The sequence below is a fragment of the Ostrea edulis genome, chromosome 7 (genome assembly GCF_947568905.1).
Source record: "Ostrea edulis chromosome 7, xbOstEdul1.1, whole genome shotgun sequence".
Lineage (NCBI taxonomy): Eukaryota > Metazoa > Mollusca > Bivalvia > Ostreida > Ostreidae > Ostrea > Ostrea edulis.
In genome coordinates, this window is record NC_079170.1 from 46,343,974 (window position 1) to 46,405,111 (window position 61,138).

The 61,138-nt window shown below is 34.6% G+C and overlaps 1 protein-coding gene across 4 annotated transcripts; it reads left to right on the forward strand.

The window, feature by feature from the left end:
• Positions 1-8,077: 8,077 nt before the first annotated feature.
• Positions 8,078-50,314, forward strand: LOC125655000 (protein Wnt-7b-like). 4 transcript variants are annotated; one of them, XM_048885110.2, is made up of 5 exons: positions 8,179-9,001; positions 29,756-29,821; positions 30,554-30,783; positions 37,729-38,000; positions 48,055-50,314. In XM_048885110.2, the coding sequence occupies exons 1-5, from the start codon at positions 8,922-8,924 to the stop codon at positions 48,535-48,537; spliced, it is 1,131 nt and encodes a 376-aa protein (XP_048741067.1). In that variant the 5' UTR covers positions 8,179-8,921; the 3' UTR covers positions 48,538-50,314. The 4 variants fall into 4 exon arrangements, with proteins under 4 accessions (XP_048741069.1, XP_048741067.1, XP_048741065.1 ...); XM_048885108.2 differs by lacking the exon at positions 8,179-9,001 and adding an exon at positions 26,582-28,163; XM_048885112.2 differs by lacking the exon at positions 29,756-29,821 and having other exon boundaries at positions 8,078-9,001.
• The last annotated feature ends 10,824 nt before the right edge of the window (positions 50,315-61,138 follow it).

A 61,138-nucleotide genomic window follows, 5' to 3' on the forward strand; every position in this document is an offset into this window, starting at 1 on the left:
TTAATGAAATTTTCCTTGCGCTAAAAACCCAGTAACATCTCAATATTAAAGGGGTTTATATGGGGACAACAGTTTTACAGGATCCGCCTATTCATTGAACGTGGGAAATAAAACACAAGGCGACGTAAACTGTGCATTGTGACGTCACATTTAGCCTCAACCTTTTTCAAAGCAAACAATTATAAACAACAATAATACATTCCGTATACAATCAAAAAGGCCGTTATAAAACTAAACAATTCAAAATGGTAAAAATGTAACCGTAATTTTATCGTATATTCTTATTTAAAGAAACTCATGAACTCGTTCATCTATTTAGTCGTATTACGGTTTTATATGTAATTATTTGCTAAAACCTGTTACAATGATAATTATACTATTCACTTTGAACAAACTGAGTGTTTAAATTACGAATTGCACGTCAGAGTCTTCTATTATTGGCATTCAAAATAAAACACGAATAACTGTTGAAGCAGGTAATGGAAAAAATAAATGGCGGCGCCCATATGGATCACGAAAATTTCAGTGAACGTATATAGAGATTGTCTCATTTTCTTCTGCTGATTTGGACTTTTTTCTTTTACATACGTGTTACCTTTAGAGGCTTGCTTCGCGGACGGGCCTTCGGCCCGTCCGAGCTTCGCTCGGTATTACATTGTGACCTTGAAGTCGCGCCGGATGTGCATAGTCATTTAGAATAAAGAAAGCCAATTGTGTGTATGTATCGACTGGGCACAAGTGAAAGATGATATTTCATTTTGATCAAGGCATATTCCTAAAGGTAACTAGTTGCAGATTGAGGATTTTGACACGGAAGGTAGGATTATTTTGGTCTCATTTAGATAAGATTTGACAGTGAATGTTGGAAATACCCAACATTTGAGTCGATATTATGCAAATTGTTATATATATATATATATATATATATATATATATATATATATGAGAGGATATTGTACCGGTCCGGGTCACTTTTCGAAGTTATCATGATCATATCAATGTAGACATATCACGCCCAAACGGCAAATTATTTTAGTGAAAGGTGAAGATAACGAACAGTGATCAATCTCATAACTCCTATAAGCCATACAAAATAGATAGTTGGGCAAACAGAGGTGGGATCAGGTGCCTAGGAGGAGCAAGGATCCCCTGTCGACCGGTCACACCCGCCGTTAGCCTTTCACCTGTGCCGAGGCGATAAACTGAAAGTCTAGCGGATAAAATTAGCTCTACATCACCTGTATGATGATGTATACTTCTAGGGATTTTCCTACGTGATATGATGTTTGTTTATATATTGACAACGGATTTATAGTAAAACTATGCGACGCTTGGAAGAATTTTACTTTAATTTTAATGTGCTGTTATTACTTGTTATTTTACCCCGTACACCTTAACCGCACTATAAAGAGGAAGGACGTGTGGTCTCAAGACCTGCTCCCGGCGAGTTACTGCTGTGCAAGGTTGCCATGGATAACCACGAAAGATGTGTTCACGCCTTGAGATATCCTTGCCCATACCATAACAGACCCCACCCCCCAATTCCGTTACGCAAAGATCAGAATAACGCTCACCACAACGTTGATACACACGTTGTCGTCCATCTGACCTGTAAAGCGTGAAGTAAGACTCGTCAGTGAACAAAACACGCACCTCCAATGGGCCAAACGAAACCGATTAGGTGCAAGTGCAAGCAACCACTGCATTTGACATTGGCGTCGCCTCTGCGTAAGTGGTGGACCAACATAGGGATGTCGTGGCCTTAGATGAAACTCCCGCAACCGATTCCTAGCCTTTCTTGGACACACTGACCGATCATGAGTACCGAGAACTTGGTGGGCCGTCGCTGTTTAAAATCGGTTATGGAAGTGTGCGAGACGTATGCGTCTATCTTGACGTCGCGACGTAACGCTTGGGCTTTTACTCCTGGGACGGTCACCTAATCTCCCTGCGGCTCTGAGACGCCCTGCTAAACGAGATATTGTTGTCTCATGTACACCATATTGCTGGGCTACATGACGTTGCGAATGCTCCTGTATTATCAGAGTAATGATCCTACTCTTATCGACTTCATTCAATCGCAGAATGTTGCTCTACATTCGCTTCGAAAAGAAATGCTGTGTAGCTGATCGGCACTGTTCCAATGTTCGATGTGAAATGATTTACCAACACATACATGTGTGATGCAGGTGTACCCCGGATGCACGCTTTCTTGAAAATTGAAAAATCTTCTGAAAGCAAACAGCGTAGAATGGGGTCACGGTCGGCTGAATTTTTTAACTGAAGAACATGTTACAGTGCACGGAGGTAGCTCAGTGTCTTCAAAGTATTCAATGTATAGCCACTATTTATCTAGTAAGTGATTGGTGGAATATTTGTATTAATGGTATCATTCTGAAGTATCATCAAATAAAAATAATCCACCATCGGAATTTTCAAAATCTGTTTACTGCTTGATTTATTTCACCTAGAATTTAACATTGGAAGTCTATGGGAAGAGCTTGTTTTAATAAAAAAAAAAAAAAAAAAATTTAAAAATCATATTCCATACAAATATCTTGGTAGAAAGTTACATAAACTCTCTCTTTCAAATAAAATTAATCATTTACCGATTAGATTTTTCTTATTTTTACAAAGGGCAGATAACTCTTAAAAAGTTTCGAGTGCAAAATGGTCAGCTTTTAATCATTTAACAGTCATGTGAATTTCACCTCCTTTGCCGTCATCGTTATTTAACAATAACCATTTATGTTGATTTAAATCCTTCAAAATTGTTCATTATCCTTTTGTTATACATTGAATACCTTAATCAAATTTCATCCACGTGTCTAAAATTTATATTACAAAAACCGAACTTGCGTTTCTTTTTTTTTTTCGCTAGAATATACGTATGTGTGTGTATCTTAATATGTAAAGATTTAAATCCCTTTTGTGACCCCATCCTGGTCCCCGATCGAGGTCATGGTTTGTACAAACTTGAAGTTACACTGCATGCCTTCTGGGGTATCCAGGATTGATTCGTATTTCCGCCGCGAGCAAACCCGTCGAGGAAACGTCCTTGAATATGCAAATTCCTGGACTAGAAACGAACAATCAGAAAGTTCAATTACAATTTTTAAATCTACACTGTTCAATTAATTTCATGCAAAGGGAAGCATGACGCCAAAACACAACTTAGAATAGTGTGCTAAATTTACACACAATTTGATTGTTTCTGTGTGGTTATATGTCCTACTCGAGAGGAACAAGAAACATTTTGACTATAGACCGGCGAGATGTTTTTCATTTTTTTCACATGTAGAAAAAAATTCACCAGCTTTGGGTAAAGTACCACAAATTGAAACCTTTGCATGGAACTTAATGCCGTAGCAGTGCGGTTTCTTTATCGTGTCAATACCCACCGTTACACGGAACCTCTGGTTTTGATATCTTATTCGAAAGCTCCATGACTTTCACTTTTAATACAGGGTGTTTGGCGAAGGTTTGGTTTTTAGATTTTATAATAGTTAACGTCTCTCAACAAAAATGTTCACTCCTATGGAGACGTCACCATTGTTGGTGAAGGGCTGCAAAATTTAGGCCTATGGTCGGCGCTTACGGCCTTCGAGCAGGATCGAGGGATCTTTATCGTGCCACGCCTACTGTGACACGGAACCTCGGCTTTTGAGGTCTCATCCGAAGGACCGCCCCATTTAGTCACCTCTTACGACAAGCAAGAGGTACTGAGAATATATTCTAACCCGGATCCACACGGGATTGTTTGGTGAAGGAACAGCATGTTAAACGTCTTAGATTTGACGCAACGCGGGGATCGAGAACCCAACCCAGGACCTTCCCGTTACTAAGCAAACGACGTAACCGCTATAAGCTAAATTGCGACCGATCCGCACATATCAAGCCATACATATTTGTTAATCTAAGTGAGCAGAAACCCATTATACGGAAACATAACACAAATTTTAGTTGGTTCAAATTCCATCGATATGTTGCTATGGCACCATCATGTGACCCATGTATTAATATCTAACTACGACTGTTTCTTAATCGGCGAGTTTATAAACTCAAGGCTTTAACGAACACATCTATCAAACAGTAATTTGAATTGCCCCCTGTGCGGGGTCCGTCAAAGGTCAATCGTTAAATAGAAGGTTTTTTTTACCCTAGCACATTTAAAATATACAACGGTGAGTTATAGCTACGCGATACAACAATATGGATTGTCCTACGTTGAAGCATTATTGCTGTTATCTGCTATTAATGAATAAATGCTACTGATTAGAAAATTACAACGACCAACGTAGGGAAATGAAGATTTTTTTCACCGCAAGATGGCGGACAAGGGACGTAACTTGCTAAGAAGAGTTGATACGTGTAATGTACCATCGTGGTTCTTAAGAAGGTCGATTTAAAAAATATTTGTTGTATATATATCTACTTTAAAACTTTTTGTGACCCTATCCTAGCCCTGAGGTTTATAGTTTGAATACATCTGCCCTGTAAAAGAAAGCGTATCCTATTTTGATGATTATCTCTCCTTACAAAGGGGCTTGCCATTTGATTTTTTAAAAGTCCTCTTCAACCAAGGATACTATTTCCCAGGTTTGTTAGAAATTGATCCAATGGTTCTGGAGTTGAAAAATGTAAAGAGTTGACGATGAAAAGGAAAGGATCTTTTTTTTATAATAAAATCCCCAACTCATTGGACACTTCGCTACTACATTGTGTACAAAAGAATGGTGACGACATGTCAAGAAATTGAATGTCGAAGAGAAAATCACAAAACAATATTGCATAATTACTTCAGGTAAAGCAGGAAAAATCACCACAAGGCTGAATAGGAAACAGAAAAATATGACATTGCATGTATATCGAAAAAGAAACAAAAATAGGGACGTCTAAAACAATATTGGTGTTGGAAATGAGTGTACTGCAGAAAGACAAGCGTGATCAATGACACAGGAGGGAGATTAAGAAGAAACTTACTTCGACAAATTAAAAGACAGACTGAACGAAAATTCTGAAACAGGTAAAGAGGTCAAGAATGCGCTAAAAGATCGACGTGTTAACTCTTGGCATATACAAGTCATATAAACATGCCATACATTATACCCTATTCCGAGGGCACACTATGGAGTTTCAAATACGTAAACATTACATACTATCTGGTTTTTGAGAACATCCACTTTTGCAGAATTGTCCTATGTATTCATATGTACAAGATTAAACCCGTATTGCGGTAAAGCTCTTGGTTGGGATACCATGATGTTAAATTACTTTTTCTTTATAAAAGGAAGCTTCCGTGAAATTTTGGCTTAAATAAATCATAGTGAATTCACTGTGGTTCTTGATAAGATTTGTTTCAAATATACCCATCTTGTTTTCACTATTTCTCAGCAAACTTGAACCCCTTTATCAAAGACTTAATTCTTATGGTATATTTGAATAAATCCAGTGATTCTTGAGAAGAGGTCAAGAATGTGAAAACACGTACATGTACAAACGACGGACAGGCTTAGATCAGCTGAGCTCACCTGAACTTCAGCTCATGTTAGGTACATGTACATATAACAATAGATTTTTTTTAGACAGCCTACGGTTATACTTTTGTACGAACAATCATTTATGATGTCGTCGGTATGAACACTTCAGGGAAAAAAGAAATGTAAATCCGTGTTGATTCAAAGCTGAAAGTGATAAAATCACTTACTGTTATACTGTTATTAGCCGAGTTGCAACGAAGTTGAACTCGGCTATTGGTTTGGTGATGCGGGCGGGCGAGTGGGCGGGCTGGCGGGAAGTTGGGCGTCAACAACTGGTTTCCGGATGATAACTCGAAAGGGTTACAATCTAATCAAATGAAACTTTGATATATTGTTGGGTACCAGGTAAGGAAGACCCCTATTGATTTTTGGAGAAAAAAAGTCAAAGGTCAAGGTCATAGTGACCGAAAATAGAATGAAAATTTCAGAAAAATTTGGTTTCCGGATGATAACTCCGAAAGATTAAATCCGAATCAAATGAAACTCTGATATATTGTTATGTACCAGGTAAGAAAGACCCCTATTGATTTTGGAGAAAAAAGGTCAAGGTCACAGTCACCGAAAATAGAATGAAAATTTCAGAAAAATTTGGTTTCCGGATGATAACTCCGATAGTTTAAATCCGAATCAAATGAAACTTTGAGATATTGTTGGATACCAGGTAAGAAAGACCCCTATTGATTTTGGAGAAAATAGGTCAAGGTCACAGTGACCGAATATAGAATTAAATTTCAGAAATATTTGGTTTCCGGATGATATCTCGTAAAGTTTCAATCTGAATCAAATGATACTTGGATATATTGTTGGATACCAGCAAAGCAAGGCCCCTATTGATTTTGGAGAACAAAGGTCAAAGTCACAGTGACCGAATATAGATTGAAAACTTCAGACAAATATGGTTTCTGGACAGTAACTCAAAAAGTTTAAAACTGAAATTAGTTCTTCACAATTTAAATACGCCACATCATTCTTGACTTTACAATGTATCCCATGCAACTCGGCTCATGCACCCCTGGGTGCATATTTTATTTTTCAAATGTGTGTAATTCATGGCTGTAGTGGAAGACTTTAGAAAGAGTGGTCAAGATTTTGGTGATCAACAAAATAAATACAAATTTGTGAAGTCAATGAGTCTATTCAGTCTCTTGACTGTAGTACATGTACTAGTATTTCAACGAACATGTATACCCAAACTATAAACCCCATCAAAGTTACAATATTAAGATGCATGAATACATTACAAAATTGGGAAGAACTATCTAACGAAGGTCATCTCGGCATGTGATAGAAATAGATCTATTGCCACGCCCTCCCCACTGCAGTTTAAAGAGTTTAATTTTGTATCAGCAAATCGTCTTCTGCTTTCGGTTTTATCTTGCAAAAGGTCGGACCCGTCCCGTGTAGAGCTAAATATAACAAATAGCTTAATGCAATTCCCAACTGGTATTCTAGAAATTACAACTCCCAATTTTGGTTAATTCAATTGGTACAGTATATGGCTAGTACAACCTAAATAGCAGGGTAATAAACAGGCATCCGTTCAAAAATTGTGTACGTCCATATCCAAAACATTACCAGATATTGTTTTAAGAATGTGTAAAATACCACAAATTATACTGTATCCATTTCTCTTATCTTAAGCATGCAGACAAAACTGTTTATTTCCAAGATATATTTGCTTTTAGAAATATTTGAAAATAGACATGCCTTAACAAAGTTTTTAAAAATACTTTCTGAAAATAAATTGCTATGGGTAAGAGCGTTCTCTCGCAGTGCAAAAGGAAACCCGCGGTTTGATAAATTAGTTGCAGTGTCATATCAGTTCTCAAACTAAGATGTTTCTTTTATGGTGACCTTAAAAACGAATGCATGATATTAATGTCCACATGTCAAAAAGTTTTCATTCTCATTCACTGCTATCGATACATATGAGTGGGTAAAACTATTGTACAGGATGTAGAATAAATAAAACTCAATCGTGTCTGTTCCGTTCCGGAATAATCGATATATAATCCGATTGTTGCTAAGTTTGCAAGGATGTTGGGGTGCGTCGAAACATTACAGGAGCCAGAAAATTTATGCAATGTATACATGTAACAAATTTTATGTGACAGACATGCAGACTAATAGACAGAAAATCGGTAACTGCATGTTTCATTCTGTATGCCTCGGGGGATTACCTTTATCTGGTATGCAATAATTGTTAGCGCAGCTTGATAGAAGGACGAGAAGCAAAGGCAAAAGTACCGATGGCAGTCAAAACTGACAGGAGAAAAAAAACTTTCACGAGAGGAGGCTAAACCCGAAAGAAAAGACACTTCATTCGCTATAAATTTAACTGTTTGAATAATATATATCGACAGTGCCGGCGATATTCGGTTTATGTAAATGCAGGCAACGTTTAAAGCGTGCAGATTTTAGCCATCTATAGTGCGAACAATGCGAATTGCTGAGCAATATGAAGAACCCCTGTCTATAAGAGGTAAACAATTCACTCGTTTAGATAAGAACTATATCACGTAACAAAAGCTAACACACTGGCAATATTAGGACGGATAGAGACCAGGTAATGGACTCATAAAGATATCGCAACGTCATTTCAACATCTCTCGTAATTAATACACAGTCAGAGTGGTGTATTAGAGTACGGGGTGCTTATCTTCAAGTTCTCGTCCGACGGTGAAATTGAGAGATTTACTGTATAGCGAAACATGTGGTCCAAATTTCAAGAAGACTGGCGAAATAAGTAATCAATTATGCAGCGTCATTGAAATGCAATGACAGTTAAAAATCTTGAGAAGATTCTACTGTTATTAAATTGATTTCATGAGTTGGGAATGTACATACTTCTAAATTTGGAATGTTTTAATTGCTTTTTGAGAAGTTAACACGACAAAAAGAGAGAAGTTATCCTGAAAGTTCCACACAGGAGATGCATACCGCGTGGCTGTAGATCTGATTTTGTATCGATTTAAATTAAACGCGACTCTCATGCAACTTAAAGCTTGAAATTGTCGTCGAGACCGGCTTATAAAAACAGGAATACACTATTACGGCTAATTAAGACGTAATTAATATCATTTCACGACTCGGCGCTCGAGCGGAAGGTAGGCTATAGTGTTTGTAAAGGATGTCGTATGTTCGTTTTACCCTTGAACAAATACACAATAAATCAATTCTCGACTGTGAAGACATCTAAAATCTGATTAAAGTTTTGACGATTTTGATCCGCCTCTCAGTGTAATATTTTTTTTGAAATGGCTTCAGTGATACTATGGATGCCCGAATTTAAGCTAGCGTTTAAACATTACTTTCATCTGCTATCATGAAAATATCTCACGACTGCCGTGGAAATCGCAACATGGATGAGTGATGTAGAAGATGGTTCTAGTTTGGCTGTTGTTTGCTTGTATGACGAGCCTCTCCTCCTCTTCCTCCTTGGACGCCGTACTAAACACGGGGTAGGTAATATTCTTTATTTTGATCCACTGTTATCTTTATCCTGCACATTCAGCAGATTGTCAGTCCAAAGTACATAATGAGAATTATATGAGTACTTTAGATGCACAAACTAACAGCACAGCTAGCCTCACATAGTAGATCAAATGCACTTTCAGTACTTAGGGTTGTAGTGAACATCATTTTTAAATGTCCATACATCGAACGAAGTATTATCAAAGTGGCAGAAATACATCATATATATATATATATATATATATATATATATATATATATATATATATATACGTATACATGCATGTCCGTACATGTATCAATCATGCATATGGTATTCCATACATGTCTGTAATATTTGTTTCGTTATCGTTTTGATTTAAATACGAGAAGCTGTTCCTCAAATTTACTTCTCCTCGATACTTTGGACTTTTATTTCTATAAAAAAAAATAATAATGTAATAAATATTTACTAGTCTTTTAAATGCAGATTTTACTACAGGCACTTAATTTCAAGTGCCTCGTTTCGATATAATCTTGTTCACGATTCTCAAGTATACAATTGCACGTAATAGATACATATGTATGTAGACTTGGTAAAGAGTATTTTCAAGAGGGAAGCAAGCCTTGTATTTGTCTAGCCGCCCACATTATTTGTAACAGAAATAATTTTTTTCCGTTGATTCTCGATGACAATTGAATGACACGTGCTTTAAAACGATGATTTTGGCATATTTATTGGGTCACAAAATCAGTTTATGTACGAAGATAAATGTATATATATAGTAGGTGAGAAAGCGAATAGTTTGACAAGATTTTATTTATTTTGTAACAATGTCTTGATTAAAACGGTAAAAGTACTGTGTCACAATAATACTAGAGTGTTTCAAAGAACATCAAATCGAAACACAGGCTTGCGCACAGATATCACTGGGCTGTGATGATTATAGAACGGGATTCATCAATTAATACAAACTCAGATTAGGGTAATATTAGAGGTGCAGTCGTTGCCTTACCAAACAGTTGTATTGTATTAGACTATAAAAGCATCTCTCTCTCTCTCTCTCTCTCTCTCTCTCTCTCTCTCTCTCATTTTCAGCCTGGCGAATTATTTCTCATGTATATCATGTCCCACTTTAAGTGGAAGGTTAGTAGGTAACAGTATATAAGAGTATCGATGGTCACAACGTTTTGTTTGGGGACCTCTTGGCATGGAAGGTTCGTCGGAGGAAAATGTGGGCAATAGTTAACTACGGGATCCATTTTTTTTCTAAACAAATCATCCTGGAAGTTTCTGAATTGATAAGGATTGTAATAACATATATTCTTATGACGAAAAAGTTTGTATTTTTATAGCCTTTCGCTAAATTAACATATACATTATTGAATAGAATGTAAGTTAGCTCTTAAGCAATGTTTTATACATTTAAAGAAGAAAAACTATGTTTAAAGAAAAAATCTACATGGAAAGAGGAAAAAGCTTGTCCACTGTGGCGTTGATATAAAAATCAGCCATAAGTTTCACGAAGTCATTTATAAAAGGACAAAAAACAAATTATGAGACATTTATTTAACAAATTTGAAACAATGAGTCGTGATTTTATTCTGCCCATGAGGTGCCCAGTACTGATGATTTACCGCGGCACTGACCCAAGTGCAACATATTTTCATCGGAGTGCGTGAACGTAGGCTTTCACCCCCAATTTCTACCATTCGGTGTTTTGCATTTTCACACGTTTTCGTGTAAAATCGTTTTACCTAAGGCTTCTCACAACTTATTTATAACAAAATTTAAATTATTTGATGTGAAAAATCACTGCATATTTCCTCTTCAAAGACAAGTTTGGGTTTTGTAAAGATGCAATGAAATCTTTGGGGGCATCGTTATTTCACTTGAATCACGGACCTTAACTGTACAAATAGAAAACACAATTGTTTGATAAGCCTTTGAACAATTATATTGTCCTCATCCAGACAAGAGCAAAGGGTTCAGACCGATTTAAATTTCGAGGTGTGAGGCAAGTAAAGCAAAGAATTATTTGCTTAGGAAAGACAACACACTCTAACAATATTTCACTTTCGAGTGTTAATTTTCGTCCCATAATTCAAGCGTTCTTTTAAAATTGACTTATCATTCACATATCTGTGTCATCTCGGCGTTTGGTAAACATTTGTATTCTGTCGTGTGAGAGAAGTGGGCATCTTTTGAACTGAAAGTTTGAAATATGGCACAAGGACCCTCTTTCTACTTCACGGGCGATTTTGGGTCCTCTCCGAGGATTCGTATTGATCTTAAACAAGTGCGATAGAAAAGCCAATTATCCGATGATTTTACAAAGAAAATTTCAGATTTATGAGTTCTCCAGTCGATTGATAAGCTTGTTGACTTTGTTGAATTTCGTAGGAAGAATATTTCAAATGTCAATAAGAATAATAGCAAATAATAAAACGGTGTCTATATGGAAATACGCGCTGGAAGAACAGTTGAGTGTGTCATCCATTAGAATCTTGAATTTGCAAGGAAATGACATTCCTGTATTATTTCACTGGTGGCGGAGTCAGTTTTAATGTGTTTGGAACTCCTGTGGTCAGGAAGGAGAAATGTACATATGTAGCCAATAAAGTATTTACTTTAGTAAATAAGAAATAGGACTAAGTTATTTTCTTATTTATCAAAATGATATGCTGTCCCATCGAAATTTTTTTCACAGCACCTCTTAATAAACAAAGTCTTAATCTCTGATTGTCTTAATCACTGATTGGAGAGAGAGAGAGAGAGAGAGAGAGAGAGAGAGAGAGAGTAAAATATACACATGCAAGGACGTTATCATTCTTGTGAGTAGAAATAAGCTGATTTAGAAAGTTTCGAAATGACGCTAAGTGTGGAATCATTGAAAAATCCAAATTACGTATGAGTACCAAACTCGTCAGATACCAGTTAAATTAAACTAATTTGAGCATGCCTCAATACACAAATGACTGTTGTTCCTACCCAACAAAAATTATGGTGGTTTCATTCTGAAATCATAATTACCGTCTTTAAGTTTATGAGTCACTTCGTAAAAAGATGAAACTGTAAAGAGGTTTGAGCAATATCGAGTCTGAATAGTTTTTCTTTCGCAAAGAATCCTTCATCCGCATGCAAGCAGGAAGAACTACGGACACTTTGATCAACTGCTATAATGTCATGATCCACTGAATTTTATTCTATTCTCAAATATTCTTTTAACTCTTGATAAATATTTGCCAGGTGAAATTGTATCTAATGTCGGAAAGGTTATCAATGGATGCTGTCATACAGATTTCAAACGAAAACAGTGATAAATTTAAAGACAAACAATCTAACAAAAAAAATTCAATTTAAAGATCGCATTTAGAGTATATTACCGATATATTTAATTCAAACAGTGTGTTGTATTTAAAATTAAGGGTTATCTGAATACACAAACTACCTTGAAATCCGTTATTTATCAGCCTTAGCGAAACACTTTCTTTGAGAAGTTCCTCCTATTAAGAGACTAAAAAGATTTTAAAAGTAAACGTTTGAGGAGTTTTGCTTTTCATCTTCAATTTAACAGCATAATACCCGTTTGATGCATTTAATTTCCTATGCAAACACACAATAAAATGAAACACGTATATTAATCTTGCCGGTTTACGCTTTTCCGACGCGGGTTCGTTAATTACTTGGTTTACCAATGACAATCTATAGCCAAATGTTTACGAGGGCAGAATTTCTCTCTTCCAAGATAGTTTTGTTCCTCCGCAAACCAAGAAGCAGCCTTTAACCAAAGGTTACGGGCTCCGCGGGGTCCGCCTTTCTGGGTCCTTACAGCGTTTAGCAACATAGTTCTTCAGCTACACATTCGAAGCATTCCACACTATGATAAATTGTATTAAATCGATTTTCTAAGGACCGCGTTTTTAAGAAGAGGCACTGAAAACTTTCTTGTCTACCAGACAACAACGAAAAATGTCATCCTCTCCAAGTTTGATAAGGCTTTCAACAGTTGCTTCACGTCACCGTTAAACGAAGCATCTTTACGACCTGAAACCAAATACAACTAGTAGATAACTGAGGGGACGAGAAGTATGAACCAATAGAATAGATAAATATATGTACAAAAGGACACAGATAAGAATTTTAATTATCGAAATACTTTTCAGAAAACTCTTCCACGTGCCCGTATTTCATGATTGTGTACTAACATTAGTGATAGGTTCTTGTTTATGATTTAACAACGATCGTGTATCATTTCGCTTAAGATTCCGTTGCAGGAACACAATGGCTGATAACCTTAGGAATATGATTTTTTTGAACCCAGGTTACTGTTATTCTTTAAGAATTAAGGGAGGGGTACTTTCATTCATTTTTAGGCTTGTTTTCTTAAGAAAGAACGACTTTATGAAATTAGGAATTATATAAACTACCCTTCTTCACTAAAAGGGAGTATTCATACTTATTATCTTCTTGTCCAGTGCGTGCTCACAGTAACACATATTTAACAGTAACACGTGTAGTATTTATTTCATTGTGTACTATAAAACCATTACCATAGCATTACAATGTTCAACTACTTACATACATCAGGTGAATGACAACAGAAGTTCATTGGGTTCGATTCAAACACTTGCTGTGTATTTCATTGTATATTTCTTCTGTCTTTTACGCATTTTCATGTACATTATTTATTCATAACATATACCAAAGCCCACCCAAAAATCACCGAAATGCACCTCTTCAAAAACTGAATGAATGTAACAACTGGCATCCGCTCCTTTTAAGTTACATTCATTCGTTACGCAAGAATGTCGTATCCTTCTCATCTATGTATACTATGCATATTAATGGTGTTAATAGATAAATCATAACAATTTGACACTCCATAAATCCAGCGATCCCAGATAGCTCCTCGTTCAATTAGACCTGTCCCCCATCATCCGATGGTACATATCTCCGGTGGGAATGATGTATCGTCACCAAAACTATGCGCAATTCATTACCTTATGATTGAAACGCACTCGATTGATACCTCATAAAACAATCCCATTTTTATAACATCGCTTGCCATTTAACTTTCCGTCCAATTTTTATCGCCAATTTAATTGAAACTCAATTACTCACTGTTTAAACTCCCTGGTACTGTAAAAAAAAAAAAAAAAAAGAGTTGGAGGAAAGGTATGACGTTTAGAAATCTTGCAGGATCACACCTGTGAGGATGATGGAAGGCAAGTACCTTTTAAACTTTATGGCGTTTTGCAACGCACCGTTAATCAATACATTAGTTTGATCAATGCATGAAATATTATCAAAACAAAGGGTTACGAAAGGGAAAGTAACAGTTAACTAGAACAAAGTATGACCGTGTGTGTATTGATCCGTATTGCAGTCACTGGATACGAGTTCAATCAAATCTTTCAGAGTTCTAATTATAACATCATGGCTATTTCTATTTAGATACCTCTACAATGTAAGAATTTATTTGGTCCATAATTATCGAAAACATTCCTCATATTCGACGACATTAAATATTGCAGTCTTTAATGTTATTTTTGTACATGTTGTAATTTAGCCTACAAACAGTTAGTAATAATTGTCAAATTTCCACCTCGTACTTCTGGAAATAGCGAAATATCTCATTCTGCACATCATTAATGGACGAAATTCTATATTTTGATTTCTTGAAGTTTTATTGGGCATGCCATTGATTAGAAGAAAATCCTCTCCATAAACTATGATGTAATCAGAACATCTGACAATGGTTATTACACCGTTATGCCCAATATTTAAATGGAAAGTTGTGTCATAGTAATAAATACCGGAAATAGCTGCGTGATGGTATCCTGATTTTACTGCAGGTTTTCTACATCCTGTCCAAACGCTTTGTCTTGGTTGGCTCAGATTCAGCAGCCGATTCACCGAATTTAACCATGCTATCTCAGACGCGAGGGTGTGAGAGTTAATGCAGCAGGTTAATCGAATTCATGCGAGAGATAATCATCGAGCTTTCATTGTCTAGACTTGTAAAATGTCGACTTTAGAGCGAATTAACGTCAAATAAAACATGTAACATATTAAAATTAATGTATTTGTATTAAGATAGCTATCGAATTAGAGCGAATATTGGTATGATCACCAGGCTTTTGATGGGGTTGGGGTGGGGGCCATTAGAAACTTAATTGCCAAGAATACCCCTATTCCATTTCATTTACAGTGATCTCAGCATAATCCGACATGATCTTGAAGATAAATTTTGTGTCTGATTAGACAGGATTTCAGACTGCACAGGGTAAAGAAAATGGAGGGAAAAAGAATTGGGAATGGATCCGGAAATATGGCCCGAATTGACAATGTTTATAACGGTATTTATCGGTATCGGGTCACCCAGGTTTAAATTTATGAACGTGTAATGTACGTATATTTTCAAATTGTACACTTTTCCATACATAAATTGCATTGGCAATCTTATTCCCTATATCATCCTGATCCATAGTGTGGTTTCAAAGCTTCATTAGCGTATATTGACATAATATGGTACGAGTTATATTTTGCACTTCTCTGCCTTTCCTGACTAATCATGTGTACATTTTACTGATTGATGAATGAAATGCCGCAAATTTCTTTAACAAAATCATATTGAAATTCCTTGAACAGTAACACATTTCGTTATAGACACAATTCGTAAATTTTGACGAATTGTGTCTCAAACATTTGATTGATAGAAAAATTAGATATAAGTGCTTTCTATAAAGCACCTGTGTTCTCTGCATTTTTAAAATAATATCATTGGTACAATTAAAATATTCCACACTACTAAAAATGCCTGAAACTAATATTTTTGTATAGGTAAAAACTAAAAACACGACCTCAAAATCATTCTTTTAAAGATGTGATTTGAATGTACTTTGCCGAACTTTCATCTTACGCAATTTCATAATTTTTTTAATTTACATGCAGGCATACAAACTATCTCAATAGTCTAGTTTGTAAATTGGAATATAGAGTATTAAAAACAAATTAGATATTCCTCTGAACATGCCTTTTCCCGGATAATTTAAATCCCAAGGTTTTTACAACAACGAAGACTTTCTATTGATTTAAATTTAGATTTGGAGCGTTCAGATGAAGAAGAAAAAATCCACTCAATATCAAGAAAAATCTTTCTAAAATGATACTACCGGGGTACCTTTGATACCTTTTTTGTCGCCGTCAGAATTCTTTGGTTTTCATGTTTGTTATCGATTGGTTCAATTAGTATCACATGTATACATATCTCCGGGCCATAAAACCTTAATTCTTTAATAGATATATATCTTGTATCAAATGAAAAACTATACCCTTGTGTAGGAGAAATCTGCCCTGTCCCTGACCGCAAAATTCAACTCGAGAAGCACGAGTTTCCTAATCCCACACTTTGTTAATACCCATGATGCCCCTCATCACCCATAATGCCCCTCATCACCCATACATCCGCAAATTGAAAATCCTTTTATTCAGTCTCATGAACTGTTTTACAGAGTAAAGACAATTACAAACTAGTATGAATATATATGTATCCATTATAAGTACACACGTGAGACAAATGTACACACGCATATACATGTATGATTTAATCACGAGAATTTGCTCAATAATTATTTCAAGGAAAAACTACAGCTTACAGGATAAGGGTCTTATGCGGCCCCCATTTTAAGAAGTCAACATGGACAATATTGATCACTGTTAATTATGCTTGCCTTAAGATGAGTATCACAGTTTCATCATTTCTTCCTTAACGATGCATGTAGACATTTCAAAAGTTGTTGAAATGTTTTAACAATACATGCAATAATATTTATGCATAAGTGTCATTACATTGAAATGAAATTCATACGAATCTTGAATTTCATCCCGATTGCGTAAAATATATTTCTGTGTTCTCTATCTTTATCAAATCATCTTCCCTTTCCTACTGGTAGTCAGATACTAAGCTTTAATAATTAACCTTCGATATCTCTTAAATATCATCTTAGCCCTTCTAAGATTTTGCCTATCATACCAAGGTTTCTTAGAATTACGCCTCTTTCTTTTCTAACAACAATGTCTCTTAAGCGCTGTTTGGAAACTATGATTAATTTAAAAAATAATAAAGTAAACACTAGCGTTGACAGAAATGTTCTTGTATGAGTTTGAAAAAAAAAAAAATTTGAAAAAGTAGTTTTTCGTAGTATTGCCCTTGAGATCGAAAATCGGTTTCTTTGTATGTATCCAAATTTAGCCTTAGGTATACATGTACCTAAACATTTTTGTCTAGTTTCATTTCAATGCAAAGAAACTGCGTTCACAAATTTTTGACAGAGAGACAAACAAATACATGTAGTGTACATGTATATTCTCTAGAAAAGGACGAAGCTAATGAGCATTGCAGGGCTCCTCTATCCAAGCTGTGAAATTCATGGACCTTGGTCAGGGGTTTAGGCTTTCGGGCAGGTCTATACAAATCATATAGTAAAAATTATTAAATATTTTTAAATCATCTACCAACTGAAAATAGGTGCATACATAATTATGAAGAACCTGGAGGATCTACCGAAATTGTGAAACACATTAGTGTCCCATGACCGTGGGTTCGGACCCCAGAGTGAGGCTATATCTTCCATTTATTGAAAATGAATTCTACCACGGTTATTGCAAAGATCAAAGGAATGTCGTAGTCATTATTCTGCGATGTACCTTCATACGTAATAATTGATTATGAGAAAATTTATACCCATCTCACTTGCACTGTGTATTTTCCTATTGCAACAATAAAGTCGATTGATAACTGATAATTCAGTTTTATAATCATAAAAATCAATCAACATTATATTATGTTGTAAAACAAATTCATAAATGAATGGAGAGCATTAATTGTCATTCATTATAAATCAATCGTCTGTATTCTGAGATCGATACACACGTATATACAATATGAACATTTTGCACAAACAATTTTCTTGGACTATGTATTCAAGCAGTTGATATAATCTGTCAACATCAAACAAAATACTTGAAATGTGTTTTTTAAATATTTCTAGAATAGCCCTACCATCTCACCTTTTTCGTCAGCAAAACACATGTAGGTTCGTTGCGGAAACTACCATGACGTCACAATGACCTAATTCGTAGCTATAAAGGAAAACGAACGACTGTGTATTTCTGAGCTGTAGGCTTAGTAGAATATAGAAATAAAGGTCTTGTTTTCGTGTGTGTTGCAGGATAACCTCCGTGGTCTCTAAATTTGTTTGAAATATAAACCAACTTTCCTCGACCTCGGAGGTTATCTTGCAACATACACGAAAACGCGATCATACGATGGAAGTTAATAGTTTTGTCCTAATCTTTAATTTATAAGATGTACAGTTAATTGTTCCAGATACTGATTTTGGAAAATGCAGGAATAAACGATGTGAACATCGATTTCTGATTTTCAGGCGCGAAACTGAACGTTTCTTGATTGTCGTTCACATGTCATACATGTGCAGTGTTGTGTCATAACGTCCCAACTTATAACAATCGACAACTTCCTTAACTTCACTGCCCTATTAAAAGAAACAAGTTACTAGTATAAGTCTGGTCGAGGAACACCGTATGTATAGCATAGGAAAAACAAACTAATGCAGGTATTGGTTCAAAATAAAAAATAATCTGAACTGAAGTTGGATTGAGATAAACCCTTCTCTCAAATAGTTGTTGAACGATTGTAAAATTAAGCCAAAAGAATGACAGAGAAATTACTTGTTTATCTGTTTTCATTTCAGTAAAACCAAAATCACGTAAAAAATCGTATTCCATAATCCATGAAATAAATTTTCAAGAGAAAAACCACTGTTATATGTCCTTGGGTGTTCGATATGATTACACATGACCTTCAAGTTTAATTACCCAAACGACTCTTCATACTTGAATCAGCTTGTCTCTGGAATCCTGAGCCTGGAGATAGACTTTACTATGTGCATTATGAAGACCATTTGGTCTAGGAGATCCCCTATACGGAACGGCTTGTCGGGGTGTCTGAAATTCTTGCAGTACTATGATTTATTGTTATTGATTTCAGTGAAAACTGTATTGGAAAAACCAATACACCCATGCATGTAGTATGACTCATTTAGTTTATAGATTGTCATCAAAAATTAAAAAAAAAAAAAAAAAAAAAAAAACAATGGAAATGTTTGAGTGCTCCTGAAAATTCAATTTGGATATGAATCACATAGTAACAGGTGCAGGTAACCCACATCGTGTCCACTCTGCATCTGACTCGGTTTACGTTAATGCGTTTCGCGATCGAAGCGGGTGGTGTACCGCAGATCTCGAGTTCAAATCCGCCAGTCTTTTGTTCATATGTGTTGAAATAATTTTTTTGAAAGTTATGTTTTTATCCAAATTTGCATACATGTATTTTCTGTCTTGTTTGGCATATGTAGTTATTATATATCATCATATCTTTTATGATTAAATCAATTCGTACTGATTTGAGAAACTATTTTAGGGTGTAGTGAGCCACCTTTTAAGCTATTGTGAAATTATACAAAACAACAATTTTAATACACATTTCTTAGCAAATATTAGAAGTCATTGACTTACTTCCTCCAGCATCTAATACACGAAATAAATGTTTGAAAATGCCATTTATAAAAGAAATTACAAACCCGGACATAATTACAGTATTTCGAGGTCAGTAATAACTAGAGACAATGCTAAAAATAGGAGAAACATCACACGAATATTACACAATCCAATGCCAATAAAACATATCTACATGTATCTATTTATCTATACGTATAAAGCTACATGTGTTTATATATCTATAGGTGTAAAGCTACATGTATCTATTTGTCTATACGTATAAAGCTACATGTGTTTATCTATATATATAGGTGTAAAGCTACATGTATTTATATATCTATAGATATAAAGCTACATGTATTCAAATATATACATATATAAAGCGTTCCGTTCTCGATGATAACCGTTCTGTTCTCGCCGAGAACCGTTCCTTCCCAAACCGTTCAGTGTTCGTTCCTCGTTCCACTAATGTACTACATGTAGTACGCTTCAGGGTCTGTATCTATTTATCTTACCACATACACTGTGTATCCACACGACAACCAGGCCTGTCATAAAAAGAAAAGGTGGGCAAAAGAAAAATTACTCTTATGAACTAAGGTTATGTACATCATACTATCAAGAATATGATGTAGCTCCAGTTTAAGATTTAATATCCCCCAAATCCCGGAAACTGTAAAATGGGATTTAGTTCCAGCTTATTTTACCAACATACTAGCTGTTCAAGAGATTGAATAGTTGCATTTCGTATCGCAGCCATGACAACGACACGGCGTTAATAAGTCACAAAATACTTGTCACATTGAAAAATGAAATTGTATACATATGTACCTCTGTTAACAGTGGCGTAGCTTCCATTTAGGCAACCGAGGCAGCTGCCTCGGTAAAAAAAAAAAAACCCCACCTTTTACGTTGTTAAAATGTCGATAGCTTCGGTAATATTCGAACCCAAGCTACGCCTATGGTTAATATGCCCCTGTTGAGATTTGGACATCCATTCGTATTCAAAAAATTAAAAATCCTATACTTTTTACCACTGCTAAATAAAGTCTAATGATTCTGAGAATACAATTATCAGAATTTATTACATGAACAAATAATTCCCGGATGATAATGGGTGTACATGTACATTGTTATTTTATTTGTTGTTCCTTTATTTCAATTTTTTCTACCGCCGCGGTGGCTGAGAGGTTAGAGCGTTCGCCCCGCATGCGGTAGGCCGGGATTTGAATCCCGGCCGCGACACACCCAAATCGTTACAAACGCTCGGCATCAGGTGTGAATGTCACGGGTCCTCGGAGATATAAACGGATGTCCCGTGTCATAGTAGGTGTGGCACGCTAAAGAACCCTCACTGCTCAATGGCTGTAAGCGCCGAGCATAGGCCTAAATTTGAAGCCCTTCACAGGTCTTGGTGACATCTCCATATGAGTGAAAAATTCTCGAGCGAGACGTTAAGCAAGACACAATCAATCAATCAATAAATTTTCTATTATTCATCTCCCTCTGTCTACATACACTTTGGGGTGAGCAAAGTTAATGCACGACTTGGAAAAATATACGTTGGGAAACATAAACGAACAAAGGTAGTGATCAAGACTGGTACTGATTTCAAATGAACAAAGGCCATTATTTCTTTTCATGCCATTTTTGAAAGATCTGAACATTGAATAATTGATGGTTTCTTGATTATCATGTCGATTTGTCTATATGGTATAATGCATGGAACTAAACCATACATATACATGTATGTAAGTAAAAGACACCTTAAGCTTGTTGTTCAAGTGACCCCCCCCCCCCTGTTTGGTTTCTTGAAACTTCGAAGAGTCTGTATCTTTATTTGGCTTCAAATTCTGCTGTGTGTAAAGAAGTATCACAGGTTTGTTACTGTATGACCTGCGTGTCGGCGAATTAACAAGACGTCACAGAATGATCGAAACATTTAACTCGATGTAACTTGGAATATCTTTAACACTGTACATGTATATATTTTGACCACATCATCTTCAATGACTGCTCAAATGTAGTATGCAAGTTCCCATATAATCACAATAATCATCATAAGTCTAGTAACTTCATCAATGGAAATACAAATGATAGGAGCAAAGAACGCGCCATTTTTATTTCATTTCAACCTTACATGCAGAAAATCATATTCCATTGCGGAAGTGACCTTTCACTGCTTTGTATGTGTCGGTACTTTGGTAAAAAATAAATCATGATATCTAGACGATATAAGGAGATTCTGATTACCGGATGTACGAAGCATTCATTGCAAAACAAACAAATTGAAACCGTGACATCTAAAATGAACCCCGAGGACACATTTTGAATCAGTATTACTGAACTGTGCATGATGCATCGTGGTCCATTTCTGTTCAAAAGCGATAAAATGACGAAAGCCTTCGTTGGTCCTGCGTCTCAAATGAAACTTGACTTTTCAATTACAAAAAGGACATCACATTAAAGTATTGTTCTAGGCTAAAATATTTTTGTAACATCGTGAAATGGGTTTCTATAAAATTATGATGGTGTAAATACCTACTGTAATTATCCTTTGTATGAAATCAAACGGCGAATTATGATACAGACAACACGTAGTCACCCGCGATTGCCAGAATGGTTCTTGTGTTAATGACGTCATAAAATGGAAAGCAAAATTTCCCTGAAAATGCACTTTTGTTGCTTTCCTTTTACATACACCCACGTTTGTCAGAGTGGCTTGATTTTTTTTTAGTCCATTTTTCACACCTTTGCAATAAGTCCCTATCATATGTTATACTTACAAAACAATTTCCTTTTTAAAACTTAAAAACAATGTAGTTTATTTCTTAAATTTGCAGTCTTCTTTCTTTTCTGTCAGAATTTCCCACCGTTAAGATAGACGTGTCATATTTATCAAGATTCATGGGCACATTGTAATTTGTAAAGATATCGAAGTCAAATACTTTGGAAATGTAAATATATGAAGATGTTCGTCCGCATTTCATGAATACGAAAACAACAGTTGACTGAGTTGATTACAATACTGTAGCTACATGTATTTATATTTAATTAATGAAAATAATACCGAATAGAACGGTTATTCTACATGCTTTAACACACAAATAATTTTTCAAATCTTTTCTCTAAACATCAATGAGGGGCATGTCAGACATGTTTTTTCTACTTGAAAGGACATACATTTTTACTTAATGAGAATAAAAATTGTGTAGTTTTATTTTAATCATCTATTGATGTTTGATGAAAAGTTTTCAAATATTATTTCCCTCTTCGCGTATCTACGGTCAAATATTGTTTTAATTTTGGGAACTTTGGCAAATCTATCAAAATCAGATTTGAACCATTTAGTTTGTGTATTTTGCATTCTATGCAGCATACTGACAACACAGAACGAGTTGAGCGTTCGCTTCGTAACCGGGAGGTAGTGAGTTCTAGGCCCGCTTGTGCTATGGCGGTCTAAGACTTTAAACTAGGTAGTGGTTGCTCCTTCGCCAAACGCTCAGCATCTGAAAGGGAAAATCGCGGTCTTTCGGATATGACCTTAAAAACTTAGCTCGCGGCAGGCTTTCACACGTTAAAGAACCCTCACTACTACGACCCTGGGCGCTAAGCATAAGTCTAAATTTGTGGCACTTCACCTACAGCTGGTGGCGTCTCAATGTGAGTGAAATAGTCTCGGCGGGAAATGATCAATCAGAACGAGTTGAAAATCGGTTTTTATGTGGATTCGTAATATAGTGCCAAAAACCCAGAATGTTTGCAAAGGTTTGCTTTGTCCCAACAGAAGTTTGACCTACACTCCACTAAATTGAAATAAAAGTTTATAACATATCATGACGAGGATAAAAACTTGACCTTGACATGTCTTCAAATTTCATCTGACATGTATTAAGCCAAGGACGCTTTTATAATGTTATTACATATTGCTTAATCGTTATAAGTTGCGTTTATTTGACGCAAAATGTTGCATTTTTTTAATCCACCGACAGACCCCGGACAAAGTGATCCCAATGAGTCGACCATTATCTGCAGGTGACGGACATCGCGGCAAAAGCGAAGAATATTTATAACTGAAATATCACTGATACCATGCATATTGGTATATAATATATATGTTAGTATTAAAAATGAATGTAAATGTTTGAAAGACTTTGTAAACATTGAAAAAGGTTGTGCATTTATCACTTCATAATTTTTCGGTATCATATGTTTAGACGAATGAACTTTCCATAAGCAACGAGAGCCGAACCCCTGTAATAATCAATTAGAAAATAGAAACACAACTATAAAAAAAAAAAAAACATTATGAAACGGTAGAACATTTCACTGGGTGCAGTGTTAATCCATCGTACCCTAACCTATATTTGCGTTGAATTTTAAAAAAAAATATATTTCTTCAAAGATGCAAAGGAATTTGGAAATCGTGTCATTAGAAAATCTACAGCAATTCTGATTCCATATCGAGTCTCTTTTTAAACTGCCGAATCCACAAACGTTACTGGAGGCATCAAATTAAAATTCAACGCCAACATTTTTACCTCTTGGATATCATTTGCAATGCTATGATGTATGCCCCATTCACAGTCCAATCTCCCATACATCAATAGTCCCGACACACTTGATTTATTAATTGATCAACCAAGACCAACAGTGTTGATTTCACTCTATATTCTAGACATTTTATCAATGTGGTTTTATCAAACGTGAAAAATTTATGAGCTTCAATCCTGTAACTGAATTGAAAATATTCTTTGAGGATAAAATTTATAAAGAATTTCACAGGTCCAAAATTCGAGCTGGAAAGCGTACAAGTCAATCACTTGTCTCTTTCGCCTTTTATCGTTAACCAGTGAAAAATAAAATGCGTTTTAAATTGATTTTCATCAATTCACCAAAAATTGAATTTCCTACATTTGATTATGAATTTTTAAGTGGGACATATTACAAACATACTATGAATGAAACATGCTGGTTTTTAAGGTTTCGCTTTGATGTTCATCACGGATACAAGCTTTTGGTGGCAAAAAGAACGTTTGTCCCTACACATGTCGTGGGTAAACCAAAAATAGATATTGACAAGATAAACCAAGTCATTGATTTTTTGATTTATTTTTTTTTTTTTTTTTTTTTTTAAATCGTGTAAAACTCGGTTTTACCCGGTACAGAATCTGCTATTTAAATTGATATAAAAAGAGAAAATTAATGTTTATCAGTACTCGATTTTATCGCATATAATTTCAAAAGTCTCGATTCACAGGGGGTAAATAGACAATAGAGACAGGCCGTCCGGTATGCTTTGATTTGTCTCTTTTTGCCGCAATACAAGGTCAATATTCATAATTCAATGTTTGCTTTGCTTTAAATGGACTCATTAGAATGGCATTCAAGCTGATCTGATTTAATCGTGGATATCTGTTGAATTTGTTCTCGCCTCTTTCTTTCTATTAGCAAATAGCACGGATCCTGTGGAATTTCCTTATCATCTAAAGACAAAAGAATAAAAACTGTACAGGCGGAGCACCATTTCCCCCTGTTCCGCACCCGGACGTCGGAAATGCAAGGCATTTCAGTCTAGTACATTCGCTTTGAAACAACAGGTTCCTATCAAACAAACAGATTAATTAAGTCTCGAATCTACCTTTAATATGAAAATAAACATCATTATTTGTCCACAAATGACATCTACCACCAGATAACGCTCGTAGCGGACTTGTCAATTCGAGGTTTCATCTTGAAATGTGTGAAAGATACCTGGATACACGCAAATTTGTGAAGGGGTTGTCGGTGCCTCTAACGCAATCCCTTCAGACAGTGATGATGGTTTTAAAATACTCCTTGTGCTGATAAAGTAAATTGAACAAAGTAAATCATAAACAAATAGATTATCCTGCCAGGGTCTCCAAAACGGTTGTTAATATGGTAGATTATTAAGGAAAAGCCTTTATTTTGTTAATATATAGAGTAAGTCATATTGCCTCATAAGGAGATGGGTACTCACGTGTAATCTACATGTAACTGCATGGCATTTTCAGCAAGAATCACAACGTTAGATAAAACTCGTCGATTACAAAGCTACCAAATAGTCGTCGAATTCTGTAGTAAGAAAGTTGCATGATATGCCAAGCTTGTGTACATTTTAAATGGTACTAATTTTTTTTTTTATATCCCTTTGCTTCGTTTGAACGTATTGTATTGTGATACAATTACAACGGGATAGAACAAAGGCTCTAAAAATATAAACCGTCACCTCCAATACATTCATGTGCATGGCAATAACATGAATACATGTATTTCATAACACGCATTGTGGCGTTAAGATCAATTTGTATATGTACAGTATCTCCGACTTTCAATATCAAGCATCATTTAGCTATGATTTTATATATTGACGGCAGATCGATGTATAATTTTAGATCCGAGATTAAATCGACCACTTTGTTTAATAGATGTGTGAGTAACAGAAAAGATATTCATTTGTCTCGTTATTTAGAGAAGGCAAGGCCCCACAGTATAAAGTACGTGGGTGTTCACAAAATGAAGTTTGTAAATTCTGAATATCGTATTGAATAATTTTCCTTTTATTTAGAAAGTCGCATAATATACAACAAAATATATGTATAGAACAATTTTTAATATTTACCTTCTTTTTTAAGTCAGGTAGATACATTTTCACCAAAGAAAATATCGTGTATTTCTCTTGACTGCCCACGGTATATCTGTTAGATACCATTCCCGGCATCATTCTCTTTCTCAATCTCTTGCGCTTTACATTGTAATATATATTACAAAGTCTACATTTTAAAAATTATTATTTCACTCAACATTCCTCTCAGATTTACTTCATTTATTCCAAATACGGATATAATCATAGCTGTCATTTACGTAAAAAATAATATATATCATTATGAATATCATATGAATATTATATGTACGATAGCTTGAACAGTGTCGTAAGATCGGGTTTAATAGGTTGGTTTTTTTTTGGTTTTTTTTTTTTTTTTTTTTACTGTGCATCATCTCTCCCCAGTTTCTTTACTACTTTTTCTTTTAATTCGCATTATCGCTCCCCGGTTTTTTTTTTTTTTAAGTTTTATTTTTTAATTCGCATCATCACTCCCCCGGTTCGTTTTTTAATTCGCATCATCACTCTTCGATTTCTTTACTACGTTTTCTCTTAATTTGCATCATCACTCCCCTTGTTTGTTTTTTACTACTTTTTAAATTCGCATTATCAGTCCCTAGTTTCTTTACTGCGGTTGTTTTTTGTTATGTTTTTTTTTTAATTCGCATCATCACTCCCCCGTTTCTTTACTACAATTTTACCGCGACAGGTCATTAGCAAGACTTCACACTTTTAACAAATCATTTCCGTCGAATGTTATTTATTTTTACCAGAAATTGGCAGTTGATTACCGCAAATATGTTGTCCTCTTCGCTGAGGTCATGCAATCGTACTATATATATATAGGTATATTCCTAACGGACAACACATGCGGTCAAAACAAGTCACAGGCGGATCATTAAATTGTCTATTGACAGTATTTTATACCTGAAATATAGTCGAATGTTTTTAAATTCCATACCTCGATCTAAGGAGGTATAATTAGGTTCATCAAAGTAGCCAGGACTTGGATTATTCGATCGCAATGTCAGTTTTGAATTGATTCGGGCAAGGTTAGCCGATTATTGTGACATTTCGATAACAATATACCTATATCAACAAAAACAAGCCAAGATTCAATTATCTGAAAAGAATTTTCGAAGCGTGTTCAGTAAGATAATGAAATCAAACCTCGTCATGTCCTCAAGCACAAAGTGTTCATGTGACACGAGATTATCCTTTATGAATTAAAGGCATGCGAGAAAAAGAGAAATATTCTTCACATTTTTTTTCCTGTTCAAATTTTATATTTTCTATTTATGGACAAGTCACCAAAATCTGATTCTCCAATCGGCTAAATGAAGTGTGCTTTAAAATATTTCAGTCTTTTTCATCAATATTGCGTCTTTTGCGCCCTTTACTGTCGCGCTTGAATACACCTCTACGAAGGTGACGACTCTTTGATCTGCGGTTGTGCAGTGGAAAGATGAGCCCATCGTGTCTTGATAGTGTTCCAGGAGGCGTGGCTTTTGGTGTAATAGTCTATTCTCCCAATGGTGTCTCATGTGATCACGAGTCCTGTCAACAAACTAGAGACCAATCGAATACCGGAACGGTCTCCATTCTTATATTACAAATTACTGATGAACATTTCGACTCCTATTTTGTTTTCTTTTGCTTATCATCCTCTCAAATTTTAATGTCCGCAGAAGGATCATAAAAAAAATGTCTCTTGAAGAAATGGTGTAGTAAATTCTGCACAAGAGAAAACACAATATCGCAGCACGCATGTGAGAAGACCGCGGTGGTTGATCTATAACACAAAATCATGTCTTGGATTAATTTTGAAAAAAGTAACTTTGTGATTGTGAAAGGAACTTGTATTTAAGCCAAGATGTATGCACATAATGGGAGTTAGCAGCTACACTAAGTTTTCAGTGGGACTCCTCTATTTGACGTTCTGTGTATACGGCGAATTTTTGTGAGTAATTCGACCACATGATAAATCCTATTGACTATAATAATGGCTATGTGTCTGTAGTTTATCTGTCTAACCATTGTGCAGACATTGCCAATAGTTAAGAGAAGCGATAATCGAATCGCATTGATGAACATTACCGTTTGACTAAATCATTGATAAAATATGAATGAAATTTTCTGGCATTTTACGTGGACAATTGGATTAAAATTCTTTACATATCACAGCTTGAAATAATCGTGTGTGTGATAACCTGCAATTACCCAGATTACATTTTAAAGAATAAACTATCTATATAGTGAAACAGTTACTGTGTTCTAACTAGGGTATAGAATATTATTTTGGCCCTGAAAGGTAATATGTAATCCTTCAAACTGTCACTTACAGGTAATTTATCATTTTCAAGTGAGAAATGGCAGTGTCTCTGTAATTAAGTAAGTGTTAGACAAGTCAGAAACCCTCTGAACTTCTTCAGAAAACACATCCCGGGTGTATTTAATTCTAAATGTCTACAATTTTTGTTTATGGAATCGTGTATGAAAAGTTTTCAATGAGATATGTTGTTCCATAACGCTGCATATGAAATGGATCGGGTGAAATTGGAGGTGTGCACGGGCAATTGAATAGGCGCAATGTACAGTTCTCAAAGAATCTTCTGTTCACTTTGCAGACGGTTAATTTTTCATTACACCTTTTCATTAAGTCATTTTAAGCCTCCGTTAATCCTTTTCTATTCCAAAAGCAGAAATAAATATCACGGTTGTTTGTTTCTTGGACAAATATTCATTCTTTTGTTTGTTTCCTACTGACAGATAACCTACATGCATGTCTATGAGCGATCTATCACAGATCGATCTAGATACAAATAATATTGTTAGCATTTTTAAAAGTCAAAATTGATAAGAAATTTGACAGCAGATTTGCCATCATACTTCACACAAAGTTAGACTCCAAGTAAGTGTTAGACAATATCCACAGATGTAAAAATGAATTATTAGCATTGAAAAAAAACCCATCAAAATAAAAAAAATGACATCTACCTGTAATGTACAATATAACACATATTGCCAGAATACGGTTTTCGTGGAATTTGAAATAACAACCAGTCTTTATTCATAAATCATATACTGACAAGGGTTGAGTGTTCAATTTTCTTTTTTAAACTCTTAATCTCTCCTTTCGAAACCCTGAATTCATACTAGGATAATTTAGTGTTTGATATTTCTTTCTCCCCGCTTTCCCTACCCCTGAGTACTGATTAACGCAGCGAATGTCTGATAACTAGTTTAACTACTTTTACATTGTCTAGTATAAGACTAATCAATTTTCTTTTACGTGTAAACAAACTTAATCTAATCATTAACTATCGTGTAAAATCAGATATTTCACATATGATGTGAACAACTCTGATGTAATCTAATTTTATATTTTATTTTCCATCGAATCGAACTTTCCGGGCACACGATATATGTTCACCATTAACAGCTTCCCGACACCAATGTATGCAATATACTGTCTCCTTTCCCATATAAGGTCAGGAAAATAGTTTATTTTCGCAGTTTATAAACTAATAGATTGTTTTCTTCTCCTATAAGGTGTTGGAACATAGACAGACAAATGTTTGCAGGCTGTCATTGGATTTTGATGTTCTACCTCTTATGGTAAATCTCTCTACTAACATTCCTCATTGAATCACAGATAGTTGGACTAAAGTTTTGATCTTCTCACTGACGCAGTTGTAAAACACGGGTGAAAGTGCTTGGACGTTTGAGAAATTCTTTGACACAGCCTAATTGTTAGTGTGCACCATATATGTGATGCCTGTAAATTGCAGTAAATGTGATACAAAGTTATTTTTTCATGTGTATAATGTGTAACATGAATTATTTTTACATTGACCAAAATTTGATCATTGTAGGTTACATGTCAATCTGATAAAAAAAAAAAAAAAAAAAGATGTTTCGTATTCTTTATATACATTATAACATTGATATTATGTGTAAGTTTAACATTGTACTTAAAGTACTAGTATCATCTTCTATTGTAAACTTCATATATTCTTATAGAATATTAGAGTCTTGATTTTTATTATAACGTTTTTTTTTCTAATATAGAATAATTAATGGTAAATGTTGAAGTTCGCAGCATTGCAAAATGTATTATTCACAAAGCCTAACTTAAAATTTTCTTTTGAATTTTCATATGGATTTTTTTTTAGGAAAAGTAAATATTTCAGCCATACTGGTAATATTTCCTACTCCAAGAAAGGGTATCGGTGAAATGCCTGAATTGGAACGAAAGGGATGGGAGAAATAGTGAAATAAAAGTATCTTAATTTATAATCAATTTTGAAGATTGGAAATTTATCTTAAAGAATGTCTCTTTTATTTCAGGGCATTGTCGTCCGTAGTCGCCCTCCGAGCCAATTTTATCTGTAACAGAATCCCCGGTTTAACTCCTCGACAACGATCCATTTGCCGGAAAAGGCCGAATGCAATAGTGACGATCGGGGAGGGAGTTCAAATGGGAATTAACGAGTGTCAGTATCAGTTCCGGAATAATCGTTGGAATTGTTCCAGTACCGGAACAGAAAATACCATGTTCGGACACACTCATAAAGTTGGTAAGTGAAAATCTTTTTCACGTTCTAAATCGATGGCGCAAAATTTAGAGTTATGGGTCTATGGTTACTCTAGAACCCGGATTTAAAGAGATATTCACCATTTATTTCAATACTTAAACTCGGATCGAACGGACACAAGAGTCTGTCTAACCTAGATTCTCAATCTCTCTCACGAATGCTGTTCTACCTTGATTGATATGTATCATGGAAGACCTTTCAAATTTTGAGTATATGAGGTGACCTAGTTTGTATCGGACGTAACCAGGAATCGTGTATTAGTTGTAGATGAAAGTAAAATAGTCGTGTAAGGGATTGTTTTATTTTTCTTCGTTACATTAGGTACGGTGCGTCACACTCGCACACATGTGACATTTATCATCGAAGTGATCTTCATTCCAACATTTCTGCACCACCCCCGTTTAGCGTATGACATCACACATTTCATATGGGTTTTTGTTTAGGAAAAGTAAATATTTCAGCCATTCTAGTAATATTTCCTACTACAAGAAAGGGTATGTCCAGGTGTCTCCAGGAGTCCGTGTTTGCCCAACTATCTATTTTGAATTGCTTTTAGAAGATATGAGATTTATCACTGTTCGTTATCTTCACCTCTCTCTCCCAATACGCTTTACATAGACCCCTATCCCTCCTTCTATAGATTAAAAAAAAGAAACTCAAACTATTTCGTCGATGACACTGAAGAAATTGTAGAAATAAGAATAAACCCAGATTGATATGTGGTCGGGCCTGTAACAGATTGACATTTGGTGACCCGGTGTGCTGTTTTATTGCAGACAGAACGAATAAATGTCAGTGGCGGGTCACTCTAGCCATACATACACTGCTGATAGGTAATAATAGTTATGAATAAGTGCGAGAAATTTCACCAAACCCTACATGTTATACGCTCGTCATCTGTACTTAACCCACCTGTCAAGGTCTATGTGGTGGAATTACTTTCAATTAGTGAATGGAAATTGATGGGCCGCACATGCTACACAAAATAAGTTGTGTGTGCGAAATACTATTCCCTCGACCATGGATAACATTGTTTCAAATCAATGTTTGACGTGATTTATACCATCTTAACCTTTTCTGATAGAGAGTTTGACCTTGGCCTATCATTTTTTGGTATGGTGTAAGTTACTTGACCAAGACTAGCTGACAAAGACACAGACAAACAAAACAGTTTGACACAACGGTACAAATATTCCTAGTTTTCAACCTCAGGGTACATGCAGGAGTTCAAATTTAAGTAGGCTATCAATACCCCCCCCCCTCCCCTTTGTTACCGGTACTTTACGTTCCATTATGTAGAGCTTAACTTGTGCAAAACGTGTTCGAATCATTGATGTATCGTGAAATTCTTCACGTAATATAACGCACCTATTACAATCTCAAAGTTATTACTACAGAAATTCAGAGTTTTATCATTGATTGACAATTTTTTAAAAGAAACCAAAAAAAAATTTACTAACGAAGACCTAACATACATTTTCAGAAGTTGGGTGTTTTCGCATAGTGTACACAGTATAAAAGTGTTGTTTTTCTCTGCATAGATTATCAAAGCTTGTTTCGTAATATCAAGGTTTTTATTGCAGTAAACCAAAGCATCAAGATCTTTTATAATAGTTAACTATGACTGATTGTAAAATATATAGTTAATTTTATAGGTAACTGTAAAATATAGTTAATTGCCTATATAATTGTGTTAAACAATAGTTTGCTATATAGTATTTTTACAATGACTATAACCAATACAGGGTCTGGTTCCGTGTATATATATAAAATTACAGAATTTCGGTTTCTATGACGTTTAGTGCATGCACTATTCTCTCAATAATTTTCATCTCTGTCAATTCACACGAGTTTTAGGCGATCGGACATTTCACCCACAAAGAAAAAAAATCTGAATAGCAATGGCAGACCAAAGCACAGATTACGAACACACAGCAATAACATTCAAGCCTATTAAAAGAATTCGTGAAAAAATATTATCGTAGATCGGAAGAATACGCTGATAATCCATGTCATCCTTTATTTGTGTTTCTGATTCTTTGGAGAAATGATAATATTGACTTTACTAAACACCTGTTTGAATACCAACACCATGCTGATCATGATGACGGGCGGGGAACACAGAAAAGACGATTATCATGTTTCGTTTTCCCCTTTTTTCCTGCCCACTTTAGAATACCTTTACAACGGATTAGAAATATATATATTGACACTGTATGCTTCGCTCTTTAATGAAAAATAAATTCGTTTACTTATTCAAATATAAACACTGATGAGAAATCGCGGATACGTTTTAATCGTCAGCATTCTTCTTCACACGTTGAAGTAAAACTCGATTACAGCGACACCTTCGATCTATTCTGCAAAACGGTGGTAACAGGTTACGAACAATTTAGCACGGTAATGAGAGAAATGGTTTTAAATCGAGCAATTTTGAAAACTAATATACCATGATAAACACATTTTTCAATATTTATTTTCCAACACGAAATTACTAAAATTTTATGGTCTGTAAACGGCCTTCGAAAAGGGACATTTTAAGAGAACTGTTTGATGGGAGTCGACGCCCTAAATTGGCATAAAAAAAATCCTAATGATTAAATTTGGTGATGAGATCGTTTTGGACACAAATGTATACAAGACTTTTAGATTTATTATATGCTACAAACTACGATGGAAAAATTAAAGACCAGAGCAGAAATCACCACAGAACAAATTAAGGTCCGCTTTGTAAATCCCAGGCTCTTATAACGTAGATAAGTGTATTTGCTACATTATATATATATATATATATATATATATATATATATATATATATTTTAAAATAGGGGTTGAGATCAGAAATTAAACAGAAAGAAGATGATAAATTATATATATCTTCCATGTATAAAGTATTGAACCTAACTTTTCAATCCTTCGACATACAATCAGTATGCTACCAAGTTGGGTCATGAAAAATTGGAAACATAACAGAGGGATAAAAAGTTCTAAATTAAAAACTTTTCATTTTAAAGTAAGACGTCTGTCACCTGAATCGTTACCTTTGCAAATTACAAAATAATGGTATGGAATGCGACCTCGGGTCTATGAGCCTGGGGTTCGCCCCGCCCCAAACTAGGGACACAAACTCTGTCTCGTGCACTTCATTAAATATCAATGCTCTCATCCTCAATTACAAACACGGACAGCTGCACGGGCCGGTAACAACACAAAGAAACTCGCCACGCCCCCAGCGCCGGTTCCCTTTCTGAACGCCAATCTTTTACTGCACGAAATTAGATCAACAGTCGAATGAGTATTTCAGATCATATTATTTTCCTCATCAGAATCTTTGCGTGTGGATTTTATTATTGAACTGGGCATTTATAGGCATGTTCATGCATTGTGTTTGTCTTTTGTTACTTGACAGATGCCACGAGGCCGCTGATATCATGTACATGCCGCTTGTGTCCTGTAAAACTAATCTCACACTGTTGATGGTCAAAGAATTGTAATGCTGTAAAGCTATATGTATCGGCTCTATCCTGATAACAGGACGGCATTGACACTCGGTTAGACCCTTCCAGAGACCATTTCTTCCTATGCTCGACCTCTAGTACCGGAATTAACCTATTAAATATTTTAATTTTGAGGGATCTACTTGAAATTAGATATCACATCCTCTCGTAACTTGTATAGTGAAGTACGTGAATGGAGGAAAGGATCTTATTTTAATTAGACTGGAATTTGATTTGCAATTACACATGCATTGATTACCATTCTCGATGCTATGTGTTTACATGGGGGGTTATAATTTTCCTATAACTAATTAACTATTTCTGTTTTTAAACATATTTTGAGAATAAAAATTAGCATATGACCCTTAAAATGTCGAATCAACTGTTGACAAAGATCAAGGCTATTTTACTACGAATATACTAAGGGCGACATGATTCTAATAATTGTAATGCACCGTGAATGCAAGGACTCAGACAACTTGCCCAATAAGCAGGTTTAGATATACGAATCTTCTTTTGTCAATGTGACAGTCCTATCAGGTTGTCATATTAATTATGCAAGCCCAATTAGTCAAGTTCATCAAAATATTGATATACCTGTTTGAAATCCATACACTTTACAACAAAGTGCGATTTATGATACGAGTGTCATAGATTAAATCAACAGGGGGAAAAACATTCCGTGTCCCAAACAGTAAGATGTGGACAATCATTTGTCTAATCCTTGTCACGTGATTTAAATTGATGTTGTCATTTTTATCAAAGCGCGATGAATGCAAGCATGATAAAAATCGCGCAAAAAATTAATAATGCTTCATCAACATTTGACTATTTAGCCTTTAATGATACAGATCAAACAAGGGGTCATATTTTTCTCCCCGTATTCTTGGAGTACATATCGCATGCCTTTGTGAAGTAGTGTTCATTAATTAAAATCTTCGGGAGCGAACGCATTACTATGTACTTCGTGACTCAAACAGGAGATAACGAGCCATATTGTCAAAAAGACAGCAATTTAAAATGCTTAACGATCATGTATATTACGTAATGTGCACCGATCGAACTTTATTAATAACCTAGATTTCTTTCTCTCTCATCATTAAAACCATGGTGGTCTCTAACAATATACCCTTAATCATTAAAAAACCAAAAAAAGAAAAATGAACAGAAAGACCTTCCGATAGTGCATGAGCAAGTCAATAATTAAATGTAAAGTCTGCATGACGTAAAACAATGATTTTTCCAATAGGATTGCAAAATCAGAACTCGATTTAAAAGTAGGTGAAACAACAGTTACGCAGTTTTAAAATGTACCCTCTATCTCTTTACAAATCTCTCTCTCTCTCTCTCTCTCTCTCTCTCTCTCTTCACTAAGACATCAACTACTGATAACTGAAATATTTTATCAGTAACATGATTTGCATGTACCTTGACATGATCGTACACTTTATTGATTATAATGAAATTTCAATTAATTCGATAAATATATATAAATATGTGTACTTTTGCGGAAAACATAAATCATATTTCAAATATGTATCACACTTTGAAGACAAGTTCATTTCTTTAGAATACATTGCCAACAAATATTAAACACGACTCCTCTTTTCATATCAACTTGTAATGACCTCAGGTTACAAGCATTTATATTATGTCTCATATTCATATCCATATTAAGAATGTGATAAGATTTATATTCTACACTACGATAAATATGTTTTATTGACGTTTCATATTTTTATCAACATGAAGTCCGTTCAAAGCTAAGATTTCCGTCTTTTCTACTTTTGTCCGATCATAAATTTCTTCTCTCTTCGGAACCTGTTAACATAGTGTCGGTATCATGAATATAGCTGTTCTTTGTCAGACTGTCATGTCCTGCTGAGAATAAAAAGACACGTTTGTGTGATCAGCAAGCGACATGACAAGACGCTTTAACAATATATGTTTTACACAAGTTTTAAATCAAATTCTCCGATACGACATCTACACCGTTCGTACATAATAAAATAGATAACAAAGATCCAATGGTCAAACATGTCGCCGATCAGGGAAAATACTTAACTTCTCCTTTATTTAATCCTTAATCCATAAGAAAAATTGTCTTAGTTCTTATATTTTTCTGGAAATGTTTTTACTTCATTTTTCTTTCTTTCAAGTTTTAATCAGTTACAACACACACAACCAGATATCTGCGAACGTTGTAGAGATCGCCGAGATTTTCAACTGAAGTGTTAGCAAAAGTTTTTGTGTTCGAAGTTTTCAGAATTTTCGATTGATTGATTAAAAAAGAATTAGACAGGATGCATTTGACTGAGAAATCATTGATAATATGTTGTACGGTGTGACCGTTGAGACGAGCGAAGCCCATTAACATCTTGCAACACGACTTTTATCCGCCTCTTCGTTTAACGCGGGAAATATAACGCACTTGGTGTAAACAGTTACAAATTGTGACGTCACATTAGCTGCAATGTTTTTTCTTCTTCTCTCAAACCAAGCAAAAACAAAATTTTTGAAGCTATGAGAAAGCTTGTCTGGAATTTAAAAACGTTTATGGTACTTTCTAAACAATCTAATTATTTTAATTACGAGTTCGTCCATGAAGTATACCGCAGTAACGGCAACATTTTTGCAGAAGCATTATGGGTAATACTCATCTTTTTTCAGCTGAAGAAGAGCAAATCACGTGACTGATATGTGTAATCATTGGTGCGAGCTCGTCGCGACGCGAGCTTCGCTCGCTATTAAAACAAATGTCAAATGTTGACTGTTTTAACATTTACTTTTGAAGATTTGAAGTTGCTGGATAGATGCAAATTTATTTGTTAGATGAACACTATCAGTGGCGGATTTAGAGCCCCCCCCCCCCCCCCCCCCATAAAATTTTCAAATTAAAGGTAGATCGCGGTATCTTGTTTCGGAAAATGTACTAAACGATAAAAGAAGCAATGATTTCTGCCACTCCTGGAGAAATAGGCCTAAATGACAAAATCCTTTGATTTCTTGAATTACTTTATTGGGAGAACTTAATTTTTTCCAAATACCCCTCAAAATTTATTTTATTAATTTCGCCTTATTAAAATGATAGAAAATAGTACAAATGACTTAATAGGAGAAATATTTCAAGCCCAATAAAATCTGTAAAATCCAGGAGCTTCCGGGGGCGAACCAGGGCTTCGTCCTGGACCCACTGCCTCATAAAGTGGCGTCCCTCGTAACCACAATTCCTGGATCCGCCCCTGACTATGGCCAGTTTTGTCGCACAACATGCGACATAATGGTATAATTTGTTTTCACACTTTAGTCAGTCAATTCAAAATGACACGACACGATTTAAAAGACAACTTGCAATCATTTAATCGGAAAGTGTTTTCAATTTTCACTGAAAGTAGTTTTATTGTTAAGTGGGTTTTTTTTTTTTTTTCAGGGAGCCGAGAGGCAGCTTTTACATACGCCATTACGTCGGCGGGAGTGACTTATTCCCTAACTCAGGCGTGTAGCTTAGGAAAACTAAAACGCTGCAGTTGTGACCAAAGTAAAAAGAAAAGCAAGGTCATTAACGACGGATGGAAGTGGGGAGGATGTAGTGCTGATATTAAACATGGACTTAAATTTTCCCGCAAATTTCTAGACGCACGGGAAATAGAACAAAATGCAAGATCCCTCATGAATAAACATAACAACAGAGCGGGGAGGAAGGTGAGTCGGCAGAAGTTTTCTAAACGCATGATTTGGGAAAATTAACTGTTAATTTTTGAAAATGGGCCCCACGGTACGCGTACATGAATACTGTCTCTTTTTTCTAAAAATAGCAAACGTGTTATTGAATCTTTCAAAGTATCATACACTCAGAGATATTTTGTAGTTCAACACAAATTGATTTTTTGCTTCAAAGAAAAAAAGAATGCTATGCAACGTTTGTTTGAATAATGCTCCATATGAACGCACTTTGTATTTTGTTACTCTTAAACTGTGCATTCGTGTCTACGAGTGGAACACTCTAGACTAAATTAGAATATCATTCAGACCAAAGTCTAAATGCGTATCAAAATTATATTTAACAGAAAGTTTACACTGAATTATTAACAGCAAATACGGAAGCCTTCTTTGTTAAAACCAAGACCTTACACAATATCTCTTTAAATAAGGTCAGGTAATTTTACAAAGAGCTTAAATTAAAATCGTTACAATGAAGTATCAAATTAAGAAAGAACAATGGAAAGCGTGCACATCAAATATTTTCAAAGCAATCTATCATATTTACTTCCAAAAACAGAAACAACAATTTTGGTATCTAAGGCTTTTGTTTTCAAAAACGTGAACTGGATACAGTCGCTCTTACGCTTGTCATTGCGTAACTGAGGCAGACTTCTGTCTTGTAAACTTAAAGATGATGTTATTGAACGATGTTAAAGTTGTAAATTAGTTACATAGAGTTGTGCTTTGAACATGCACACGCCCTCGCTGAATCCTTGTAAAACGTGGCTCGTTGTGTCGAAAGCGTCTTTAGTTTACGACAATCACGTAAGACCACTTTTTGACAGGTCAAAAGAACACCAAGGGATCTATTGCCAATTTTGTTGATACAACTATCGTAAAATGCCGTAAATTAATTTACTGTGTAATAACAGAACTAATAAATTTTCAAAATATTCTTTCCTAAAACGTAATTAGATTTTCCAGAATTATACATAAAACATTCAAACAGGCTTCAAGACGCCGTTGTATTATACCGTTGGAATTTTATAAAGGGTCCTTCAAGTTAAAAGTAAAGCCATCTCTAATCCACTGGAGAGCCCTAGAATACGTTTTATCGTCCAATATCCATCAACGACCCGTCCATTGATATTCAATAGTCAAATACAAGTCTTATTTCAGCCCAAGTGTAGTGTATCATTAGTCCAAACTTTTCTTTATTTTTCAAATTTTCGGTTACTTTTTTAATACCATACCGTACTTTCATATTTTGTGAAAAATCTTTTTTTTTTTTTCTTTTTTTTTTTTGTCATAGCTTAGGTAAGAATAAAAAGGCCAATGGCACATGGTTGTTCTTTGCATACAGATAGTGCATTTTTGTCTCCGAACCTACATAATGAAATTGCAATGCACGTGAACTCTTTGCACATTATTATTATTACTGATGGATTCATTTATAAATACCATCCGACTATTCAAAAGCTATATGACCGAACAAAGAAAATCCAAATCGTCATTCAACCATTTGTCTAAAAACCGCAATGCCCACATTTTTGTTTCACAAGCATGGAATGTTTACTCAACATAGATAATACTTCTCCACGTAAGGCCCCGTTAGCGAAAACTCGTTCATTCATTTATTTACCCCTAAATTAAACAAGAACGCTGTGGGAATTATCAATTTAGACAAAACGTTCTGCCTTTATCTGTAAATGGTTAAAGGGAAAAAGGTCCCATGACTGTACATACGTTCTGTAGATCGTTCCACAGATTGACGAAAATCTTCATTGTGCTACATGAAACGGAACCCGACATATTCAAAAAAGACCATTTCCTCATTCATGTCGACAAACGTGATAATTAGAGATAAATTATCGTTGTGTTGTCTGCAAGAAAAGAATTACCTTTTAAAGACAGAATAATTTACTCATCATCAGATCTGTTACAATCTAATCAGATTTCCAATTCAATCCGACCAATCGCTTTTTAACTTCTCTGGTTTCTCGGTTCTTAGTAGGTGTTAGCAGAAGTAGGGTGAAAGGTCATTGTAAAGAAAATGGCTTTTCGTCAGTGAATGGAAGGGACAAATAGAATATGATCATTCCGTGTCTGTCTAAATTGGGAACATGCATAGCGTACATTTTGACAAGAGAATGATAATTTCTTATGCCAAAATAGATTAACCCGAATCGACGGGTTCTATTGTAATGGAGCGATGTCTAATTATGCTATCAATCATCGAATCTTTATGTTATGATTGACCACGTGCGCACGTCCGAATTTTTTCGCACAAATGTATTATAATTGATCATAATCGTATCAATCAAACTTTTTGACGCTTGACAATACACCTGCTCGTGATATCATGTGCGCGACATACCTTGAAAAATAAAATTTTTAAAATTAAGATTTTTCACGGACGGTGAAAAAAAAATCAAGATACCGTACATCAGTTTGCATGATGATTATATATATATATATATATATATATATATATATATATATATATATATTTACATCATTGGGATAATTTTGCTGTGTGGAGAAAGGGGTGTCGATTAAGTGCATAAAATAAGAGAAAATCCTTGAACGCATGACAATCCTTTTAAAGTCCCATCTTTATCATACATTCAAAATGTATATAACATGTGTTCACAAAATAATAGGATGGCGAAAAGGTAGTTTATTTTTTGACACTTTTATTGAAGCAATTAGAGATAAATTTCCTTGAGTAGTCCGAAGGCATTGGCACTTTGAAAAGGATCCCTATTAAATACTTGTTTGTCGATTCTATAGTAAGCGAACAGATCGCGTTACACATGCCGAATATCTTGAATTGGATGACAGCAGTAATGAATTATTTGATATGATAAATATTAGGCCTAAAGTAGATGTTTTTTGAATTACTACAATTATGAAGAACGCAAAGTATAAGGACCGTTAATCCCTTCATTATATGTTGACTTGCTGTGTTATTTCGTTTTCAACCATACACTGTAAGGGTCGATAACCTACGCCCTAAAAAGGAGATATATGCTTTAAAGTGCAGGGGGTTGAAGTCATTTTTTATTAGCAGTCATCTTGGCAATTTAAATTACTTTTGGTTTCTAATATATATATATATATATATATATATATATATATATAAAGCACTAATTAATCACAACTAGGTACTGAAAATTTTCACCTCAGGCCGGGGTCGAACCAGCGACCTGCGGCACCCACCGCCTAGTGGGTGCCGCAGGTCGCTGGTTCGACCCCGGACTGGGGTGAAAATTTTCAGTACCTAGTTGTGATTATTTAGTGCTTTATATATTAATTGATTGATTATCTCATGTATCGTTTAGATCCTAGGGGTTAATGTAAGGTTGGGTGTTATAATTGTGTGTTTGTGCTTTCTATATATATATATATATATATATATATATATATATATACTTATTCTCTCAAAATCACACTTACGAAAGGGATACAAAACACCCAAATATACTAAATAATGTAAGTCAAGCAGAGTTTTTTTTTTTTTTAAATATTAATCTTTTTTTTTTTGGAGGGGGGAGGGGTGTGTGTGTGAAAATACATACAATACTAAAGTATTATAATTTTATAAATTAACTAGGCATTGCAATTTCTTTCATGTCATAGACTGTTGCATGTAAATAACTGCAGTAACCATTTTATCATTCTATCAATATTTTGGGTATTTAGTCTATTTACAGAACATTGAACATTTACACGGGAAGTGATTATCCACCCCATTAATAAGCTGAACCTAGAACCATCTTCCTCAATGGCAATTAGCTCCACCAATCCATATGGTTTACGTAATACAACTATATGGATTTTTATCATATTTGAAAATATAATGTAGTATATTCTCTTCCTGTAAATAATTTCCACACAAATATAGTCGAATAATATTTCTGGGTGTCTGCATTGAATTTTCTATCCTCGTAAGAAAGCAATCACAATTGATATGTTTTTGTTCATTGTGATGGTCCTTGATGAATATATTATAATTTATTCCGCAATCATCATCCACAACATTCCTCGTTTTTTCGTGAATTTTTTTTTAGTCCTAGTGAATCCCTTCCCAGGGATATTTCAGAATGTCCCCATACTTCAGAATATTCCCGTAATTCAGGATGTCCCCATGATTCAGAATGTCTCCATAATTCAGAATGTCCCCATAATTCAGAATGTCCCCATAATTCGAATGTCCCCATAATTCAGAACGTCCCCATAATTCAAAATGTCTCCATACTTCAGAATGTCTCCATAATTCAGAAAATCCCCATAATTCAAAATATCCCCGTAATTCAGGATGTCCCCATGATTCAGAAAATCCCCATAATTCAGGATGCCCCCATAATTCAGAATGTCCCCGTAATTCAGAATATTCCCATGGTTTTCTGAATCATGTCCCCATAATCCAGATGTCCCCATAATTCAGAATGTTCCCATCATTTAGAATGTCTTAATGTCTCCATAATTCAGAATGTCTCCATAATCCTTATTCTCACTATTCAATCTCTTTTCTGCAAAGTCACTGTCTAAATATATGCCTTATTTCGGAATTCTTTCCAGCCCCCTTGAAATGATAAATATTTGATAATGTGTCATATTAAATCTCAGACTGTTGTGACATAACTTTTTGCAAACAAATTTATTTTTAAAGTAAATATGATTATATTCTCAAATATACTTAAATATTTTATATTAATTTCCTTTTTGAACTGCGTTGATCAATTTTAGGACCTTCAGGGAGTCTTGTTCATCAGAGCGATATCAGTAACTGTTTTCTTAGCAATATTCTGATATTAGCCAGCTTATTTAAGCATTCAAATGTCCTCTTTTGTTATGATGCAGACATCACGCACGCACGGGCACACGGTACGATATCTAAAAAGAAACCTTGTTTACAATAAATGTATACTAATGAAATTGGAATATGTGTTTTTCAAAATCTGTTATTTTCGTGCATTGTGCATTATATTAATGAGCAATTTATCCTTTAAAAGATCAAAATGAATGCAACAATTAAAGACCGGCACAAGTGAATCGTAGATTGCGATCTTAAAAATAAGATACAAGTGAGAATAGCTCTATATTCGCTTTGTAATTCTTTGAAAAATTATATATCATTCTTCGGGATTCTTTCTTTTTTTTAAATAAAAATTCTGAATATTTTCGGTGATTAACTAGGTATAAACCAGTGGATATCAGTTCTAAACATCCCGTAATGTCAAACTTTCTGGACGATGCATCTTGCTACACAAGGAAGCTTGGCATTGATCGATCGCGAATATTTTCACAATAATCCATCGTTATAAAGCAAAACTATCCCCATAATTAGCATACAAAACGTAGACGTCGTCCATGCCTTCATGTAAGATAAATAAAAACGCGAGCATTTTCTCTCTCCCTGTAGAATTTATTAGGCGTTACGATGTTCACATGCTATGCTCATTTTCATCCATGTTTGCTTATGATAGATCATTGGAAGTTTTGTAATGTTTGGTATGTTGTCTTATCCACAATCAGCAATTTTGTTGTTTGACAATTGCTGTGAATCATATACATATGGATTAATTTCACATTCTAATTTTGTATTTTGCTAATCATTCTTCAAAAGAACGGAACAAAGTAAGTTTTACAACTGAATGAAAGTATACGAAATCACTGTGAACCTGATACCTTGTGGTTTTTCTCTGATGTTATATGACCCTATCATGGTTAACCTTTGACCTTCGTGTTCACACCTACTTAAGCGTAATAATTTCTTTCATTTGTCAAGTGACAGCAAGAAATTGTGAGTGATGATTTTCGTGTGCGTCTCAAATACATTTCACTCTATTCCTTTGTTCATCATCTAAAATCTTTATAGTTTTTCTTTGCTTGGGTCTTCTTTTTCTCGCGGATTATTCCATTGCATGGCACTGATATCCTAGACTGATAACCAGCGTTCTTCAAAATCCTTCATTAAAAAATGTCACATCGAAACAGAAAGACATGACCGTTTTTTTTTAAAGTGAAATTTAACAGTTTAGTTAATTTCATCCTCGGTTACTATTGTTAAAATACTGATGTTTATCGTGAAATCCTTGGCGTACTTAGTACGATTTTGTGGGGGATAAAAAGATATAATGTGACATGCTACAAAATTACGATAAATGTTAACTGTCGTCTGTGGTAGGCATCTGGTCGCAATCCATGATATGAAAGTGTTTGGGGGACTGCTCACGTGCACTTTAATATCCAAATTATATGCTTTGCCAATATACTTATCGAGGATAAAACAGTATTTTGTATAACCTGACTTAATGATATCTATCTATATATAATTATATAAAATATAAATTTAATATTTTACCTATATATATATATATATATATATAGAGAGAGAGAGAGAGAGAGAGAGAGAGAGAGACTCTTTAAGGTCATATACATGTATCAAGCTTAACTAAGATTGGTTGTATGTGTACCAACCCTGTAAAATTAAAATTACTATCGATAATGGTAAATTGAACACATACATAGTGTGTTTAGTCCATATGAAAAGTATTCAGTATTTTCTGTTTATCTTCTAAGCCGGTATAAATTATAGATTAACAGTGAGATTAGTAGCTATTTTGGAAAAGTGAAACTTCATGTTTAAAACGCAATTCTACTAGTCTCGCATACAATTCAACATTTATTTGTTATATGTTCTCTTAAAGCAACGTGCATTTAAAACCTGAGGCATAATATTTAGTAAATGTGCTTGTTTTGACGTCTCTATGATCGATTTCAAAAATGTCTAATTTAAGACACCGTGTAAATGACAAAAAGACATAATATCATATCAAATTGCATATTTTTATGAAGTATTGCAAAACTAATATTTCCGAAATTATATTGTTGAATAGATAATCACAAAAGAAAATCTAGAGTGCACTTCCATATGTCAATAAAGCGGTATGTCCATTGTCTTTGTTTTATGACGTATTTTAGAAGACATTGAGGGACGCATTCAGAGAGAGAGAGAGAGAGAGAGAGAGAGAGAATTTTCTCACCGATATAATGTAAAACGTTTCGTTTCATTTTCTCATAAATAGGAGATAATAAAAGTGTGCGCTCGATTTCTGTGTAATTTGTCACATATTGGGAATATTTGCAGGTGTATGACGGATAGTGTTGTAACAAATTATTTACGTTTTGTGGCCTTTGCTTATCACGTTCAGAGTCTCCGAATCTCTATAACAAATAATGATGGGGGGTTTATTCAGCATTTAAGCGTGACACTCTATATATGGTAATCACCCTCCATTAATGCCAGTACAACATAATGTAACCAGAGATAAGATCAAAACACTGACTGAGAACGTTTATATTTTGATGGGAAGATTTATGAAGAATTCACAAGAATGTGTTTACAACGAGCCACCTAATGTCAGAAGAAAGTTTGAAGTTGATGACTAAATTTTTACACTTGTAAAAATGTTGTGAAAATATCTTTGTGTGAACATTTATATGTAGGTAATTGTGCTAATCCTTGAAAGAACCGTGTTTTTAATTCTTTGATCATTTCCCTATGAACACTTCGTACCGATTAAGATGACATAGTATTTTGTTAAGAAACATATTTTGGTTCGTTTCGAGCTCAACACGATTTGTTATTCTTTTAATCAGAAAAAAAATCAATTAATTCAAATTCATTTTTCATATAGAATCAAGTTCAGTAGACATGGTACATGTATACGGGTATTTGATAACGAAGGTGTAAAATGAAGGGGGCGTTGCTGGATAATCAAGAAAAGCTATAATGTTAAAAAGCATTCAGGTGAATTGCAGAGTACAATAAATCAGTGGTAAACAGGACGGAACAGACAATACGACGAAATTAGAGTCATACAATATTTTAATGACTGATACACCCGGTAGGTGGCGGTAATCTGAAACCAAAGTTTGTGACGTCTGCCATTTTTGCAAAATGTTTGACGAGCAGAATTAGCTATATGTTTTCGTCTGGGGTGACGAAGACTAAATGCATTCAATAGGCGGGGCCATTCACCCGAGAATCGTTTTTAGGAGCTGCAACATTATGTCGTGCGATGATACACATTTTTAGCAAAGTAAGAAATAAGTGGTGCTCCTATCTGAACAATAACTGGTTGGCCATTTTATAAGTGAGGCAAAGAAATATTGGGAGTTATTATTGATCCCGACTTGCATAAAATGTTCATTTAGTTCACATAGTTCATCAGTAATAGGTCACTATGCCATTGTAAATATGTGTTCAATGCGCTGTCTGTTTCACTTTTTGTGTCACCTGTGGCTAAGTACTGTAGTAGGGTATTAAAATGAATTAATACGTCTGGGGATGAACTATGACGCCTCACGCCGGCATACTTCACGAAGCCCATTAACTTTTCTTCATGAAAAGTATGTCTGCGTAATATGTTGCAGTTTATACCCTTATGTATTTCAAAAATGAAATTCATATTTACATTCTACTGTCACTTCTCTCGGAATTCCCAGCCGTTAAAATAGACGTACAATGTACTATATTTATCAAGATTCATACGCGCATTGTTTATAAATGCATCGCATACATGTACGTGAAGAAATGGCTATCATTACAATTTGTAAACATTGGAAATGTAAATTTATACGCTGGGATAAAGGCAACGTTATCATGAATATTACCTTATATTGTTCAATTTGAAAACATATCAAAGTTCAATTTATATATTGATTAATCTTCTTTGTTAATTGATATATCTAAGAATGGCAACTCCTTTTCCGTAGGATTAACGTAATTATGACAATTTATACGGGCGAGGAGCACAATCGCTTGAATTATGCGGATGAATTTGAATGGAATAACGAATCTTAATGTAGCATATAAAATTTTAGTCCAAAGTTATAGTCGTAGTACAGTGGATAGTATCAGCTATTGATTATGTTTACACTGGAGTTTGCTGGCACCAAGAGCTAGATTGATAATCAAAACAGAAACACATATACATGTACCGTGCCATCCATTTGTGAAATTTACACTTCAAGTTAGATAGGTGTTAAACTTATTAAGTGCTCCCTACAAATACATTTCATACGATCTCTTCTGAAAACTAATACGACATTTAATTCACAACGTTCTTTCAAAACGAAATACAGCTCAAAACGATGCCCCAATTGTGTTGTCGGTGGCATCAAAATTTCTCGACCACATATTGTATGCAAGCCTCCATAGTTGTGGGTTTGTCATTGTAAATCACGGGTCTCTTTAGGGCGCCTTTTCCCATGGAACGCTACACCATGCGCAAATAACTACACTTCTAGACAATCTAGTATTTTATTTAATCAAGTCTGAGCTTCAAACGATTCGTTTACGTAGCAAAGATCAGCGATGGTAATTTATGAACCAAGGTCGAACTGATAGTGAAAGAGATTTGTTTGAAGTTGTAAAAATGATACTATCTTAAAGAACATCGCACGAACACACAAGTTAGCAAACGGACCTTGCAGAGCATTCACAAACGCTCTTGACACTTGGTCTTGCTTTCAGAATTGTCCCTACAATGAACGATGTGTTTCGTTGCATACAAAAGAAAACAATCCCAGACTCAAACATATAGTTGTTCATAAAGGCAGAGATGCAGTGGATTTCGTGTCTATTTGACCATTGCGCATTTACACCAGATTATTATGTGTATTGAATAAGTATTTATACCAAATTAAGTTGTTTACACAGAACTATGCTGTACATATCATGCCGAACTGCAAGACAATATGGCCTATTATTGGTTTTAACTGATGTGTAGATGTTTTACCTATTCTTTTGACGATTTTCTACAAAATATGTTTATCATCAAATGTCTGTAACACTGTGTATGGTAATGTGTATGCTGTGTCGTTACGAAATTCCCCATCGGCCACGATCGCGAATTGATGTCGTGCGATTCCACCACAAAACTATTCTGCACAAGCAAAGCAACGGACCAATAACAACTTCTGTGGCGGCAATGATCAATGTGCACATTGAACTAACAACAGTTGTATTCTTTTATTGCAGGCTGTCAAGGAAAATATGGGCACTGAGTGCAAGTGTCATGGCGTATCTGGATCCTGTGCCATGAAGACTTGTTGGACAACTTTACCGCCATTTCGTCAAATAGGAGACCATTTAGTAAAGAAATACAAGAAAGGCAAACTTGTGGTGCCGATGGTAGGGGGACGTAACCGGCGCCCTGTTTATCTGACTCTCAAACGATCAAGACGATCGCACACAAAGCCAAGGCGATCAGAAATAGTCTACTTACAGAAATCGCCAAATTATTGTGATTATGACGAATCTGTTGGTTCGCTAGGAACTGTGGGTAGGAAGTGTAATAGGACGTCCACAGGTACTGACGGATGTGACCTCATGTGTTGTGGGCGGGGTTATAATACCCATCAGTACACTAAAACATGGCAGTGTAACTGCAAATTTCATTGGTGTTGCTATGTGCATTGTAATAAATGCAGTGAGCGGACAGAGGAATACGCATGTAAATGAATGACGTCATCATCCAAGAATAAATTTAATCAAACGTAAAAAAAAAAATTATGTACCTACCAGGAATACGAGTGCAATTTCAGTGTAACACATATCAGACACTCTTAGTTTTGTTTGATATAGCATTTACATTTTTCAATTGTGATATTTATAAACATTGCAGACAAAGAATGTTCATTGTAAATACCATATTCATATTTTTATACAAATCATGTATTGTTTAATGTATTTATTATTAGATAGTTCAACAATTTTACAGTGATTTTATAGTTATGACTTTCGCAGTAATTTAAGTGACGATTCAAAGCCCCTCTGAACAATTAGAATTAGAATAAATTCTGGATTGATATTTTTACAGGGTGCATATTTATATATATTTATCCCCTTCGAAAAAGAGGGGTCATATTACAGACTGCTTCCAATTGTCAGTCGTTAGTCTGTTGGTAGACCAAGTATTGTTCCTCAATATCTTGAGAACCATTTAATTGATAAGCATAATTCACAGGTTGGTCATACCTTCTACAAGACCACTACTGATTTTGAGGTCAAGGCCCAAGGTCATGGGGTTTCTAGAATGCATATAGCAATTGCTGGCTGATAACTAGAGATGGTTCTATTGATTGCATTCAGTAGTTGTCCTACTGAGAACTTTCGCTTCAGTAGAACCCCTTGTCCAATGACCATTCAACTTCATAGACAGGTCGGTCATGAATTTCTTGATTTTCAGGTCAAAATGTCAAAGGTCATGGGACTTTCTTCCATGCATATAGTATTTGTTGTCCGACCGATGTTAGTGATAACTCAGATCAAGAATATTTTACTAAATAGTAATCAACTTCCAAAGGCAAACTGATTATCATTAACATGTTACCCCTATTGGTTTTCGGATCAAACGATCACCAATTGTTTTAAACATGGATTTCAATTTTGTGGAAAGGGGCATGTATATTTTACAATCATGACTTGTTTTGATAAAGAGTCTCAACAGTGATTTCTTGTAAGAATTATTTCGATATTTGATTTGATGTTTAGCACCTCTCGTATGCTTTCATAAAACAGTCTTGTTGTATTTTTCGGAATGAGATGGATGTATCGAATGATGTTATCTCCAAAATACACTGTGCCGATATTTTAATAATTTTTTGATAATATGTGTATCTTAGTTTGTACATAAGAACTGTCTCAAATTGCTGTATTATTGTCTATTTTTGTTTTAAATTTTAATTTACCGGTTGGAAGTAAATGAACATAATATTGACAACCTCAAGTTGTAATTTTGTACAGCTGCCACCCAGTAAATTCAAAACTGACAACCTCAACGTCATGCTTATTGTTTTGTAACTTAAACATTTAAATTTTTAACTCTTTGAAGCCAAACATTCCATTGAATAAAAATGAAATAGAATTTAAAAATAGATATATTTCTATTTGATAATGCTGTTATATAATTTGTTTCTTGTGTGTGTAAAATATGATTTAGTAGTCCTATAACTTACAAAAGTTACGAAGAATTTACGACTCGTAAATGGAAAATTATTTAGTGATGCTAAAACATTCCTTCAGCTTTACCATTTTCGTGACATTCACATATTATTATATTTTATAACAGTTTAACAGGACTCTAAGTCCCTCTTTCAATGTTTTTATTTTTATTACATATTATTTATTACTTGTTTTGAGGATATTGTTCAACTACCAAAATGTAATGCACTGTTCAGATTCAAATGTCTTTGAAAGAATTTGAAAGATATTTTTAATAAACTATATGTTTACTGCATATGTTGTTATCTAAGAGTCATATTTTGAAAAAAAAATATGGTGGTATAATTACAATGTGGTGGGTATACAAATTGAATAGCACGTGTTAAAAACCGCGTTGTGATCATAGCACCAAAGTATAACCACCCAAAGCTTATACATACTTTATTTCAAGAGAAAAACTGTACAACTTTAGTATCTGTAGATGACCGACTGCAGTGGTTGATGCGCTCGCTTCCTGGTCGGGAGGTTGAGGGTTCGAGTCCCACTCGTGTGATGGCCACGTTCTACCTAAAATATATTTTAAAATGGATAGTGAATGCTGCTTTACCAAGCGCTCGCCATTAAGAAGAACCGCGAGTCTTTCGGTTGCGACCTTTACAAATTTGGAGGTCCCATGTGACAACAGGTGCTGGTATGACGTAGGACCCTCACTGGTACGACAGTGAGCGCTATGCATAGGTTTCAATTTGAGGCACTTTACGTACGTCTGATGACGTATCAATATGAATGAAAAATTCTCAAGGTCACGTAACCAAAAAAAAAAAAACCCCATCAAAAAAATTAAAATATTTATGATTCAGATTATCATGGATCCTTACATATAAATACAATCCGCCTCAATGGCTAATTTTCATTTATTTAAATGAATAATTCTTCACAAGATCAGTGAATAGCGTTAGCACTTCATGAAAAGTATGCGGGCGTGAAGCGTTGAAACCCATACCCACATGCATTTTCAAAACTGAAATTTATTTCTTATAGTTACATTATACTTTCATTTCTGTCGAAATTCCCAGGTGGGCTCCCAAAAATGATGTGTCTACCACGTAAAATGTAAAAAAAAAAAAAAAAAAATACATGGGGGGTGTGACCGGTCGACAGGGGGTGCTTACTCCTCCTAGGCACCTGATCCCACCTCTGGTATATCCAGGAGTCCGTATGTGCCCAACGTTTAATTTTGTATTCCTTATAAGAGTTATGAGATTGATCACTGTTCGTTATCTTCACCTTTATAGGAGTTATGAGGTTGGTCACTGTTCGTTATCTTCACCTTTATAGGAGTTATGAGATTGATCACTGTTCGTTATCTTCACCTTTATAGGAGTTATGAGATTGATCACTGTTCGTTATCTTCACCTTTATACCGAGCGAAGCTCGGACGGGCCGAAGGCCCGTCCGCGAAGCAAGGCTCTAAAGGTAACACGTATGTAAAAGAAAAAAGTCAAAATCAGCAAAAGAAAAAGAGATAATCTCTATATACGTTCACCGAAATTTTCGTGATCCATATGGGCGCCGCCATTTATTTTTTCATTACCTGCTTCAACAGTTATTCGTGTTTTATTTTGAATGCCAATAATAGAAGACTCTAACGTGCAATTCGTAATTTAAACACTCATTTTGTTCAAAGTGAATAGTATAATTATCATTGTAACAGGTTTTAGCAAATAAATACATATAAAACCGTAATACGACTAAATAGATGAACGAGTTCATGAGTTTCTTTGAATAAGAGTATACGATAAAATTACGGTTACTTTTTTACCATTTTGAATTTATTGGTTAATTTTGTTTAGTTTTAACAGCCTTTTTCATTGCATACGGAATGTATTATTGTTGTTTATAATTATTTGCTTTGAAAAAGAGAAAAAAATCGAGGCTAAACGTGACGTCACAATGCACAGTTTACGTCACCTTGCGTTTTATTTCCCGCGTTCAATGAATAGGCGGATCATGTAAAACTGTTGTCCCCATATAAACTCCTTTAATATTGAGATGTTACTGGGTGTTTAGGGCAAGGAAATTTCATTCAAAATATATATTTTTAAATGAATCATAATCTACCGTACTTAACGGAATTATGATTACCACTCGGGACACGGAGTTACGTACATGCTTCGCTCGGTCCAACGGTCACACCGTATACATATTAGCGAGCGAAGCTCGCGTCGCGAAGCGACGCGACGAACTCGCTCCAATGATTACACATATGAGTCACGTGATTTGCTCTTTATCAGCTGAAAAAAGATGAGTATCACCCATAATGCTTCTGGAAAAATGTCGCCGTCACTGCGGTATACTTCATTGACAATCCCGTAATTAAATTAATTAGATTATTTAGAAAGTACCATAAACGTTTTGAAATTCAAGACAAGATTTATCATAGCTTCAAACGTTTTGTGTTTGCTTGGTTTGAAAGAAGAAGAAAATTGCTGCTAATATGACGTCACGATGTAACTGTTTACATCCACCGCATGATATTTCCCGTGTTAAATAAAGAGGCGGATAAAATGTCTATAAGTCGTTGCAAGATGTTTTAAATGGGCTTCGCTCGTCTCAACGGTCACACAGTACAACATATTAGGAGTTATGAGATTGATCACTGTTCGTTATCTTCACCTTTATAGGAGTTATGAGATTGATCACTGTTCGTTATCTTCACCTTTTCATTACAAAGCGAACGCTCTAAACACTGAGCTATCGCGACTGGTAGGCAAAATAATTTTTATGCAAAGCATTCTAAATTATTCCCAAGGGAACAAACGGGAATTGCAACGTGACATCTTTTATTTAAAAATGGACACAGAAAAAAAATCAAATATCAAAGACTCATTTTATGTTTTGAATAAAATTACTACTACCACTTGTGTGGTTTTTATCAAAAATATAAATGCATGAAATCATGTACATACAGTAATATGGAATTTTGAGTGCATCATAATAAACACATTATCTAAAGAAAAAATATCAAAATGACACTCATAAATGCAGGTGTTTAGACATTCAACTGTGATTAATACATTATATCTGCCAACTGAAAGAAGGGAAAGAAGGTAATTTTTATAAACACATAAAAATTTCATCAGGAGATTTCGTATGTGCTTTTCATTCAAGTTTTTGGGTCTATTAGGGGTGCTTATATGTCAATTTGCATTTAAGAAACTGAATTGATTTATAAATTTTGGAAGTGTCATGGTTTGCAAATGAAGTAAACCTACATATAATTTTTAAAATTCTTAGTTTCAATGGATTGCAGACAACATACATGTGGTTCACGTGTCATATAATGACAAGAAAACAAACATAACCGATGTCGTGTTGATACCACGGATCTATGTCACGTGATGATACCGGTCGTGGTGGCTGCAACACTGATTCACACGTGACGGTTTTTGAATCAATCTCCTCCCCCCCTCTCTCTCTCTCTCTCTCTCTCTCTCTCTCTCTCTCTCTCGTCATACGGAAACTCATAACGAGTTGATTTTATATCTTACACACTGCTATTCCGGGGAGCACTTCTTCCAAAAACTTCATATAAAATCTTAGATTAGTAAGATCTGATTAACAATGATTAGAATTGAAACGTATTAATGACAACAATTAAAACTTTACGATTTTTACAAATCTTTTATTCGGAACTTTAATGCATATCATTGATAAAAAAAAAAAATTACCGGGTACAGTGAAAAAATAATTTCTCATTTCCCCATACGCATTTTCTAACACAGTCACCATTAAATCGGCCCCTCGTGCAGCCGATAATAACATTTACAATACAATATCATATTTCACATATAAAACAGCCGATTTTATTTTCCATTAGTCTTGGATCTAATGCATGTCGAGGTTAGAATTAATTTTACTTATGCCTCTATATTTGTTCAACCTGCAGAGTATGTAGACGCTGAAATATTATGTACAAGTATATATTGAAAAAAAAAAAAGATAAGAGAGAGAGGGGGGATATGAGTCTGATGAGAGAAAATGACAAATATTGTTTTTTAAAATCAAATACACTGTAAATAGATGAAGTACGTTGAATTTCATTTTCATGGGTCTACTGTAGGATAAAAGGAGTAGGTTCCTCGGAGATTATAATTAAACCAATTGGAACTTATAAATTCTTAAGTGTGTTTCAATTTTAGTTTAAAGTCATTTCTTTACAATTCCATTTACAAATGTATCGCATAACAGAGTTTTTGGAAGGGACTATATCTAATGGCGGAGGGTAACTTACAGTTTAATTTTCCATACTGCTTTTTTGTCCATCCCATCGCTGAAGAGGGGGGAATGTTATTACGCATTATGGACATCCATCTTAAATGATAATGAAATACATTTACATTTTGAAAAAAAAATAAATGACAAAATGAAATGGTCAAGTAATGTAGATGTGTGATTTTTTAAAAATTCTATTTGGGTGGGTGGGGGGGTATCTAATGAGTACGTTGGATTTCATTTCAAAATTACAGGAATGTTGCAGCTCTTAGTATCAATAATTTCTATCTACAGAGTAATTAGTAGATTTTTAATTTCAAGATACAGCAATGTAAGATGCAGATTACATTAATTTAAAAAGATTTAAAATACTTTTGGAAATTGTATGGAAAGGATCAATAAGAGGTTTCACCCACATGTTAACCTTTTGTGATTGTAAATCAATTGAAAATATTATAAAGACACTGGAAATTATTTCAGGGATTATTTCGTAAGTTGGAATTTTATGATACATATTAAAGTAATCGGAAATATCTATGTACTATGTTTTTTACTTAAAATCTTCAGATAATCCTCAGAGGAAATTTCAGTCATATCTCAGAATAGCGGTAACCTGGAGTCAATTTATATGCATCGATATCGAAGAAGGAAAATACATGCCTCCGGTTCATGTAGTTGCGTGTCTCCTTGCAAGGTAATTATTCTATGTCCAGAAATAAAATAAAACTCTGTTGCATGTCGAAAACGCGTGTATTTCTTCACGATGAAACATTCATATTTCTAATGATATCTTTACAAATTGTAGTGATAGACATTTCCTCATGAATGTGTTGCTATTGTTAACAATGTTGATATGAATCTTGATAAATTCAACGGTTGGGAACTCCGACAGAAATAAAAGTACAATGTAAGTACATGTATAGAAGATAATTTTCATTTTTGAAAATACATGAGGTTATGAACTGCAACGCCGACATGCTTTTCACGAAGCGCGAACATGATTCATGAAGTATGCCGGTCGCTTTTCATATCCTCGTGTATTTTCAAATCAGAAATTTATATCTTAAATATACTTTTATGTATGTTTGCATTATAAAAACTATCAGTCATCTTTCAAAGCAAGTGATATTTATTTTAAAAAATATGTCCAAAAAAAAGTGTAATCCACAGCATTCACATTTTGAGTACATCAAATTCTTAAAATTCAGTTTCTATATATGCGCAGTCGAAAATGGCCTTGAATGCCGTTTGCTTCACCAACAAGCTTAGGGCGTGCCTGATTCAGGTGTATAACGGCAGTAATAATAAAAATTAGTATTGAGATACATTACAATATGTAATCACATTGTAATAATAATTACAGGTTGATATAGAACCATTTTCTATTCCACAGATTAATTTTCTGGAATTATGGATATTCTACATTAACAAATAATGCTTATTACAAACGAGAAAAACCTTGTTTCCAGAAAGGTCTTTTCAACATAACCATGTGTACACTGAATCTTTCTTTTTTTTATTATTATTATTGTTTTTATCATTTTCAATAAATACATAGTATACACCTTTTACTCACACTCTCATACAGATTAAAGAAAGCGATATAGACAATTACATGTATATTCTAGTATTTATTGTTAAAAAAAAAGAAGAAGAAATGCTGTTATCATTAATTGAAAAGACGTTTCCATTTAGACCATTTCTTTTTGTAAAATATTTGTTTTGTAAGTTTTTCTTCCAAAATGTAGTAATCATATAAACATTTCAAAACATCATCAAAAACAATATTGACATTCTTTCTTGAATATTGGAATATGTATCTCTTTACTAAGAGGGTTATAAAGTTTAAAACCATGTGTTCTTTTTCTGGAAACCAAAAATAGCAGTTTGTACACTAAATCCCATTCTTTTACCAGATTTTTGAAAAATCCAATCTGATAATTTTGTCCATAGTGTAGAGACAGAAGGACAATAAAAAAAGATATGCTTAATTGTTTCTGGTTCTAGTGCACATATTGAACAAAGTGGAGAGTTTTTAATTTTTGATATATGTAGGAGTTTGTTAGTACCTAATATTCTATGAATGATTCTACAGTTGAACCATATCAGTCCTGAATCTTTTGTTACATATTTGATGTTTGTATATACATGTTTCCAATTTAAATTTCATTGCAAACTTAAATCATTATCCCATTTGTTTTCACAAATAGGTCGATGCTGTGATTTTGATATTAAATAGTCATAAATATTCCTAGAACCTTTTTTGTATTTGCATAGAATTCTAATGAAATCAGGTTGATATGGTTGAAAAGTTGTATCATGTACATGTATAAGCAGTTTGATATTAGGCCATGAGTGCACAATAGCTTGTTTCAATTCTTCATATGTAGTAAATGGAATCTGAATTGAGTAATCATTTGTGATACTCTGGTAAACTGAATCTTGTTAAATAACCCTGTGTTTATGTTTTTGAGACTGTTTGAAGAGATTATTCTTGTAAATAAGTGCATAGTGTATGTATCAAGTGGAAGACCCTGGGGAAGAATGCTTCTTGCACTAATCAGGTCACCTTCTTGAAATAAAGTGTTAATATTATTATTATCAATATATCGTTTAAACCAGTTTTTGTGAAATTTTGATAATGCTGTTTAAGGAAATTTGCAATTTTCTGACGTTGACACAGGTGCTAATTGATAAAACATTTATTAATACCACAACTTACTTATTTTATCATTTTTATTTGTTACTAAGATATATTATTTGAAGAATTAACAATCAAATATAAGTTTGAACCTACAATTCTAGAAGGGTGGAATTACCTTAATTCAATGAGAAATCTCTTTAACGAAGAGTGACATCTCTTAAACGTAAAGAGATATCTCTTAAAGCTAGAGTTATATCTCTTTAACCTAGAAAGATATCTCTTTAACTTAGATATATCTCTATAATCGTTATATATACATGTATATGTCTGTACCGTAAGAATATATCTTTATCGGTATAAAACAGGTATCTCTCAACGTTAAAAAGATATATTTATGCTTTTTAGAAAGCGATATCTCTCTAACTTTGAAAGATCAAAAAAATAAATGGAAATAGAACTCGGAAATATTAATGTCTTGTGATCAGTCATCCAAAAACTTACTATGAAAGGAGAAGATAACGAACAGTGATCAATCTCATAACTTCTCTAAGCAATACAAAATAGATAGTTGGGCAAACACGGACACCTGGATATACCAGAGGTGGGATCAGGTGCCCAGAAGGAGCAAGCATCCCCTGTCGACCGGTCACACCCGCCGTGAGCCCTATATCTTGATCAGGTAAACGGAGTTAACCGTAGTCAAAATCAGTGTGTCACGGATCATTTTTAATAACAATACCAACATTAAAAGTACTTGTGCGTAGAATCGAGTGGTGTGTTTTGCGTATGGTCAGTTTTTAAATCGACGCAGGCTACTGACAAACAAGTTAATGGTGCAGGGGTTCCAACAGTCTCCTTTAAAGTCAGCATTTCGCAAATTATATGGTCGTTATAATGATCTAGTTTGCCAGTACAACCTATCATTGGGTCAAATGCTGACTGACGTGTTTCATAGAAAAATTTCTCAAAAATAAATTCGTTTATCGATGAACTAATTCGTGGATCGCCGGAACATTAATAGTACAGCCTTGCATTCCGTTCTTTATGGTGCCGGGCAGAGACACGGTTTATTATCACTTTACGCACATTTACCGTACAGTGTCTTGGTTTTACAAGGACATTGTCCGGCTGATAGCAGTTTTTGTAAAAGGTGACAAACTGCATGAAAAAAACCCAAACCTGAATAGTTTTATATCTCGTAACGATGGGAAAACATTCACATAAAAACCAGCTCTACGTCGTATTAACGTATAATGACATATAATAACCTCAATATTTCTCCAGAGAGAGAGAGAGAGAGATTAATGAAGCATTATATAATATAGATATCTTTATTAAAGGGGTATGGGCACGATCTGAGTTTAACATTTTCAAATTTTATTTTCCCCATTTTATATGTTTAGAATGCATTACTAAGTTAAGGTATTTCTAATGGTCATCAGAATTTTGAATGTCAGTTGTCGAAGTACATTATATGTACAAGGGAGATACAGCACTCACAATTCTTTGTTATGTTAACAAGGCTCGTGCCATGTTTTTGTTTATATATGTTAAATTTCCTAGTAAAAGTTTTGTTTAAAACATATTTTTTTTCAATTTACAAGTTAATTCTGAACATAATTAATTAATTTCTAGATTCTGGTACATCTCATTTTGTTTTTAACATGCTATTTTTTTCTATTAAGCATTCTATATGTCAACAAAAACATGGCCCGTTTACATAACAAACTGATTTTTAAAAATATCTCACTTGTAATCAACAACTAATATTTATGCCTCCTTCGAAGAAGAGAGGCATATTGGTTTGCACCTGTCGGTCGGTCGGTCGGTCAGTATGTCGGTCGGTAGACCACATGTTGTCCGCTCAATAACTTAAGAACCAATCACTTGATCGTAATGATATTTCATATATGGGTTGGTGATGAGTAGAAGAGGAGCCCTATTGTTTTGCAGGTCAAAAGGTCAAAGGTCAAGTGTCAATCTACTCTGGACATAGGAAGACCTTGTCCGCTCAATATCTTGAGAACGTTGTACACTGGTACGTCCCAAGAAGTAGATGGCCCCCTATTGATTTTGAGGTCACATGGTCAAAGATCAAGGGTCAAACTGGACATAGGAATATACTGTCCACTCAATATCTTGAGAACCCTTTGCTTGACAGACATCAAATTTAGTACACCGGTACATCTTTAGGAGAAGATGTCCCCTATTGATTTTGAGGTCACATGGTCAAAGGTCAATGGTTAAACTGGACATGGTAATATATTGTCTTCTATACTAAAAATTATTTGCTTGATTGACATCAAACCTAGTACACTGGTACAGCATAAGGAGTAGATGACCCCTTTTGATTTTTAGGTAACTTGGTCAATCCACTCCTGACATTGGAAGATATTGTCTGCTCAATATTTCGAATTGGTGATACTACTATCAATCAAATTATGCATGTGTATAACCATTTTCAATTTTGCATCATGAGGGGCATAAATGTTTTACAAACATCTCTTGTCTAATTTTGGTTGACCAAAATAATATCTCGTAGTACTTTCACAATCCGAAGGGCGCATGTGACGTCACTGTACCACGTGACTACCTACCTAATTAACTAGACTTTTTTTAAATCGGGGCTTAGATTTAAAGTCTGTCTTGTGGTTTATTATCGCAAAATTTCGGCAAACGAACTATTAGAATTAGTTACTATAAGCATAAAGAAGACAAAATGCATGTAATTTTGTATACTTTGAAAACATGACATGTGTCCTTCAGTTAAGCATTGTAAACAATAAGATTGGAAAAAAAGAATTAAAATCTTTCATCTCAAATCGTATCCATGCCCCTTTAATACATGTTATTTAAAAAAGTAAAAAAATATACACTTAATTCCAAATGAAGAAATATAACATAATACACACATTGAATGTACACTATTTATGAAAAAATTCAAAATGATAGCTAAATTTATTTTTTATAAGTAAAATAAATACAATTTACAGTATTGAATGTACTGTATACCCATGATTTTCTCCATTAAGTCCAAAACAGTGGGGGAAATTTGAATAGAGTTATATAGGTAGACGTAATATTTCTTAACTTTTTAACAGCGTAAAAAAATTACAACAATCCGCCCTTTTTGTAGGAATTTTATATTTGTTTTGTTTGTATATTTTACGTCCCGTCGAGAATTTTTCACTCATATTGAGACGTCACCAGCTGTAGGTGAAGTACCACAAATTTAAACATATGCTTAGCGCTCAGGACCATAGCAGTCAGGGTTCTCTAGCAACGCTTGCCGTGACACGGGACCTCCGTTTTCAAGGTCATATCCGAAAGACCCGTGATTCTCACTTCTAAATACCGAGCATTAGAAGGAGCAATCACTACCTACATGTACGTTAACGTCTTAGGTTTGACGTGGCCATGGCACGAGTGGGGCTTGAACTAACGACCTCCTGGTTACGAAGCGAACGCTATAGCACTGAGATATTTGTACTTATTACAACGAAACTAAGGCTAAAAAATATCAACACATGCATCCATTTTTTGTGTGGTTGTATCAAGTGTCCTTATTTGACTAAATCTATTTCTCTGTGGTATGTAATGCATGCAGCGACGAAGCGACTGTGGTGAAAAGCCCTCCAATACTGACGTCTGTAAGTTCCACGGACCTACAATAATGTTTATTTTTCATTGGATGAAACGGTCACGTGATTTCCGTTTACATATATATAGGCGGCATTACTGCAAACATAGCATTTTTTTTCTAGAAAGTATGTTTTTCTCTTTATAATTAAAGTAGTGCATGCCCCTTTATTCATGACGCAGATGTCTACTTTCCACAATTTTTAAAAGATAGCGAGAACGAATCGACATGGTAATAAAGTTATATATGTTTTTGCAATACTTCTCGACATAATGTGCAGTATATGGCTATGGTGAAAGGGTCTTTGACCAGATAAAACATATGTTACATGTAGCTTACGGGCTCAATCAAACAGATATACGACCAATAAGAAACCTTATAATTAATTCCCAACGATTATTATTGGTATTATATTTCATATCGCATCCTTTATCAGCCGGGGTTCTCCTTATATCAGTTTGATATGTCTCTACGATGCTAAATTGAATCTAACCAACATTCTTGCACACCGCAGTCTTGATCTATGTTCAACCCCCGTCGAAGTGTGTACGTAGATCGAG

Bases quoted from the DNA above. Each gene is read 5' to 3' on its own strand.
- LOC125655000 (XM_048885108.2), top strand. From the start codon at position 28,081: ATGCACATAATGGGAGTTAGCAGCTACACTAAGTTTTCAGTGGGACTC. The intron at 29,822-30,553 runs GTAAATCTCTCT...CTTTTATTTCAG, and splicing joins TTGATGTTCTACCTCTTATG to GGCATTGTCGTCCGTAGTCG. The intron at 30,784-37,728 runs GTAAGTGAAAAT...TTTTTTTTTCAG, and splicing joins CGGACACACTCATAAAGTTG to GGAGCCGAGAGGCAGCTTTT.